The sequence below is a fragment of the Siniperca chuatsi genome, linkage group LG22, assembly GCF_020085105.1.
Source record: "Siniperca chuatsi isolate FFG_IHB_CAS linkage group LG22, ASM2008510v1, whole genome shotgun sequence".
Classification (NCBI taxonomy): Eukaryota; Metazoa; Chordata; class Actinopteri; order Centrarchiformes; family Sinipercidae; genus Siniperca; species Siniperca chuatsi.
Genome location: NC_058063.1, coordinates 19,054,121 through 19,115,068, shown reverse-complemented (window position 1 = coordinate 19,115,068; position 60,948 = coordinate 19,054,121). Strand labels below are relative to the sequence as shown.

At 40.5% G+C, this 60,948-nt stretch overlaps 2 protein-coding genes and 1 pseudogene across 6 annotated transcripts in view; all 3 read right to left on the bottom strand.

The window, feature by feature from the left end:
• Positions 1–1,303: 1,303 nt before the first annotated feature.
• On the bottom strand, positions 1,304–2,228 carry LOC122870696 (annotated as a pseudogene).
• A 12,336-nt stretch (positions 2,229–14,564) lies between these two features.
• Positions 14,565–37,712, bottom strand: LOC122869974 (insulin receptor substrate 2-B). 2 transcript variants are annotated; one of them, XM_044183468.1, is made up of 2 exons: positions 33,096–37,712; positions 14,565–19,958 (listed from the first exon to the last, which is right to left on the bottom strand). In XM_044183468.1, the coding sequence occupies exons 1-2, from the start codon at positions 37,315–37,317 to the stop codon at positions 19,954–19,956; spliced, it is 4,227 nt and encodes a 1,408-aa protein (XP_044039403.1). In that variant the 5' UTR covers positions 37,318–37,712; the 3' UTR covers positions 14,565–19,953. The 2 variants fall into 2 exon arrangements, with proteins under 2 accessions (XP_044039403.1, XP_044039402.1); XM_044183467.1 differs by lacking the exon at positions 14,565–19,958 and adding an exon at positions 24,913–25,295.
• Positions 37,713–45,158: 7,446 nt separating this feature from the next.
• Positions 45,159–60,948, bottom strand: part of gc2 (guanylyl cyclase 2) — an 18,798-nt gene continuing 3,008 nt past the window's right edge. For 3 of the 4 annotated variants that reach the window (XM_044183463.1, XM_044183464.1, XM_044183466.1), the window contains 20 exons: positions 60,712–60,829; positions 60,227–60,528; positions 60,000–60,131; positions 59,214–59,317; positions 58,990–59,108; positions 58,515–58,599; positions 58,204–58,300; positions 57,845–57,967; positions 56,631–56,711; positions 56,367–56,543; positions 56,131–56,287; positions 55,864–56,016; positions 54,837–54,985; positions 54,121–54,284; positions 52,696–52,888; positions 52,402–52,576; positions 51,622–51,720; positions 51,123–51,217; positions 50,932–51,017; positions 45,159–47,675 (listed from right to left, as the gene is read on the bottom strand). In XM_044183463.1, coding sequence (XP_044039398.1) covers positions 47,531–47,675; positions 50,932–51,017; positions 51,123–51,217; positions 51,622–51,720; positions 52,402–52,576; positions 52,696–52,888; positions 54,121–54,284; positions 54,837–54,985; positions 55,864–56,016; positions 56,131–56,287; positions 56,367–56,543; positions 56,631–56,711; positions 57,845–57,967; positions 58,204–58,300; positions 58,515–58,599; positions 58,990–59,108; positions 59,214–59,317; positions 60,000–60,131; positions 60,227–60,528; positions 60,712–60,829 — 2,754 coding nt within the window. In that variant the 3' untranslated portion in view covers positions 45,159–47,530. Of the gene's footprint in view, positions 47,676–49,747; positions 49,849–50,931; positions 51,018–51,122; positions 51,218–51,621; positions 51,721–52,401; positions 52,577–52,695; positions 52,889–54,120; positions 54,285–54,836; positions 54,986–55,863; positions 56,017–56,130; positions 56,288–56,366; positions 56,544–56,630; positions 56,712–57,844; positions 57,968–58,203; positions 58,301–58,514; positions 58,600–58,989; positions 59,109–59,213; positions 59,318–59,999; positions 60,132–60,226; positions 60,529–60,711; positions 60,830–60,948 lie in introns of all 4 variants that reach the window. The other variant, XM_044183465.1, reaches the window with a different exon arrangement.

Sequence of the window (60,948 nt, the reverse complement as noted above, 5' to 3'; positions counted from 1 at the left end):
CATTACAGAAATATCCTTCGTTGTCTGGCCACATAAAAACAACAAAACTACCGATGCTAGAGTCAAACCGCTGAATGCTACAACATGTCATTACATAGTCACTACTGATGCCTTTCAAAGTATGCCACGGAGACCTCGGGGAAAGAGGGGACACACAAGTCTCTGATCTTGTGATATTTGTAAATGCTTCACGATAAAACCTGAATTCAATTCAATTTTATTTATATAGCGCCAATTCATAACAGAAGTTATCTCATTGCACTTTTCCTATAGAGCAGGTCTAGACCCAACAAATCCCACCATGAGCAAGCATTTGGCGACAGAGGCAAGAAAAAAACTTCCTTTAAGAGGCAGAAACCTTGGACAGAACCAGACTCAATGGTGGGCGGCCATCCGCATGTTAGGAGAGGAGAGAGAGAGGTTTTTGGAAAGGGGTGGGTGGGGGTGGGAGAGAGGTTTTGGGAAAGGGGGGGGTGGGGGTGGGAGAGAGGGAGGCACAATGCAAATACCACCTAGAATTTTTAAAATAGTAGAAATGTAACTGTAGTGTTAATATTAATAAATTAATAATAATAATAATAATAATAATAGGAATGACAGCTATAGGAATAATAATGTCAGTATTAGTAACAGAGCCAATGACAACTGTAGTAGCAGTTGTCGAGCAGGAACACGGGGGCAGCAGGCGGCCCACAACCACAGATCCAGACTCTGCAGCTCCGGAGGCAGAAATACCTGCTGAAAGCGACAGAAGGAGAGAGGAGAGAAACGAGAAAGCACAGAACTACGGGAGAGAGAAGATGTCGAGTTAGTAACATGCAGTAATGGGATAAAAATGCGTACAGATGGAGAGGGAGAGAAGGAGAGGAAAGAGGTGCATCATGGGAAGTCTCCCAGCAGTCTAGGCCTATAGCAGCATAACTATGGGATGGTTCAGGGCTCACCCAAGCCAGCCCTAATTATAAGCTTTATCAAAGAGGAAAGTCTTAAGCCTAGTCTTAAATGTGGAGATGGTGTCTGCCTCCCGAACCCAAACTGGGACCTGATTCCACAGGAGAGGAGCTTGATAACTGAAGGCTCTGGCTCCCAGTCTACTTTTGGAGACTCTAGGAACCACAAGTAACCCTGCATCCTGGGAGCGCAGTGTTCTACTCGGGTAATAAGGTACTATGAGATCTTTAAGATACGATGGTGCCTGACCATTAAGAGCTTTGTAGGTGAGGAGAAGGATTTTAAATTCTTCTGGATTTTACAAGGAGCCAGTGCAGAGAAGCTAATATTGGAGAAATATGATCTATTTTCCTAGTTCTTGTCAGTATACGTGCCGCAGCATTCTGGATCAACTGGAGTGTCTTAAGGGACTTATTGGGGCAGCCTGATAATAAGGAATTGCAATAGTCCAACCTAGAAACCTTTGGATGCTGCTGCGAAGGAGAGGAGTGTGAGGCCCTGATGCTGTGAAGACCAGCCATTGCATAGTGGGAGAAGCACGGCGGAGGGAGTGGCTGAAACCAGGTACAACATATACGTGTATAGTATGTGGCAGAAAATTATTAGTGGTCCAATCTTCAGTGTGCTTGTTGGTGCTTGGTTTATTTTGGTTCCAGTGCACCCTCCAGCCATAAAATATTCTGGTGGTAAATTTTAAATCACAGGTAATTCTGCTGGGGGTGGAAAAAAAGGTTAATGGTCTGCCGGTTTGAACAAACTAAGAGCTGTGGTCTTACACAGGTAGTGCAGTTTACCGCCACAAACAATGTCATCCCAGGAGTTTAACCAATCCTCCTGTCCAATTGGTCTCAGCGGGACAATGGCAATACAGTCCTGTCTGGTCTTTGTCCCAGAAGGCCACAATGTTTGGCTCCAGATGCTTCCAGTAAATTACATCTGAATGGATTCTGTTGCCATTGACCCAGATGTGGGCGCCCTCCTTCACCCTGTCCTACACGTCCATGTCCTCCACGCTGAATGGACGTTTTCTTGCGGGTGCTGCTGTACAAACTAAAAAGTCATGTTGGTCAAGAATGCTTGGTCTTCGGGATTCAAAACAGCCAGGTGACCCGCCACAGACATCTTCTCACTTCTTTGTTTCTTTGGGAGAGGAAGAAGCAGCATGAGGCGTGCTCGACCCAGCCAGGCAGGCAGCATGAACACTGTAGTGTGCTGTTGTTGCAGAATCTCCAGAGGAAGGACAGTTTTGTGTAGGAGAACAGAATTGAACGCTGGTGTTAACTTTCTGCTTCCGGCTGCATGAAGGCACAACCGTTTGTTTTCTGCAGACGCCAGGGTGATGATGTGCACCGATTCGTTCCGAAGCAGGTTTAGTTATCTGTTCTCCTCTTCCACAAGTTTACAGTTTTCCAGGGTTGAATTTAGAAGCATGTTCTGCTCTTTGTTCTCCACTTGCAACTGTGCAACTTCAAGAGCAGGCTCAGCTGTGTTTTTTCAGCAGACAACAAGGTGAAGTTGTACAATATTGCATTTATGAATAGCTTCAGTTGTCCATACTCACTTCCCAGAAGAGTGAAGTTTTTGTTAAGTGGAGTTCAGAAGTTGCTTCAGCTGATTGTTTTCTATTTGCAACTGCTTGGTGTTACTGCACGCTGATAATATCTCCTCTGACATATGCTATAATAAATAATAAAAAGTACATCTGCATTTCCTGAAATGTTGGAATATTTCACTTGGATTGGGCTGCTTTTTATTGTCAGATGTATGTGAATTTTGTCGGAGCATTCTGCCACATACAAACAACTACATTTGTTACATAATTTTCATTACTCCACCTCCCTCTCAAATCTTCACTACATCACATAGTTGGTCACTATTATCACCCAATATCCCCACTCAGACTACCTTGTTCTATATATTATTAAATCCAAAAACAAATATTAATTGTTCAAAAACTTCCAACAGGCCGAAACAATTTAAATCCCATGGCTGTACTGTTGATTTCACGACCTCTCAGGGAGACTTGGATCTCCTCTGTGCCAGTCATGTCTTTCTCTATGTAAACAGTTTACTTTCCACAGGTCATCACTCTGATTAACTGTTAAGTCTTATAGTGTCAATAGCCCTGTAACACAAACATCCACTTACCTACAAATTATAAAATACAGTTTAACATGTACTTATCATCCAGTACTGTCATACATAAATCCTGTACACTGTATATATTGTATATAGACATGTACGTATGTATATACTGTACATAACCACCGACTTCATGTAGGCCTAATATCATTCAATATTTCTTTGTATTTGTTTACAATATACAGAAATACTGGATTTGTATATAGACCTTGTATGTCGTTGGTCACATACACCTGTATTTTCTCACCTACTTGTATGTACAGTATATTTTACCTCTTTGTTCAGCTTTGTTGTCATTGTTTTTAGCTGCATGTCTATTTCTATTGGAGTAAGTACACTGAGAGCAACTTAAAACCGTATTCAAATTCCATGTATGTGTACACACACTTGGCCAATAAAGCTGATTCTGATTAAGTGTTAAAGATTGATCGCAACTCCCAAATTTGAAAGGGCTCCAGATGTCTCCACATACAGTAGTTAGTGACCAGCAGATGGCAGCATTACAGCACAGAGTTGGAGGACATGCCCTTACCAGTAAAGAAAAAACATTTTGGAAAGGTATGATGGCGAGTTGATAAAAAGATACAAGGTCTGTCACAATTCCCAGAATACCCACACAACATGAAAGCTGAAATATCCAATTCATAATGATGGATTAAGCATGAATAGAACAAATAAAAAAGTGCATTAATATGTACCATATATTGGCTGGGCTATGAAAGAGCAACAACGAATAAGAAAACAAACAAACATGGTTAATTGTAATTATTCCAAATTAGAAAACTAGCAAGAAAACTTTTTACAGAAATGTTTTATTTTTAGGTTGACTAAAACTTGAAAACGTGGTTAACATACACACATTTTCTAGTGCCTCACTTCAAAGGGTTAATATATCTTTTAGCTTGTTATGAATAATATTACAAAAAGTCTGTAAATCTGATATTGTCAACAGTATACATACTGTACCCATACTGTTTCTTATATAGGCTTTCCTCTTGCATGTCTCAGTATATTGAAACATGTTCATAGTTGGATACAATGAATGATGAGTATCATGACAAGGTGTGCATGAAGCTGTGATAACTAATGTGATGCAGGCCTGCTATTGGCTGATTCAGTGCAGGAGGGAGGGCATTCTGGGTAGACATAATATTGACACGAGTCAAGTTTAGTACCATTCCTAAGATTACATGCAGGGATGTGAACACACTACTTCATTTCTACAATGGTGCAAATTCACAATGTGAAACAACACATCTTTATACTAAAGCCACAGGTTGTAACAACCAATTTAAAATAAAATAAAATAAAAAATGGAAGCAAAGCTCAAAGAATCTGAGCCACCAAACTAGGAATATCTTAATAACCTTGAAGAAAAACAACATATACATCTATTAATGAACAGGACAATAGAATCAGTTATTAAAGGGAAAATTAAGTAAATTGTCTAATATTACACAAAATATCAATATCAAATGTCAATATTTCAACTAAACATTATTATGTTGAACAATATATGGGCAATATTTCAATGCACTAATAATGAAGACAAATGTCAAAGTAATGGAAACAAATGTTTCAGGAAATATCAAGTAAACAGCTTAACACAACACAAATGATCCAAATACCAAACAAGATTTAAATTAAAATATCAAATAAGCAGGAATGATCAGAATATCAAACAAGCAAAACACTAAATTAAATTGTTCAATTAAGAGAAAAAAGAATCAAGAACCTTTTTAGAAAGAGGATAATCAACAAAAATGAAAATAGGGAAAATCCCAACAAGACATCATAGCATCACATTATGTCGCAGTTACTCATCTAGGCCTGACAAAGGTCCATAAGTACTTTCAGTCCATTTAGTACTTGCGTTTGACATTTGTTTCTTGTTTTGTCTTTGCATTATTCTTTGTACCGTGTGGTTCGTTCATGTACTGCTGTTGTCACATGTGAATTTAAAGTATCACATATTTTATTTTCCTATCTAATGCACACCTGGTGGATACTTAGTTTAATTTCTAAAACGGTCAAAAGGTAAACACATACTCATGCGTTCATATAAAATAATGCGCCAACAAAGGGAAAAACATAAAATTACTATAGAAATGAAATCCTTTTCTTTTCCTCTGTGTGGTAGCTGCAGCTATTGTTTTGGTTTCCTAAGCCATTTGAGGCTACAGGCTTTCTTGACTAATCTACTTCCTGATTCGTATTGGCTGAGCTGTAAAGACGAGGGGATCGGAGGTGAGGTGGTCTGTGTGTGTATCCAGGCCTGTTGTCTCCGCTCTCTAAGCTGTTTAGAGCTACTACTGCCTGCTGGTTCCTGGAAAGACATGCTGATCTTTTGTCTGAGCGTGTGTTTCCCCGGCTTCCATTCAAGGTAAGTTTGGGACGCACAACAAAACACAGCACAACATCACATGGCTGGTGGCGGCTGGGCAGTTCCCTGGTGTTAAGAGAGCCCATCCCATTGCCAAAAACAGATTACGTGTTCCCTGCCCTAAAAGGCTGAGGTGTCCTGCCAAAGTGTCCTTAAGAGACTGCTCAGTCAGAATAAGTCTCTCAGGATAAGAGCATCAGCTAAATGTGCATGCATTTTTACACTTTAATGTCAACGTAAGCTTACAAATAACATTTATTCTTCCTCTCCCAAATAACATAATATTTGAATCCACAAATTGAACAATATTCACCCAAGATTTAAATGTTGTTACAAAGTTCAGATAATAGGTTATATGGAAAAATCTTCAATAAATAGTCCCAGTGAAGTAGGCGAGATTTGTATGCAACGTATTAAGAAAAACCTCACATGCTTGATTTAGGATAAGAAAATTGATGGGAACTGAGTATTGCATAAGTATTGCATTGGCGGTTCAAAATTAAAAGGGATTGAACATATATTTTCTATTATCTCTGGGAATTTTTGCCAGGAAATGGCTGTGGAGGTTCAGAGGATGTCCCAGAACCCACAAAATCTCCTACCCACCTACAAATGAAAAAAAAAAAAGTCCTACATAGAAATTAGAGGTAGAGGACTGTTGGCCTCCAGCCACACAACAACAATGGTGCACTTTTGGAAATGTGCTGTAAACAAAACAAAGTTTTGCCAACTAATATCCAAACACATCCACTCCATGATATCACTCCACCAGCTCAGGAACCACGGGCCAAAGAGGTCATGCATGGTTTAATATGATGGGAGAGATTAACTGGAGGCCCCCAAAGCACATTTGATTGGATAAAATTAGGGGCAATGAATGTCAGTCTCCTACCTACAAATGAATCAAATTTCCTACTGAGAAATGAAAGATCTCCTGAACACCATATCAAACTTTGCAAATATATCAACATGCAATACTGTAATTAAAGAAGATTCAGAATAGATTCAGAAATATCCAAGAAATCCCCGCCCAAGATAACTAATACATTTAATTAGTAATAGAGAGCCAAAGTCTCAGCCAGGCTAGCTGCTAGCATAGCATTTGAAATATTCCCAATTCACTACACACTATATAGGGATAGTAGATACAGAAAACTCATTGAGTGCACTCAATGCCACTCCCATTGCACCCACTTGTGCTGTAAAAAGCAAGCATATCACGAGCCTAAATTGGCCTTTTACCCTTTCCGTACAATGCATGATGGTAGTACTATAGTCAATGATTTTGGACACAGCCTTTCTAAATTGCTGGGGTTGGGTTTTGTGTTCATACTATAAGTTACATGTATTAGCGTAAACTTTCAACATCTCATTCTTTAACCAAGATAAAACAATGATTATCTTGTTAGCATTCAACAAAAAGAGCTCTGATGTGATTTTGATAGCAAGCCTGTGGCTAATACTCACGCTGAGCTGTTAAATAAGCAAAGTAATAATGTTTTATTTTGGGTAAAATGACAAGTTGTGCTAATTGTACTGTCCAATACAGTAGTAAACACATACAGACAGAAAACACTGACAGCTCAATGTTAGTTGAACAGAATTTAACATGAAAGTGGGACAGGATTTCACCTCTCTACATGGCAAGTGTTAGTTTAATGTCAGCCATTATTTTGTAGGGGCAGGCACTTTTGCTTCCAATACATATCTGATAACACGTCTATAGCATCTGCTCTGGAAAATACCTGGAAAGCCCTCTCACTTGCTACCTAAATAGGAAACTAAGATGTGAGGAGAAAGCGTCACTCCTGTCGACGGAGTCTTTCTTGAAGACAGATGCTGTTATTGAGCGTCAGTGAGGTCAGGCCTCCCGCTGGGTGACACGGAAAACGAGATGTGGTCAGGTGAAACTCTTAGGCATCCTCTCATTAGGGAAAACCATCTGTGGGTGTGTTTGTGTGTGTGTGAGGAGTTGGAGGGGGGGATTCCAGGGATGACTGACGAAGATGCTAATAGTTGAAAAGCTGCGTAGATCAGATCCGCACAGTGGACTCCAAGCCTTGGCCCACATCATGCACATAAACACATATGCACTCAAACACACACCAACACATACTGGTTGTTGTTTTGAAACTCTAGCACCAGTCTACATCCCCAGTCGGCCCACTGGTCTGTCCATCAGTAATGAAACTCTAGCGGGTCACATGCTGGTGTTGAAATGCCCCCTGCTTGGTCCACTGGCCTGACCCTCATCATGCACACACACAAACACTTGTATACGTCATCATATCTCTCCATACCTCGCTGTGGGGGTCTGTCAGTCAGCGGGGAGGCGGTAGCCGCTCTCCCCCAGGTTGCAGAGGGGTTCACTGGGTAAAAACATCCAGGGCTTCATCTGTAGGATTAGAGGTGTCGCAGTTTCAGTCCCTGCAACAGCCAAACCTGCTCCATCAACTCCTGAACCTTTTCCTGTGCACTCACTGAATGTTATGAATGAGTATGTGTCAGCCTTGTATAATTAGGTGATGTAACTCACCCTCTAGTGGCCATACTGGGGGACCAAAGCTGTGTATGTGTGCAGAGCCATCACTACCAATGAAGACACTGAGGTCGTGTCTTCAGTAGGTTTTGTAGGAGTTTTTAGGAGGGGGTTTAGCTACCTTGGATGCAGTTAAAAGTTACGCAACAGTGGATTTTTTAAGGCCATATACACCTACACAGGTGTTTTTAGATATTAAGTAGAGTTGTGACATTCGCGAACGAACTGATTCTTTTGAACGGCTCATAAACATGAACGATGGGAGCCGAGTCGCGGCTGGAGGGGAGCCGTTCTTTCTGTCGTTCTTTTTTCCTATGCGTGTTTCAAACAGATGCACACAAATGAGCTCCTCAGCGAGACAGAACAGTTATAGGGGGAGGGGCGCACCCAGCGCAGGCCAACCCTTTATAGCGTGATGATATTAGTTATTAGTTATGCACGCATCCTTCACATGAGTACTCCAGTGGAAAAAAACCCTGCGTTCCTCTGTCATTGGGTAGGAGCGGAGCCATGACGTGTGCACGCTGCCGTCACATGCTTACTCCAGTTAAAAAAATAAATAAATAAATAAAAAACCACGTGCGATTGCCTCTCTGTCTCAGTGCCAACGTCAGTAATAGCGGGTCGTTCGGACTTCGAAAGGAAGAAGACACACACGTGACACATCTGAAAATGAGCCAGAGGAAAAGGAGCAGCATTTGGGTGCACTTTTCTCGCGAAGAAATTTGAGGATAATTCAAACTCAGATATTGGTGTGTGATATTCGTTCTTTTGAACGGCTCTTTGAAAGGAACGGATCGCGAAGATCCGGATCCCCTCAAAGAGCCATAAATCCCATCACTAATATTAAGCTGATTAGATCTCTGCTCAGGCAGAAGAAGAGCAGAGTTAAGCTGGGACTTATTGTACACAAAAAGTCACCAAATCAATATAAAACCACGCACTGTCTCACTGCTGGTTTATTTTATACTGATTTCATGCAACGTTTCGGCCAAAAGGAACTTCATCGCCCATATGTACCTGTCGCAAAGATATAGGTTCTCAGTATTTGGGGAGCAAAACTCAATATACAGCACTAGTAAAAACAAGTATTAAGGCCTGGTCACAGCAGGAAGTGAACGATATATGTTGTTCTAGATCTCAGGGCTAGTTAAACTACCGCAGCTGGTGAGCTAACTGCTAATACGTTAGCCAGCTTGGAACACTCTGAGCTTATTTTATTTTCACTGAACTGCGCTGTTTACTCCCCCTGGCATTTGTTCTCAGCATTGTACATTTTATAAAAAGTAATTCGGGGGGAATCTATTTCACTTATTATTTATATAAGTGAGCTTGCTGTCAGTGAACAAGCTAGTTAGCTTGGTTGCTAATGGGGCAATAAGTTCACACATTTTATTCTAAAGACATATTTGCACCATAGACTCCTGTCTCCATAACTTGTCTGCAAACTATTCCTCTGTTGTAGAGAAGTTTATACTTCAGCAAAGAAGGTTAAATAGAAGTGGACAGTGAAACACAGCTAATAAGCTAGCTTCCTCCATTTGTAGTCTTCAGCTCTACGTTCCATTAAAGATTAGCACTGTCGCGATGGCTTGCTATTGATCAACTGTGTCAAGAATGTCGGCACGCAGGAAACCAGGAAAGGACCCAAATGCAGACAGCACAGGCAGACAGGTGCAGTCAATGATTTAATAAGGCTTACTGGCAGGTACACTGGTTAGCAGGCAGGCCGGTAGGTAGACAGGCAGCAAGATAGTCACCGGTAACAGGCAGGCAGATAATAGTCCAAACAACAGGAAACAAAACGGCAGAACCCAACATAGCATTTGAGACGAACTGACAAAGAACAAAGGAATCACTGAGACTATATACTCAGGTGAGGGAAGGATAACAAGACACAGGTGAACTTCATTAGGGCGGAGCAAAAAATCCAAACTGTCGGGAAAAGCAAACAAAGACAGGAAGGAAAACTACCACACACGAGAGAAGGAGAATATTTCAAAATAAAATAGGAAACACTAACCCTCAAACCGTGACAAACTGATGAATGTAAGGCCAATGTTCACTCTCCTTTTAGCTCTGTTTTGGTCTCCACTTAGTGGTGGAAAGTAACTAAGTACATTTACTCAAGTACTGTACTTAAGTATGATTTTGAGGTACTTTTATTTTACTTGAGTATTTCAAGTCTATGCTACTTTATACTTCTACTTCACTACATTTCAGAGGGAAATTGTACTTTTTACCGCACTACATTTATCTGACAGCTGGAGTTACTACTTTACGGATTAAGAATTTGCAAACAAAACATGATAAATTTATAAAATATGATACTGTGCTACAGATTAAACTATCCAAAAGTATATAAAGTAGTTCAAATGTGCGCCACCTCCACCAGCTGTAACATTGAAATACTGCTTACGTGTTAAAGCATCAGTAATAATATACCAATAATATGATATATATAATAATATACTTTCACTTTAATACTTTAAGTACTTCCTGTTAATACTTTTGTACCTTTACTTAAGTGAAATCTTGAATGTAAGACTTTTACAGTAACAGAGTATTTTTTACAGAGTATTATTGTTACTTTTACTCAAGTAAAAGATATAAATACTTGTCCACCACTGTCTCAGCTAACGGCTGAGAAATTCATTTGACTCTTTAGCTGCTAAATGCTCCATTATATTCACCAGCTAGTTGGTAATTTTGTCATGCATGCAGTGGATTTTATATCCCAGACACATGACAAATAACTGCTGCGACCTGTCATTTTTCACAACACAAATATTTTAGGTTCACTGCAACATCTGTTGAATCTCTTATCTCAGTGCTGTGGCTTTTAGGTTTACTCTGCAGTTGAGTTACTGCCAGTTGTTCTGAAAAAGTGTGTCACCTAAAATGAAAATGTAAATTTATGAGAAAGAGTTGGTATCTTTCCAACACTCATGCTGATGTATTTAGAAGTCCAGATGTCGTCAAAGAAAGTTTCTGAATGGCTATCTCGGTGCAATCACAGGGCAAAGAGAGAAATATATCGAGGTTTGAGCAATATTGGTTAAAACAAAGAAATACCTTTTTTTTTACTAAAGTGACTGATGCATGATAAAATGTGCAGAGATGAGAAATCCTTGAGTTTGACCACTATTTGACCTTTCTGTCTGCCCAGAAATGAGGCCAAAAAGCCTGCAGATTTCCCCAAAGTTATGTTAATCAGAGATAATTATATCGGATGATGTGATTGCTGATAACGTTTGTGTTCAGTATTATGAACCCTGAAGCTGAACTCTCAGCCCTTTATCAGTTCACAGAAAGCTAGATGAAGGGGGAATTCCTAGCACAATTTGATATTTAAGTTGTTATTTTGCCAAAGTGTAATTCATTCTGGTTTGGCAGCATGTCCTTAAATAACAAAAACAGACCCAGAAGTTATCTGAAACTAGCTGAAACCTTTGAGAGGCAAGTGAGCGTCAGTAACAATCTTGAGGCCCTGGCTACTCTAATACATGCTTCATTTCAGCCAAGACGCTTTGGGAATCGCATCAAAGTTCCTAAAATGAAGAGCAACAAAAACATGGGCTTATTTATAACCACTGAATCTGACCTGCCTAATATGCTCATGAAATAACGTAGGAATGACTTCTGATTGAACCAGTATTGAACTACTGACTTCCTCTCTCTTCTTATCAGCGGATGGCAGTCTGTTGTAGTTTTATCGCTCTTAAAACTGTTTTACTGACTCTGGGAGTGTTTTTATGGTGTGATGTTAGCGTGAATCCTCACAAACCAAATTTCTTTTTTTTTTTCTTTTCCGGTTATTTTTTCCAAGACATTTGTCAGGAATAGATGCTCTCAAGATAAAGGAAAACATCAAATACGTTTTTCAGATGATTGATGGACTCCTTTATTTAATTTGCTACTGTAGAGGGAAAATCTGCAATGTGGCGGAACGTGCAAGTGGCTTGTGCGTTTCTTTTTGAGACTTTCTTGCAGCTACAGTGCTTAAATCTAATTGAACTGTGGTTTCTGCCTTCCAAAGACTCTCAACACTGTTAACCACTCCCTTCAAAATTTCATGTTTCAAGCCCAAACTGGCTCCTTATCAGGTAAAGAGGAATCAGAGATGTCTCCATTTCCTTGTCCGATTCCTCGGTAGCTGATGAAGAGCCAGAAATATTGTACTTTTCCTTATGCAATAAAGTAGTCATTTTTAAGGGAGTGGTTAACAGTGTTGCAAGGCAGAAATCACAATCAGTATCACTTTGCACACTGATTGTTTACAAATTTCAAAATATACTATACTTTGTAAGTTTGAAAAATATTAAATACTTTAAAATTATCGGAATGGTAGGGTAGGGATATTGATTATTTTTTTGAAGTATTGTTAAAAAAAAACAGTAGCTGTTTATTTATTGACAAGTAGAAACCAGAAAAACAAAGTTGGACACTTGCCTGCTGTCTGTGGTGGATCAAGACTCTCCTCTCAGCTGACCGCCTCTCATGACCAAAGTGAACTTTGAATTGTTTTGACAGTTGGACTTTGAGAAGCTGGCCCGGTCACCTGAACTGGATAAACACTGCATGTCATCGGCTGAAAACCACTAATCTACAGAAAGAGCTTCAGGAATGAGGAAATAAGTGCTTGTTTTCTCGTTGACACCCATTGTTTTAACAGGTTTCAAAGGCCCAAGGATCGCAACGACCCAATAAAACATAAATGATCATCAATTCAGTCATGTGGTTCCATGACAACACAAGTGTGTGTACTCCTTTAGTCATTCATAATGCAATCAGGATTTTATTTGAAGAGTAATTTTGTTTATATGACATGGTTTAATCTGTATCAATAAAAGTGAGAGACCAGAGTTTGTAACAGGGCACTAAAACAATCATTTCACAAAAGTATCCTCTCACATTCATTTGAGATAACATCAAGTCAGTTCATGAACACTGAATTAAATTAAACAAAGCTCAGACTGCACACAATATAGATAAGAATGATGTGATGTCTAAAATAGGCCATGGCTACCTCCGATAATTTGCTTATATAACCTAATGTGAATATTGACTCTTGGACTCTACAACTGTCACACTAGCCGGAAATTAAATTTGGTGAAATACACAGAATGCTAAGACGGTGTATTTGCCATATCAACTATTAGAGCACAGATAATGCAACCACAGAGCACATAAGGCTTTTGTTTTTGTTACACAAAGTGAGCGGGGTTTAGTTTCGCTTTTTAAAGGAATAGTTTGACATTTTGGGAAATATGGTTATTCGCTTTTTCTGAGATTTAAAAGTGGACTGATACCTCTCATGCACGTTAAGTATGAAGTTAGAGCCAGGAAGTTATTAGCCTAGCTTTCTCCTGGTTCTAGTCCTCATGCTAAGATAGACAGTAATAGACCTGGCGTAGCAATCAGCTTATGCAACAGGCTATACTGATAGAAAGTTGCTCATCAAGAAATAGTCACAGTGTGCATCTCCACGTAAAAAAAATACAAAAATGTGCGTTTTTACATTGTTTGTGTGCAGATTAAACAAGCAATATGTGTTAATAAGTCAGCTTTAGAGGTGCTGGCAGGAGTATTGTTTAACTTTGGAGACAACTGGGCTGGCTGTTTCCAGTCTTTGTGCAAAGCTAATCGCGTGCCAGCTCTAGCTGACTTTACTTAAAGCAAGACATAGATATCCATCTTAAGAAAGAAAGCAAATAGGGTATTTCCCAAAATGTTAAACTATTCCTTAAAAAGGTACTAACTGTGAGCATAACATGCTAAATGCTACATATTAGTCATCACCTGGCAGTGCCAGAGGAAAGACATCAGGGTTATACTTATTGCAATCTTCCAATTCTATATCTATATCTATATATATATACACACACTTTATGTGCAAAATTCACATTTTGGCCTCAAAGCAGCACAAGAGGAAAACTCTGAAATGCCTCATTGTGGTGCTGTGGAGGTCAGGTTATTAAAGACAATAAGATTTATCATTTGAGGACCACAGATATCCAAAGCAAATTTCATGGCAATTGACCAAAGTGTTGGACGGGACCCGCTTATAGACGTCACCATCCTGAGTGTACACTTTTGACATAGTCAGTGGGTTTTGAAAGGATTTTATCAGAGAGTTATCAGGGACATTTCTCAACCTGTAGAAGAATCATGTGGTTGTTTAGAATAAATGATAGAAGTGATTTTCTTCTTCTTAGCTCCTTCGGGTGCTGAGATAAACTGCTTTTGCTTCAATCAAAGCCTGACTTTGTGGAACATTTCAAACAGTCACTGTGTCAAAATACATTTGCCTGAGAGTTGGTCACAGGCATTAGTGTGTTAAGCAAACACCCACTCACACCACTCTCTCAGACACACACAAAGATTAACATTTCTGGTACATTTACACCAGATTTTTGGTTTTCAATGACGTCAAAACTCTCAGGCTTAGTTGATTGGAAGTCTAAAGAGTTGTGTGTATATGTGTATGAGAACCCCATGATGATACATCACACACACAAAACAAAAAGGCAGCTGAGACCACAGCGGTTACATGAACACATTTTTATTGCAATAGCTCTATCGAAAGCAAAAAAGTTTTGATAAATATAAACACTATGCCGATGCTCAAATCGCCTCTGAGTACCCCTCCTACCCCCCTTTCCCTCCACGAGGGAAAAAAGAGAGAAAGAAAGAGAGAAGGAAATAAAATAAAAACAAAAAAGGGGGGGGCACCTGCTGAGGCGCCGATCATAACATGAAAAAAGCGACAACTTGAGTTTTCCTTATTTACAGAAGGAGGATTTCCGTTTGCACCAGTTTTCTCTTTTTTTCTTCTTTTTCGTATATAGGACGTACGTCGCTGAAAAATAATGCACATACGAAGGATACACACCTCCACAGTATTTTTTTTAACTCTCTCTTTCCTGTAAAGCTAATAAACAACAGCATTCAACTCGGAAACTAAGAACACAGGTAGCAGGGTAGAGTGGGATTTGCTTTTTCTCCCCACCGCCGAAATCCTCCTAAGTTTCGGAAAGATTCAGGGGGAAAAAACGGACCTGCGCCTGATAGCAGGGCAATGAACATCATCTTCATCGTTATGGTTGCCATCGACAGCATTTCCAACTGTTAACTGTAGGCTACTACACAGCAGCAAATAAACTGTAATATAGTTACAAAAAATAAACATTAAGCAGAGGTTGTAACCCATTTCTTTATACAAATAACTGCAAAATGCCTATGTCCTCTTAAAAAAAAAAATATACTACCCTTGTATCGCTTTGTTTTCAGAGAAACAAGGTTGCCCCGATACAAAAAAAAACAACCAAAAATAAGATGATTATTTTCCCTCTGTAAACTAGAATACAATATAAACCAAAAGATGGAAGAGGAAAAAGGAAATAAAAGTTTGCATAATAATGCAGTACCCAAAGTCTTCTCTGCGAGGATTATATATATTTAGGGTATATATATATATTTAGGTGTATATATATATATATATATATATATATATATATATATATATATATATATATATATTACGTAGGTCTCATTTCTTTCTCATTTCTCCACCCCTAACAAGAAAAAAACAGCTGATTTTCAACAACAGAATTGGTAACATTAAGGACAGTTTTGAGGTTGAATTGTTGCCAAAATAAAACACAGATTCTGTGTAAATGAATTCAGTCATGACAAAGAATTAAACGGGGTAAAATTCAACATGAAGGCAATCAGACATAAACGACACATATCCATTTTTGAATAATGCTTCAAATAAATTAAGCGGAATTCTTCCAAAATCTAGCTCTACCATTTTTGCCATAGCGTTAAAAACTCAAAAGCAACACGTCACTGTAGCATAGTAAATACACAAAACATTTTCCAAACATAAGAAACAAAAATGTTCTTGTTTGACTCCTGCAGCCTATTAAATATTCTTATATTCAATTCTTTGTTCGTTCGAAGGGGACGAGGGGGCAAATGAAAATATCTCAAATTGTTCATAATGTATACAGTATATAAAGACACACAGGCTTAAAATCTTAACAGCATTTTGTGGATTTTCACTTTTAAATCAGACCATTTAAAACATGGATCTGCTGAGGGGGAAGGTTAGCTTAATTATCCCGACCCTCCTGAGGGCGATAAGGGGGCAAAAGGGGGGTTTCTCCTGTTCAAAAGCTCTTCTGTTTCTGTACTGACGCTGTTAGCATTAACCTCCAAGTTTTGTGCCACACAGACAGGAACAAATAGCTCTTTGTCTTTCTTCCTTTTTGGCTTTGTCATCACTGGTATTTGAAAAAAGGGTGATGAGATGGAGGGAAGGAGTGAGGAAATTTGCTTTATGCGGAGCACCTAATGGGTGCGATTTTGTCTTGGACTAGGATATGGAAAGTTTTGGTGATTACAAGAAAGTGTTATAACGTTGGTTAATAAGTGAGTCTCGATACTGATGAAGTACCTGACACTCTCTGAATTGCCTTGATGCGGTAAACTCCACATATCTGGTAATTCAAGCAAACATCGATTAATCATTTAAAAAGGTCCAGTGTGTAAGATTTAGGGGGATCTATTGGCTGAAATGGAATATAATATTCATAAGTATGTTTTCATTAGTGTATAATCACCTGAAAATAAGAATTGTTGTTTTTTCGTACCTCAGAATAAGTCGTTTTTATCTACAGAAGGAGAGGGTCCCCCTCTACGGAGTCCCCCATGTTCCACCGCCATGTTCCTACAGTAGCCCAGAACAGACAAACCAAACACTGGCTCTAGAGAGGACCTTTCGAGTTTTTCGTGTGTGACCCTAGCATGTGCACCACGCGCTTATTTAGTTGAGACATCTATGACTATTTTTTCAAATAAGTCAAACTTCCAAAAAAGTTTACACGGTCGGAAACAGTAGATGAAATTTGTTTCATTGAACACGGAGTACCAGATGTGCAGAGTGCACTGCATCTGTGCAGTTCAGAGAGCATCACGTAAGCTGTCAATCACAGCCAACTGACCTTCACTTTGAGATCATTCCCTGCAGTCACTCAAAAACCCGCCATTGCTGCTCTCTAAACCTGACATTAACAATTATTTAAAGATACCTCAGCTCAGTCCCTCCCTCCCAGTGTAGCATTCCTGCTGTGCGGGGGCCCTAAAAGGACGACAATGATGCGTCCCACACAAAAGCGCTGTGAGAGTGACAGGCCTTCATCCGTCCAAACAAATTAAAAACAACAAAGAAAGAGTGGGCTGATATAAAAAAAAAGCGAAAGGGAAAATCAGAAACAGGGCAAAGATAGCATTAGATGAGTGAATACTTAACAAAAAGAATGCAATTCTGTGGGCTACGTTAGCTGTCAGTCTTTGTGTTTAAGCACAATTCTTTCTATGAAAACAGTCGTGTGGGGAATAGTCATGGGAGAGCAGCGCAAGTAGAAATGCTAAATATGGGCGTATCAGTCTGTTAAAGTGTGAGAGAGAAGGGGCAGCAAGCTCCGGCTAAGACTGTGATTGATGTTGGTGTTCACTGCCCACCCAAACGTGTGTGTGCATATATGTGTCTGAGTGAGTGTGTGTGTGTGAGAGGTTGTAACAGGGCAAGTATGACCAGTGCGCTGCATCTGGGACTGGAGCTCAGGTTACTGGAAACCTCTTTATGTCACCCAATGACGAACACCCACAGCAACACAGCATGCATATGTGTGTGTGTGTGTGTGTGTGTGTGTGTGTGTGTGTGAAATATCCTGGACGTCATCAAAAGCTGCTGACAAAGCGCCGAAACGGGCACACAGGAGTTACCCTTGCCCAAATAGGGCTGCATGACTACTGTGTGTGTGCGTGTATGCGTTATGAGAGCAAGTATGGGAGACACCACATGACCGTGTTTTCATGACATACGTGTGTGTGTGTGTGTGTGTGTGTGTGTGTGTGTGTCTGCATACATGCCACAGCCTACAAAGTACAGTATATGGTTCACTTGCAGAGATTTCATGAGTGTGCATTAGTCTTGTGTTTGCATCCCAGTGTCAACGTCTGTACTTTGTGCTTTTACCTTTCACAGCGTTGTGTGTGTGTGTGTGTGTTTGTGTGTGTGTGTGTGTGTATACATATGTGTGTGTTTGTGTTGGCGCCAATCACCCTCATTAACCTGAACTGTGCTGTGGACCGTATGAGGTAAAACTGAAAATGCAATAATAAAAATAATAATAATAATAATACTAAGAACAACTAAAACACCTGCTTCGGTTTACCAAACAGTTCCTCACGCAGAAAACTGGATAACATAACCGAGCAGCAGAGCGGTAAAAAAACCTTTTTCCATCCACCGGCCATAGCAGCTGAGTTTTCAAAACCTCTACAGGCAACTCTCATTTATTCCTTGTGTCTTTTATTTTTAAAGAATAGTTTGACATTTTCCGTTCAATAAGTAGCTAGAGCCAGCAGCTGTGTTATCTTAGCTTAGCATAAAGACTTGAAACAGGGGCGAACAGCTAGCCTAGCCCTGTCTCTGACTCAACTCTGAAGCTCACTAATTAATTTGTTATGTCTCGTTTGTTAAACCTGTTCCAAAACCCAAGTGTAAAAGTGACAATTCTCCATTTTACAGAGGCAAGACATAACATGTTAATTAGCTTTAGAGGCGATGGTGGGTGTAATTTTGAACTTTGGACAGAGCCAAGCTAGCTGTTTCCCCCTGCTTCCAGTCTTTATGCTTATTTAACACAGACATGAGAGTAGTATCAATCTTCTCATCTAACTCTGCAAGAAAGCGAAATAGCGTATTTCCCAAAATGTTGAACTATTCCTTTAAACACCTCAGTTGGTTTCAGGTATCTGCAAAGTGGCTCGGAGAGGAGACAGTTTTAAGACAAATAAAACTTTCCAGCATTCGATTGGTGACCGGCGTTCTTTCCCCGCCCTGCTGAGTACCATCACTGTCATAAAAGCAAACAAAGAAATGGAATATTTGTACCTATCATAACAAATAAATAATATGTGCTACAGAATAAGAGGAGAGTAATGCTTTAATTAAGGTTAGTACACTGTGATAAACCCGTACTGGCGCAGTACTGTAGCTCTGGTTCCCAGTTGTATTAGGAACTGGCCCACTGAGGCAATGGGTGCTATTGTGTTACTGAGGTGCGAACGCCACGCAAAATGGTAATCCAAAGGGTGCTGGTACTGTGCCGTACCTCACACAAAAGTATGGGAACAAGCACGGTACTTGTGAAATGCCACTTGTCGACTCTGAGGCTAAAATGGATCCAGCCACAAGCTCGTACCATTAAGGGGTAATCCGTTCAAAAAAATATACATTTTCTACTACAACTTTGTCCACAATGTAATAACTGTACGGTACCGTATTGAGGATGGATTATGCATGGGGTAACAAAAATATAATTAAAATTAATATTTTAAGTTCAATGCAACATAAAAGTTTCCAAGTCTGTACCATAATGCCTTTGCTTAGTATTCCAGCCTCCCTTTTTTAATACCATATGGAGAAGCAGAACCATCTGATAATAAGACTATCTAAGGTTCTGTTGACGCCCCCCCTCAAAATTCACTGACCGCTGTCTGTTGAATAAGTCTGTTGAACGGGGGGGGGGGGCGCGCAGCACACCTGGCAGCATCGATTGTGAGAGGGGGAAATGCTTTTTTTTTTTTTTAAAACACAAAAGATATGCATATAAAACACAAAAAAATAAAATAAAAGATGAAATACACTTAAAAATAAAAAAAACTGCAAGCATTTTTGTCATCTGTTGTGATGTTGTTGTTGTTTTCTGCATCCAGAAGGGAGCGGCCTCTCGGTCTGGGTAAAGAGGTCAGAGGTCACTGGAGGGTGAGGCCAAAGGTCACAGGCAGAGTCAAGTGCTCCGAGCAGAGAGATGAGGAGGAGGAGGAGGAGGAGGGTGGGGAACCTCTACTGTCCCGTAGCTCAGTCTGAGAGAGAAAATTAGAGTGAAAGAGAAAACAGAGATCATAAGTAAGCAAACATGAACGCACAAACACACACAATAAACATCAGGTTGGGATGTTATTGAGCCCATACATGATTTTTGATGCAGATACTTGTATAATAACATATAATTAATTTTTTAATAATAATAATAATCATCTTATATATATATATATATATATATATATATATATATATATATATATATATATATATATATATATAAAAAATGACTGACATTCAATGTTTTATACAAAAACTCTCCAGTAGTGTAAGTAACCAGAATCCAGCGCTGTGTATTTACACTATACGCCAGCAGCGTGACGAGGCGCTGAGCATCTATTCTGCACTAAGCGCTGCCCATTTGGCGTTTTTTTTTTTCTGTTTGTCAAGAGTTGAAAAATATTCAACTTTGGGTAAAACGCTGCACTCGTCACTGTCATATTTTACCCAGCCATCCAATCACAGTGGATGAGGGGCGGGACAAATACCACAAAGACAAACTGTGATCCTACATGTACAAGTGTTGAACAACGACAACAATGGAGGGTAAATTAATACTGCTGATCTCGGAGTATCCCCGTCTTTACCGGATGACATCCCTGGACTACCACTATATCAATATGAAAAATAAGGCTTGAAGGAACATTTCGTTCGCGTTTATCAGGTAGGCAGCCGTCAGTTAGAGTCACTTCTGGGGATATTCCATATCATAGCAACCAATGCTGCACCTATAAGCTTGTTGTGATACATAAATGTACATGTACAGGATACAGTGAACAATAAAGTTTGCTATCAAAGATACAAGTAACATATCACAATAAGACAACAGTATTATTTTGACCATATTAGTTTCAATCATTAAAAGCAATAAATAAAACTAAGTAGTAATAAGTAGTAGAGTAAAGGGTGCCACTTTCTCCCCTCCTAAAAAAGATGATCGCTTTGTAACTGGAACCACAAACACATTATGCTATTATATTATACGAACTTCATATTGTCTTAACTCAGAGCTATTCAGCTGTAACATATAACATGTCTAAATGCTTTATTAGTTTTAATGTAGATCCTGGTGATGACATGACACAGAGCAGAACTTGAATGAAGTTCAATATCAATGTACAAAAAGTCGATAGATCTGGGTTAAGCCAATACCAGCTGATAATATTTGCCTGCTTATATATCCGCCTGGCTCTAGATGTTATCATCTGCTAAATATTTATATTTATATGTAAGTTTAAAAAGGTAAATTATTCAAAGTTCTCTGGTAATATAAGTAGAGCTCAAATGACAAAAATAATGAGCAATTATTTTGATAGATGAATTCATGTAATAGCAATTTTTCAAGCAAAAATGCTAAAACATTCAATAGTTTTAGCTTCTAAGCTGTGGTGATTTGCTGCTTCTCTATCTTATGTGGCAGTAAAGTAATAGATGGTACTCTTTAGGTTTGGGAATTTTGGTCTGACCAAAAAAAAAAAGGCGATTTTAAGACGTCACGTTGTCGGCCTTTGTGAATAATGGACAGATTCATCGGTAATGAAAATAATCATAAGTTGCAGCCTTAAAAATGAGAAGTATTCAGAAAAGAGACAGCTACTGTGGCCAATGGAAAAAAATGTTTTCTATTTCCCTGATATGACCCACACCCACCCACACACCCACACAAAGAAACTGGAATGTGGCTGGTTCACTGACAGTGGTTTTGGACTGACAATATTAGTTGTTTTTGGACATTTTGAAGCCAAGTGGTGCTGACTAATTTTAACTGGAATCTGTCTGGCTTTGGACTCGGCCTTCCAAACACCACTACAGAGGACCTTGCTTCTCCAAATTTGGGGGATTTTCTGAGGGGTTACATGGTCCTGCACAAGCTGAGGGAAATATATAACCCGAGGGTTTTATAAAAACTTTTCAAAGCCCAATGTTTAATTTACAAACTTACAAAAAAGGTCTCTAAAATCTGTACATGTTGACATTTTGGAGATGCAAGTTTTTCCCACCTGACAGTAGTGTCTGGGTCAGCTCAGGGCTGGAAATTGCCAACAACCAAGCAGGTAAATGAATTCATCTACACAAATTAACACAAACAACCCATTTCTTAGAGGTTATTTAACTCAGAAGTAATACTAAAGAGGGTGTAATTATGGAAACAAGCCACAGATTCCTCTGCAGCTTATAAACACAGTAAAATCTGTATTATTTTGGCTTTTGTACAACAGTTACCGAGGTGTGTTCACTGTCGGGAAGCTTTTCAAAGGAGCCGCACAGATGTGAGACATCTCTGACGAGTGGGCGGCTTGGCTCAAACTACTCGTATAAAAAAAAAAAAAAATCTGTTTGCCGGGTAAATAAGTGAGCGTGGCTAGTGAACTTTGGATTCAGCTTGCTGCCAGCAGACACAAACACACACAAAGTTTGTTTCCTGCCCTGCTATCATGGCCAGGCCCGGGCTGTCAGATCGGCTGTTTTGGTGCGCCCTGCGGCCCCGAATGACCCTGCCGATGGCCGCCGTCCAGCTGGGTTATTCCACTGAGAGCGAGGCTTTGTCTGACACAACAATGTGAGCAGCACGCCACAATACAGATGCTTTGACAGGGGGCACTGCTGGAATGCTGCTCCTCTGTTTGTTAGCCACGGGGATGGAGGGATGGATGAACGGACAGACTGATAGAAAGACAGGAGCACACAGTACACAAAGAAGAGGAGCAACGGTAACAGACTCAGCACAGCTTAAACACAATCTGGTCCAAACAAAATACAGCCAAAGAAAAAGAAAAAAGTGCATCAACCACTGGACATCTATTACAAAACACTGCACGCCACGTTACCAGAAACTGAGCGACATTAACTAGATGCAGACTGAGTGACCACAACTGGAGGACACAGACAAACAGGGCAACCCAAAGAAATTCTGCCAACAACAAGAGGTAGAGGAAGAGCAACACTGCAGCCTGCATAAAGAAGTTCTTCACCAAAATAAAACTCAAATACCACGAGTTCGACACCCTCTCAGTCATAGACAAAATTCAATATTTACTTGGGCTTTGACATGCTCTGAAATATTACATGGAGCCTTTTATTGTGGAGCAGCTACAGGAAATGCACTGTAACTTTGTGTACACAACGAGATATGTACCTTTTCAGCAATTTCATCAGCAAATCAGTTTTAATTATTGTTGGATACAAGACGAAAAAGATATAATGACCAGAAAGTTGCAGACGGCAGGCTCTTAACGCATTTTGTGCAAACACACTCACACTTGGACATGAGAAGTGATCCTGGCTTGTAGTACAGTGTTGTATAGTGTGCAGTGTATCATATACAAGGTGTATGTAGTGTATATAGTGTCGTAAAGTGTATGTTGTACAGTGTAGTAATGTGCAAACCAGTTGTCTATTTTTCTTACATTCTGAGTCATTATACTTAGATTGTAAACAACAAGCTTTGGCAATACTGTTCTTAAATTTTGGTCATGGCAATAAAGCAAAGTTGAATTTGTGTGTTCGTACGAGACGGACTGAGAGAGAGAGAGCAGTCTGAGGTCTCTGGGTTTCTCTGCAGTCCAGGACTTTGATCAAAACAACGCTTTGAGGACACGAGCCTGACTGACCTGATCTGACCTCAGTTAAACACACACACAGACAGACTCGCCACAAAATCGGTTTATAAAAACACTGTTCGGCAAACACCTGCATTAGCTAACAGCTTGCTGTGTCGTTACAACACAGGCAGGTGTTCAGAGCTGTGAACGTCTCTCTCTCTCTCTCTCTCTCTCTCTCTCGCCATTAAAAAACAGCATCTCTCTCTCGTTCCCTCTGTCCTCCCCGACCCGTCACCCATCCCTCTCTCCCTCTCCCTCTCTCTGTCCCTAAACCCCATTCACCCAGCTGGGACAACAGATGAAAGGCATCATGGGAGCGAACAGCGAGCGTAACATGTTGACCTGACACGAGGTTGGCGTGACAGCTGGGGCGACGGCCTTTTAAGTGCAGATCGAGGAACGAAAGTGTACAGGAATTTGATCGGGCACTCGAGGCTGATGGTTGTCCTCCTCCCAGATCTGGATCGCCATTGGTTAACAGTTTTTAGCTTAATAATAAATGCTATAATTTTGCAGATTCTGGGTTCAAGTTTCCTAGAGCAATAGATGAGTGGGGGACTTATTTTGATCTTTTACTTTTCCACCCTTTTCACCCCAAAGAATTGCAAACTATTTGTGTGAAAAGCTGAACCTTGATCAGGACTATTCCAGATAGGATTGGAGAAATATGACCTAAGAGCTACGCTGAGATAAATTATAATTTATTTATCATTTACCTCCATAACAAGAAATAGTTCAGACCTCTGAATCATGGCCCACATCAAATTTTTTGGTGGGATAAAGAACGGAGTCATCTTCCTGTGCCAGAGCCAGTAAAACAGCTACAAAAAAAATGCATGGATGAGACTGAAGCAGCTATACAGGCTGACTTACACAAATAACGTCGCTTAAATCGCCATATTTCTTTGATTGACATGTCAAACATTAAGTTAACAGCTCCTTGCAACCGCTTCCGCTTCGTGAAAGTGACAAAACAAAACAAAACAATTGCCCCCCCCTCAAAAAGAAAATGGCTCACATTAACATGATGTACGGCTGGATAATGAAGTGAACGCAGACCAATTATCTGGCTATTACAGTATGATTAGTTAAAAACACTGAGTTATTGGGGGAACTTCTGGTTAGATGTCACTGGCTGGTCAATGACAAATACAGATTTTCAAGATGATAAAAAAGTAAATAAATCTGTAAGAAACTGCTTTCAAATACATGTACAAGGTTCTCAGTAATGTCATATTTGTGTTCAAATATATTTCACATGTTTCTTAATAAGTTTTATAACATTTTCAACAAAAATGCAAAATAAATATTTATTTAATAGAGCAAAATTTTACTGTAGTCATCAAATAAAAAGGAATAATGCATATCATACACAAAAACAAAAATCACTTGAAACATTTTCTTAAATTTTCTACACATTTTTGGGCCATTTTGTAAATATTGGTGATCACTTTTCTGTTGCAGGGAGACATTTTGTTTGTGTAATAAGAAGTCTTTTAAACATACATTTTTCTTTAATCTGTGAAAGACAAACTAAAATGAAAACTCCTGCCAAAAATAAAAATTCTTTGATGAAATGTTCCAAGTATTCATATAATGTCTATGACTTTATCTGATGATCTTAAGGTCGCCAAACGTCTAGTTTCCTGCAGCATGCAAACGTTTCAGATTTATTCAAGTTTGTTCAAACTGTGCATCTCAAAAGGTCGCCAGACGCTGGAAAAGATGAACAAAGGTGTGTGTTAAAAATGTTGCTGTTAAATACACGCGTGCACACAAACATTCAGACTTTGTCTAAGTTATCTAACGTAACATTCCAGTAGGTCGAGGGGTACTCTAGTAAAATCCTGCTTTATCATTACCGTGTGTCTGAGAGAGGCAGCGAGACAGGAGGGAAAGAAAAGAGGGAGCGAAACACAAAGGAAGAAAAGACAAAGAAGAAATGGGAGCGCCTGCATGTTTGAGAGAAACAGTGACTGAGTAACGCTCAGGACCACCTATGAAATCTACACTTAAGAGCAACTAAAAACTCATTGAACAGTGTTTAGCTCCATTTATTACTGATGAGACACATTTCACTTTGAGTAAGCACTGCTGAATGTGAGACACACACGTCATTGTAGAGCTGCCTGTGGCTTTTTTAATTTGCCTGACTTGAGAAACTTCATCACTTCTCTACTTCAGTAATAGTTTTTAATGCTCAGAAAAGCTCACAAAGATGAAGCAGGTTTTCCAGCTCTGATGACCTTTCTTTAGAGGAGAATAACAGCTCATAACAACCATCTAAATGCATGTAAAATGTGAAATACATTACAATATGTTCCTGCAACGTGGGGCTGCAAATAACTTATTTGTATTTTCTTGATCGATTAATTGTTTCATCTAGAAAATGTCAGAAAATACTAAAAATCTCAAAATGTTTGCCGAAGTTGACACCTTCTAATGACTTATTTTGTCTGACGAACCGTCTCTAAACTGAAATTCGAACCTCTGGGAAACATCTCCTTATATTCTGTAATACTCAGGGAATTCATTGACCAATGGGAAAGCTGCTGGCGCCAACACGTCCAGGGTTAGGGGATCAATTCCCCATTCAGCTCAATGGACACCAACACTGCCTGATTTATAGATTCCCATGCTTCTCAGTGCAGGCCACCCATGCTTAAAGCACATCTAGCCTGTCAGTGCTTTGAATTAAAGTGCTCATCAAACAGTGCAAGTTATTTTTAAGATTATTTATTTGCTAAATGGACACTAAAATGGGCATCGCAGGCAAAACTTCGACCTCTGGGGGCTTTTAGAGAGCCGTAAACACATTTCCTGTGACAGTCAGAATGGCTGCTTAAAATCAAAACTGCTTTGTGTGCATGCATGATGGTTAATAATTCTAACATCTGTGGGCATATATATCTAGCTATTTAAGAGAGAGACCTCTGCATGCAACACACACATACACTGAGCAAAAAGGGGGGTCCTGTTACATGCCTCGGACCGGCCCATAAATTCAAGTCAGTCTGGAAATAGACCTGTAAATATAGAAGGGCCTGGCCGTGGAGGTGGGAACGATAGCGGAAAGGGCAGCCTCGTACCATCTTCTCTCACATTTTACTCCCACCCCCCTCGCTCTCTGCCTGATACCCCTGCCTCACACTCTGCCTAACCCTTTAGTCACGTGTAAAAAAAAAAAAAAACCCTCCTCTCTGAAGTGTTAAACTCCACTGCTTCCTCTCCTGAACCAACTTTAACCTTTTGCCATCTTATATCCACCTGACCAAATCAGACTGAGGGTGGACTCTCGCCACCTTCTTTCCCATCATCCTCCTGTCTTTACCCTTTAATCTATTAGGGCTGTACCACAATGACCAAAACATTAGAGGAGTATTTATTGTTTTCCATCTCATCAGGCAGCCTTAAAGAGACAACCTTGCATTTATACCCTTTAAAAAGTTTGAGTAGCGATGGGGGTATAACAGACAGAAGAGATATTCACCATGATATGGAGTTGGCTATACTCTTTGATCCACCATAGAAGGTTTGACATAAATGATTATTTTCATCGATTAATCTAGCGATTCCTTTCTTGATTAATCGTTTGGTCCATAAAATGTCAGAAGATAGTGAGCACAAAGGGACGTCTTTAAATTGCTTGTTTTGTCTGACCAAAAACTTAATAAAACCCCCAAATATTCAATTCATACTGATGTGAAGCAGAAAAAAACATCAAATCCTCACATTTGAGAAGCTGGAAACAGACTTTGGCATATTGGTGTAAAAAATGACAACAATTAATAAATTGGTGACGATTCATTTTCTGTCGATCAACTAATCCTTTTCATCTCTAACCAGCAGCATCAGTGCAACTCACTGCATGTTCAATTAGTTCAAAACTGTTTGAAAAAAAGCTGCTTTATCCATAGTTTGGACATGTATATGAAACTTGATCATTGACTCCACAGGGCAACAGTTTCTGCCAGAGGTGTTTATAATACAAGAAAGCTCAAAACAAAACATGTCTGTGAGTGTGAGGAAAGTTTGAGAAGGTGCTCTGGCACAGACACAAGTTGCTCAAGCGTTGAAGAGAAAAAAAGACTAAGCAGACATCAACCTCTGAGTCACTGACTAGTCACTGTCTATGATAAGAAGCCGGCAGCAGAGAGGCGTTACACACACCTTAAATGTGCATCTATGTAAAAACGTGGTGCCCATCCAAACTGCTTCACAGCCAGACTCTTTCCAAACAAGTGAAAACATAAAAATCCATTTAAAAAAAGCATTTTGTCCTCTATAATTTGCCTGGTCCAGAGGAACAACCACCTGTAGCTCACATTACAGCGACATCTCTTTATTGCAGCAAATATCTGCTTTCTTAAACTAAAAAAGTTGAATGATTATAGCAGGGCTGCAACTAATGATTATTTTCATTAATGATCAACCTGTCAATTACTCTTACACGACTACATTCCTAAAAACTATCAGTAAATAGTGAGAAATGCCCATCACAAGTTCCCAAAGCCTCCAAATAACTTGTTTTGTCTGACCAACAGTCCAAAACACAAAGATATTCAATTTACTATGTTATGAATCTTAGAAAATCAGCTAATCCGGACACTTTGAGAAGCAGGAAACGCAGCCTTTTCCTTGATAAATACCTTAAATGATTAATTGATTCAGTATAACATTCAGCAGCAAATAATGTTTGAAAAAATATTTGGGTGACTGAAATGTTAATGTTTATGTGCATGAAACATTATGACAACATAGACTAAACAGAAACTAAATCAGCAGAGGTCACAAGTTAAAACTAACCAACAGGGAAATGATGGAAATCTAGTATATGAAGCTGTCAATACTGCTAATTATCATTGCAAACCTTTAGAGCTGAAACAATAAGTCGATTAATCAATGGACAGAAAATTTATCTGCACCTATTTTGACAATTGATTAATTGTCTCAGTCATTTTTTTTAAGCAAAAATAAGAAACATTTCCTAGTTTTTGCTTCTTAAATTTGCTGCTTTTCTTTGTCATATGTGAAAATAAACTGAATATCTCTGGGTTTTGGACTGTTGGTTTGAAAAAGCAAGGAATTTGAAGACACCACGTTGGGCTCTATAAAACTGCAATGGGCATTTTTCAGTATTTGACACTTTATTAACAAAACAATGAATTGTTTCATCGAGAAACAATGAAAACAATCGTTAGTTGCAGCCTTACCCATCTTTATAACAACATAAAGGTGGTTGACAAAACTGCTGCTGTTTCTGAGGTCAAAAATGAACTGTCAAATTGAATGTAAAGGTGATTTTGTTTCTTCCAAGTTGAAGTCCATTATTGATTTATATGATTTTTTTTTTCTACCCGTGGTATTTCCAGTTTCAGAATGTCTGTTTATTCATTAACGCCAGCTTTTGTAAACACACCTAATTCACGTCTTATTTAATATTTATAGCAACGTTTCATAAGTTCACACACAAACTTTCTTCGACAGCTGGACAGAAAGCTGGTCTCTCCCTCCTTCTCCCCCGGGTCAAGGAACCAGGTGTGCCTGTATCAGTTCAACACCGCAGCTGAGAGGAAGTGCATTCCTGAGTGATGATGATGCGTTTCCTCTCAGCCCCGCTGTGTGCCTTGACATGCCGCCACCGCAATTACAGCGCCACATCAAAGGCTGCCTGCCATGACTCAGCGCGTACAAACACACACACACACACACCTACCTAGATGCAGAGCATGCACTGTAAACACACCAACACACACAGAACACGCACAGACTAAGCCTGATCATCCCATACACAGCGAGTGTGTGTGTTGGCATTAACATTTCTGAACGTTACCTTGAACTGCATGAACCAACACACACACACACACACACACTTAATAAACCTGCTGGCAGCGGATGAAAACAAAAGTACACACAGACAGATGGACAAACACACACAATAGGTTGTGCTTGAGCGCTTTGAGAGCCAGTTGATCTCCTGTGCTAGTGAGCACACATTCAGTGCTGTAGATTTACCACACACACACACACACACACACACACACACACAAGCTCTTTCATCTCAGCACCACGATAAACAAATGAGTCAGTCTGTGCTTGCAGAAAATCCTGACTCATGCTCATGCACACACACACAAAGCGAGAGAGAAAACGACGATTCAGGGAGGAAGCAAGGGGAAAAGCAGGGAGGAGAGACTATAAGAGAGGACGAGTGGGTGAAAGAGAAAAGGAGATGATCAAAGAGGATGTGAAAGACTGAAAACGGAGTCAAAACATCCTCTTTTCGGCGTGTACGCCGTCTGCGACACTGACTGTAGATCTAACCTCAGCACTCATACTCATCCATGTCTGGACTTTACATGAAGTAACTGAGCGCTTTGCTGTGACTGCGCATCTCCATGTAGCAACATCATAACTGCCTTCAAAGCAGCAGCAAACTCATGCCTCACTGCATGCTGCTGCCACCGAGCCACGCAGACATGTACACTTACTGTACAACTAGGTCCAATTTCAAGAAAATTTACTATTATTGGATATACTGTATATTATAATGGAAATTAAATTAAATAACCGTAACATTGAAAAAAACAAACAGAGGTAGTGCTTGGAATATGTCAAAGACTTTGTATACTGCAAACCATATTCCACCTGATGTGAAGTTTGCTTATTTAATGCAATTTTGCAAACATACATACCGTATCATGAGATATATATATCAGTAAATATCGGAAATATTCTAATTATTAACGTGATCATGATTTCAACCATATCCCCCTAACCTTACAGATACTACTGTGCATATAACATCGTGAATTGTGTGTCACAAAACTATATACTATGCAGACGTAACACATCTATTCAAAACGATTATTAATATTGAAAAAGCACACTTAACCACGCCCATTATACTTTTTGAAATTGTATAGCAGTTGTGATCTGTATGTTTTTATTCGGTGAAGTTCGATTGTGTATGCCTTATCACTTAATCCATATAATTACATACAGTGCACTGTGTTTCGCATGGATGATTATTACTGTTGCACAATGCACTTAGGCTGTGTGTGATCAGAGAAGGTTCAGAGCGTCTTTAGTGTGATTTGACAGCGCAGAAAAGGGAGGAAGACATCGATATACTATTGGATCACAAGCCTTGTTAGAAGCAGGAACCAAACGTCAGACATCTCACACAGAGATAAACAAAACATTCATTTTGGACCCAGCAAAATTTTTAACATGATTAATTCACAATCATGATATTTTTTTAGGAAAAGTGATACTTTTACTCTGCACCTTTCTAAAAGCTCTGTGGATGTATTATTTTTCTTTAATATTCGTCTACATAAAAATGTTATCAATATAACCAGTAATAATAATAATTACATTCATAGTTTACAGTGCAGTTCAGTCTGTCTACTTGAGAATATGCTGCATAAAAAAGGAGTAAGATGAACAGTATGCATAAATAACATGCATTCTCAGTCAGCTTTCTGTGAACAAATAAAAGCAGAAAAACTACAGAGGAGTTTTCAAAGTACTACAAACAAACTTTTTAGGTACCTGCTGCACTGCTGGCTGATGCAGAAAAAAAAATACACCAAAACCCCTAGAACACAGAGCACATCAAAGTAATATTACGTTAACATAACACACACTTAAACTCCTCATAACGATGCTGATACAACTCAATGAGAGTTCTTGAAATGTGTTTTAGTGTTGCAAGTATCCTCTGCAGTGTTTTTCAGTGAGTGTTATTGAGGGTCTACTTGTGACTGTTCCTCTTTGCTAATGCAGATTTCATTTGTTTGGCAGAGGTCTAAATGATTTTTGAAACTTTACACAAAGTAGATTGATGCACCACAAGTTCGGGCAGCGACTACCGAAAAGAGGGTAATTATGTTTGAAGGAGGTCTGACTGTTAACATTTTCAACAGTGTCTTTTCAAAGCAACATAAGACAACTTACAATGGTATAAAAAGGAGTCAGTTCCTAAATTTCTGGTACATCAGTCACAAACAGCGCAACATTTTAAAAAAAAAAAAAAAAAAAAAAAAAAGAAGCCCAAACTGAGAACAACTACATCAGCACAGAGGGACAGCAGTCACAAGTAGACCTAAACCAAAGACTGAAAGACATTTAACAGGTTTTACACTTAACAGCACTACATACAAATTATTAAGAGCTAAAACGGTTAGTCGATTCATCGATTAGTTATTAAAAACTAAATTTATCTGCAACTATTTTGATAATAAATTAATGGTTTCAGTAATTTTTCAAGCAAAAATTTCAAACAAATGCTGGTTACAGCTTATCAAATGTGAGGACTTTTCTTATATATATATATATATATATATATATATATATATATGACTGAAAATTAAATATTTCGGATTTTAGACTGTTTGAAAAAGTCACCTTGGGTTCTGGAGAAACTGTGATGGGCATTTGTCACAATTTCCTTTATACGTTATAGACTTAAAATTATTAAATGAGAAATTGATCTGGAGATTAATCAATGATGAAAATAATAGTTTCAGCCCTACAAACTATGGCCTCAAAATTTACTACCAAGTTTAATTAACACCTCTAAAAAAAGTGAACACCATGAGCTTCACTAAATTACTGCCAGGTTACTGTGCTGTAAGGCGTTTCATGTGTTTTGCCATTAACTGCTCCTGCTGGCACTGCAGTCATCCATGTTTTGTATAAATAAATATATTTTTTTCAAAGATGTAGAAGAGCGTCTCAAGTGACAGACTTACAGCAGACAAAAGGCTGTGAACACAAAAACATCCACACATTAGTATACTCCACACACATGCTGACACAAAGAAAACAGCGGCACGTGCACAGACAGGCACAGAGAGACACCAGCTACAGAGACAGGAAGTCGGGGCCTTTTTTGGGTGACTCAGTCCACACTTGACCTCAGTTCATTCAGAAAGCTAATTGTCTATCAGACTGCTTCCACACAACACACACACACACATAGACCTCAAGATGAATCACATATTGGTGCCACTTCATGTACCAACACTGTTATAGCCTAGACTTCAGTTCCCTGGACAGATGCCTTCAAAGACAACGTCTGGCCACTCAAAGCGCCTGAACGCAGCCTTGTCAAGATCACAGAGACTTGATCCAAAGCAGATTCACTAGAGGAGCTACAAATTGATGTAATGCAACTAATAATAGCATACAGCACTTAGGGTTATTTTGTATTTCAGTGAGGAAAAAATATCCCTAACACTTGTACTCTTTTACTCACACATGAAAGCTCATTCTCACACACACACACACACACACACAAAAGCAAGGAACTATGTTTTTCCATAGTCTGAGGCTGCTGTGGCTTTGTAAATTCCAGAAAAAGATTTTCATCCCAAATATTATACTGAAAGTAAAGCAGAGCCTTTAAACAATGGCTGTCAGAGGAGACAAACACATTTTAGCATCATTTGGCTGTGAGTGACAGTTTCCCAACTTGACAAATAAACACACACACTTGCATTTACTCACCCTTGGTTGTCGTGGTGACTCCATCAGATTTGGTGAAGTCTATACTGGCATAGGCTCCGTTCTCCGGCAGAGGCACCGTCCCCATCGCCGCCGTCGTCGAGCTCCCATTGCTGCTACCAGCTCCCGCCGTCATGGCTCCCGTATTACTCCCATCATCCCTCAGCTCCAAGGCAATGTAGTTCAGGCCGTTCTGGTAGCCGACAGACATGTTCCTGCACATTCTTCCGGCTACAGCCCCCGAGGAGGAGGAGGATGCTGAGGTCCCGGAGGCCGTGCCCATATCCGTGGCTCTTGTTGGAGCATGGTGAGCCGGTGAGTCCCCTAGACCATCCATGGACACCCACACACTGTCAAAAGATGCCGAGCTGGCCCATCTGGAAGCCTGACCCTCCGTTAGGTAAGATCCGTTGGGGGCCGTGGGGTTAACCAGTGTGGGGTGGGTGCCTGAGGATGAGGGGCCAAGTCCTCCTCCAGAGGGAGTTGAATTAGAGGAGGAAGTAGAGGAGAATGTCTCAGAGCTGTGTCTCCTCCTGCCTTGGGGGTCAGCCCGAACCACCTTGGGTTCCAGCTGGTGTGTCGGCCCCCTGCCTGGACTTGACGGAGGGAGAGGAGGAGAAATGGATGAGGAGGAGTTGGAGGGAGCGTGGCCGTAACGTCCCTCTATCACACAGAGATGTTGCAGCATGGCTGTGGGGCTTGTTTGCGTCCTCTCACCTCTGCTGAGGTTAAATGTCATGTCCGTGTAGTCTTCCCCTATCGACCTCCAGTGACCTCCGGCAGGGACTCCAGGGGAGGCCAGTGCTCCAGGATTGCTAGCCAGGGGTCGGATATAGCTGGGTGGGTTCCAGGGGGCCACAAGGCTGGGTCTGGGAGATTGGTTTTTACCTAGACATCCAGCACTGTCCTGCTGGTCAGGCCCTACCTCCACACTCATATAGTCCTGGTGAGTTTGGGGCTGGGGAGGGGAGTGACAGTGGTCACTGGATCCCAGGGAAGGCGCTTCGTCTTGGGCAGAGAGAGGATAGGCGGGGGGCTGTTGTTGGTGGGGGTAGTGATCCCCAAACTCAATGTTAATATACTCTCCGGGGCTGGAAGGCCCTTCAGATGAGCTGACAGTGGCAGGGACTGAGGTGGAGGTGCCTGCGGACGCTGTGGAGGGCTCACTAACCCGAAGCGGACCATGGAAACTTCTTCTGCCTAAAGGGAGGCGGTTGGGCCTCACAACACGTCGGTCGGAAACTGCTGCGGTCGTATGGTGAGCTCCATAAGGTGGGGGTGGGTGAGAGGGAGTGGAGGTGCTACTACCGGCCCCGCCCCTCTTCTCTGGTGTTGACATGGAAGCTGTGGCAACTGATGAATAAACTGGCTTGGCAGGAGAACTCATAGGAACATACTCCCCATATTCTTTCTCATCCCTTTCTCTGGTGGGGGCCTTGTAGGAGCGAGGGAGGGAGAAATAAGGGCTGTAAGACTTGGGGGTGCCCTCAGGTGTGCCAGGTGTGTAATACCCACTGCTCCCTTCATTTGAGAGCTTGTGCCCCCCACTGCTGCTGTACGACATGTCCATATATTCCCCATTCTCAGGTCTCTCAGCTATGCTGTCACTCCCACTGGTACCTGCCATGCTGGAGCTACTGTGAGGGCTGGGGGAGGCCTGCCCAGGAGAAGGAGAGCTGCCGCTGGCCCCTGGGAGCATCATCATGTAGCCGTGGGAGTCGGTGGAGGATTGCGACTGGAGCGGGGGGTGATGGTGGGCTGAACGGGGACCTAAAGCTGGACTGTGAAACTGAGGGGAATTGGAGATGGGATGGGAGTAAGAGCTGGGTTGCATAGGCATGTAGTCGGGAGGAGTGTCCCGCGGCGACGCAGCCACGCCACACATCATGGGCATGTAGCCGCTGTCTTCCTTGGCAGAGGAGGAGGAGGAAAGGGGCGGGCGCTCACCACCGGCCTCCGTCCGGGAGAGCGTGGAGGGACGGCTCTGCTGGCTGTGCTCGGAGCAGGAGCTGTAGTCAGAGCGGAGCGAGGAAGAAGAGGAGGACGGCCCGCCACGGAGCAGCCCACTGCCAAATGGCAACACAACATCTGACCCCTCGTCCAATGAGAAGTTAGTCTGGGTCATTTTCTGGTAAACTGCCACGCCAGAACCGCCAGTTGCACCACCAGCTGGTCTGGAGAAAGAGTGAGTCCTCCTCCTCAGGGATGATGAAGACAAGCGTTCATCCTCTGTTGTTGACGTGCTCTCGTCCCGTGGCGTGTCACCTCCGCTGTTGTTTCCAGAGCCCCCACTGGTGCCGAAGACCTCCCGGTTCCAGCCCATGGCCATGTAATCATTTAGACAGTTCTCTTCCCTGATTGGTGGAGTGTTGCCCAGGGAGTCTGGTGTGTTACTCCGCACCCGGAAGTACCGGAAGTCACCAGGACTGGAGCCATACTCATCTGAAGAGTTGAATCCACCATCAGATGGGGAGCCACATATTGAGGCGCTTGATGGGCGGGTGAGCGTGTCGGAGACGGAGCCATGGCCGCTGCTGGAGGAGACACTCACTGGACTGGTGGTGGAGGGGAAGTGGGACACTGGCAACGAGGCGGAGCGGGCGTGGTAGGTGGATGACGACCCTGGGATGGCTCTGACATAGCGTCCGCTGCCGGTGCTCGTGCCAGCATTTCCTGTGGCACCACTTCCGCTGCCGCTGCCACCCCCTTCCTGACGACCATGATGGGCACGTGCTGAGTTAAGGTAAACCAGACTTCCTGTGGCAGAGCGGAACGGCCGGTTCATTGTCCCCTCACCCTCGCTGGATGTTCGGAAGCGATAACCACTAGCCCCGGAGCTCTTACTTGAAGGCGGTGTGCCGACAACTGACTCCGTCCTCGACCGTCGCTGCAGCCCCGTCTGGCTCGGTGGCAGGTTGCCCAGGTGGCGCCGTGTTGTGATAAATGGCATGGGGTTGGAGCCCGATGACTGGCTCTTACTCCTGGGCCGAAACTCTGCAAAAGCTTTCAGGGCTTTCATTGTCTCCAAGATGGTCTCGTGCATGTTTTGGGCCACAACAGAATCATCCACCTGCATCCATATCTCCCCGGGCCCAATAGAGGAGGAGCGACCCACCTCAATGAAAAAGAAGCTTTCTGAATGTCCACAACGTCTGATATTCATCAACTGAAGGTTAACACAGGGGGTTTCAGAGTTCAACTTAACGAGGTGAATGGTTTTAGTTGAGAGGCATAGCCGGTAAACACCTGTGAGGTTTTTTGTTTGACCCAGTCCTTTAGGTTTCACATTCACCTGCCACACCTCTTTAAACACAGTACCAGGGGTGACTGTACCATATCCATCATCTAAATCATCACTATCCACGTGCCCTTTTTTGCCCTCGCTCATCAACTCACTGACAGCTACGTACCAGTCCTCTTGCTCCTGCTCGTTTTCAGCCACAATGGCAAAGTACTCGTCCTTAGTATAAAGGGCAATGAGGTGTTTGTTTTTGGAATCCGCCCTTTTGTTTACCGTGAAGCACTGGTAGAGGTAAATAACCCTTTTCGGGGGCGAACTGGCGACCGCTCCACCGCTGGCGGCGGCCGCGGCAGCAGAGCGCAGGCTGTTCCTGAATTTCTTCTCGCTGTCGTAGTACTCCAGGCGGCTCGGCCCGAGTTGGCTTGCAGCCCGGAGCACGAAAAACCTCTTGTGTCCGTGTTTTTGCTTTCTTAAATAGCCACATTTTCGAATATCATCCACAACGTCCGAAGTATTAGCGACGTTCGCAGCCGCGTATACATGGCTGCTGCTGCTGCCGCTGCTAGCGGCGGAGGAGGAGGAAGCGGCGGGGTCCTCGGCGGCGTGTACCTGGCTGAGAGACGAGGAGGAGGCTTTCCTGCCCGGGGACTCTGCGATGTTTTCTCCGGAAAGATGCTGCTGCTGTTGCGGAGCCAGCTGGTAGTTATGGTGCTGCTGTTGATCCTTTGGCGGGTGGCTGAGGTGTTGGTGGTGGAGGTGGTTGGAGGTCGGTAAATGTTGATGGAAACGAGAGCCGCCGCCGCCGCCGCCGCCGCCTCCTCCTCCTCCTCCTCCGCCGATATTAATTAACAGGGAAGGGGGTTCCCCTACCGAGCCGTCTCCGTTTGTGGTGGCGGTCGCAGATTTTGTCCCAACGTCCCTCTGCTGCGTCTCCACCATCAACATCGCTGCCTTACCTTCCTGGTAATTCGTGAAATTTGCCATCAGAGAAAACAATCAAAGGTCACTTTACTAACGTTAGCAAGCTAATCCGAGTGGACCTAGACCCCATTCTTGTTTTGGGAGACGAGCTCCCGAGTCCGGCTAGGCCAGCTAACGTTGACTCGCACGACTCAGATTTACAATCCTCGCGGACCGGCTTTGTTATTCCGTCAAAAAACAAGTCCCTTTGCCCTTTAAGCAGCGAGGCAGGTAGTCCAACGCGGGCGTTTTTCACGAAATGAAGCCTACTGTGTGCAACATGACCACGTTCCGCCGTGCTTCTATAATCGGGAGGATCCGGCTAGCTCGGTTAGCAATCCGTTCCCTTCTCCTCCTGTACACATCTCTACGGGCCAGAGCACAAACAACACATGACCCTCTGCGTCACCGACCAAACGGGAGGAACAAAGAGTCGGAGTCGGGCTCCGATTGGCCCATCATTTTGACTGACATTCTTTGACAGGAATCCGGACCAATCGCACTCTATTGGTGCTTTGCGTCAATAGCTCTGACCAATCGCGTCGCACAGCCTTTTATTGATGTTTAAAATAGGCGGTGACTTTGTAGGGCTTATCTGCAGTCAGTTGTTAGGTTTTCCAACAACTGTTTAGACGTTGAAAACTGATCCCAGACCTGCAGACAAGCCAAACAGCCACCCACAGTCTTCCCCTGTCGCTGGGAGCAGACACTGGTCTTGGGTCAAGTTTTAGATTTTGGTTATTTATTCTACACCTTATTTTTTAACCCAAAAGTTTTATATGATCCATTACCCTGGTTTCAAATCTTAGGTAATTTCTACTCTCAAAATGCAAAATATAGCCTATTCCAAAATATGTGACCAACTTCAGACCCTGACCTACAATTTAGAAACATTTTTAGGTCTTTATCTGTGGTGGAAAACAACAAGTAAGTACAATTTTAAAGTACTCGACATGAGTATTTTCATTACATGCTGCTTTATACTTGTATTCCAATACATTTCAGTGAGAAATATTTTACTTTAAATGCCACTATATTTATCTGAAAGCTGCAAATACAAGCTACTCTGCTGATTAATATTTTAGATACAAAACATACAGTATGGGTAGCTAATAAAATATGAGGCATTATTGATTAAACTATTGTATATAAATTGTTCAGATTCAGAATCAGAATCAGAAATACTTTATTAGCTGCAACACATGAAATTCTGCTTACACATTTATGCATCAGTAATAATACTATAGTAATATATTTAAAAAAAAAGAGAGATGACAAAGATGGGATTAAAAACAAAACAGATTGAGAGACAACAAATAAAAGAGATATTTAAAAATAACAGAATCAATAACAAATGCAAATATAGGCGAGGTAAAATGTAGTAAAAGTTTCTAGGTAAAAGCAAGTTTGAGTTTTCTTTTAAAAGTTATACGCTTACTGTACTTCACTTAGTAAGTAATTATTTAAAAAGTAAGTATTTTGAATGCAAGAGTTTTGTTTGTAATGTAGTATTTCTAGACTATTAAGATCTGAAAAGTTCTTCCACCGCTGATAAAAATGTGTGTTAACCAGCAGGAAGCATTTCGATGTAATGTACTCCACATAGGCCACATCTAGCCAATCGTGGCTTGATTCATCTCTGACAATGCATCACTTTGTATTATCTTATCAATGTTGTGCATATAAAACCTTATTCTGCAAAGTAACAAGTAACCACAGTTTTCATAAATAAATAGATGCAGAGAAAACAAAACAGTGTTTCTCTTTAAATTGTAGGTTCAAAATAAAAATACAAAAGTACCTCATAATTGTAGATTGATTAGTATGTGAGCTTTGTTGCTTTTCGGCTCTTCATCAGACACTATATCCTGTGTACTGCTCTGCTATTTGACACATGTTCATCATCCCCTTTTCTCTCTTTCCCACCTGTAGATAACAGCTTCTTTAGTGTGCTTAGATCTTTTACCCATATAATGAGGACACTAACAGCTCCCCAAACGTATGTTGGACCTCCTGCCTGCAGGGCCTGAGGTTTACTAAAACACATTGCTGCTCCAGTCATGTGAGAACCCACTGGTGAGTTTGGGTACTGGCCAACCACAGTGTCAGCAAGGGTCAAGCCAGCTGGGGTGAACTCACACAGCCTGCATCCTCTATGCCTAAAGCTAAAAACCAAACACTTTGGCGCTTTGGCACAGGTGATGAATTCAGATCAAATCCAGGTTTGTTTACACCACGCCATCTACGGAATCTGCCATCCACCACACTTGGACTCCTTCAAATCTCAGAGAGTGATATTAAGTTTTTTTTTCAGGGCAGCTACATGTGGCACTAAACGCTTATTAAGAAAGCATGCATGTGCGGCAACCGAGATTCAAGCCCCAGCTGTGTTTTCCATGGGAACCTAGTTAGCGTAATCAAGGAGGACTCCCCCCTCTGCCCAGGGGAGGTATCTGTGTTCTTCCACGCCTCAGAGAATGCCACGCTCGGCTTTCCGAGCCTCTACTACACTTTGCATGCAACAATTTGCTGGACCCTTTTACCCAAACACCTTTCAGTATCATGAGTGGGATCATGTGTCGTGCTGCTGGCCCCAGTGGGAATCATACCCTTTACCCTGCCATGCTTTACCAATGGAGCTATGCAGGACCACCTGTCTATGTCTGCCTCTTAATCTGTCACTGTAAAGGTGAAAAAGCAGTCATTTTCAGTTATTACAAATTTATCTCTGTTCTAATCCATTATACTGTATTTTCTATCCAATTCATTTTGTAATACATGCTGTATATAATTGAAACTTTTTTCAACATTAAAGGAATACTTAGCTGACAAAACAATTTCACCACAAAGTCCATTTAGTAGCTGTTCTGGAGCTTTCAATCGTATACGACCTTACTCATCAGCTCCTCGGGAGCTTTGTGGTGCATGAGATTGTTTTGTCAGCTACTATTTCCAAGGTCATTGTTAGTCTTAATATCAATTTAATCTTTGGACGTTCACTACAGAGATTGTCCAAGACATGTTTAGCCTAGCTTAGCAGTTAGCCAGTGCTCTGCCAGTGGTGCCTTCCAACAACTCGAAAGCTGTCATATTTAGTTGTATGTTGTATTTACATATCACACAGAGAGAAACAGAAAACAAACAGTATGGTTTAACAAGCTAGTTTAGCTTTAGCCTAAGTCCAGACCTCTCTCTCACATCTCCAAATTGGTCAACTATTCAAATAAGTCTGGTGTTGCCGACTGGATGGGGATGGCATCTTCCTACATAGCTATCTAGCTATACCCATGAAAAATAGTGACTAAAAAATGGGCAGAAAAATGTCGACAAGCGTGGACGACATCTTCACAGCTGTATCGGTCACTGTAAGTCGTCTTACAGAAATAACAACTCTTAAATTTGTTTAGTTCTTCTATCATGATCAGAAATACTGAGATATCTGCTCAGTAGCTGTCTTCCGTTGCTACCAGCCTTTGTGCTAAGCTAGGCTAAATATGACCAAAATGTTGGAGTATTTTATAAATCTGCCAAACCTAGCTTGAAATTAGCCTGACTGAAGGAACACTGGATATTTGAGGGGCAATTTAGGTGAATTTAGCAAAGAATCATAATTTAATGAGCTTTATTGAGACAAAAGGTGTTATCAAAGCATTGTCTCATAACCCTCTTGCATTAGACCGTGTCTCTCTCTCTCACTCTTTCACCTCTTTAACCTCTTGTTACGGAAAAACTGAACAGCATTGTGACAGCCGGAATACCAGCCTCCAATCTCTCTCACAATGACGGCTAGCTACCATTCGAGCCGACAGGCAACCCAACTCTTCCCCGGGGAAATATCAGCTGCTTTTCAAAGGAAGTCTGGTTCTGCTAACCGCCGTCTGGCATGAGACCAGTCAAACCCACGAAAGCCCCTCAACCTTTCATCCTTTCATCTGCTAACTCTGCTGCTGTGAGAACAGCTGAACTTATGTAGACTTCAACCTTTTACCCTGTTTCTGTCTCACTTCTGCTTGTACCTCTGAAATTCTTCAGAATCCCAAATTCTGTTGATGTTTCTCAACCCTTAGACAAAGATATGACACTCCCTTGCTTAAGGTTAAAATCTGACATTTACAGTGATATCATCACATATTACTGCTGAGTAATTTTCTAAATAATAGGTGTGGTCAAGTCAAGCACTAGACTTTTGAGTAAAACAAGCTGCCTTGTGATGATTTCATGAGAATTAAGACACTAGTTGCAGAGAAGTGTTGTTTGACTGTGAGGGCTAGACAAGAGACAACAAAGAGATTGTGCGTGTATAAGTGTGTATTTAAGTGTGTGTGTGTGTGTGTGTGTGTGTGTGTGTGTGTGTATGTGTGTGTGTGTGTCAGTCAAACTAGTTGCCAGCTTGTGCGCTTAATGATGCAAATGGTGTGCTTTGGACAGCGATTGACGTCAGTTGTCTGGGTCTAAAGACAGACATAGGGAGTTTAGGTACTGCAATATGGATTCATTCATGCACAAACAGCCTGTATGTAAACTTCAGCTGAATTGTAGTTTAATATAATAAGATTGGAGGAAGAATGTGTCAGCAACAGTTTTTTTAATAGAAAAACGGAAATGGAGTGAATTAATATTTTGTAGTTTGTGTAGGAATATTCACCATTAAAGCACAATATCAACTGATATGATCATAAAGCTGATCAGCTTTAATACCTGACCCTGAGGTCCTGTCCTTGCAGAGGGTCCCTGTTTCAAAACCAAGTTTCAAAACCTTTGTTATATCACTTTTGTGCTGAAATGATGCAAATTCCTACATTCACACAATGAATCTGGGGCCAGGTAGTATTCCAGCACAGAAAAACTATACACATGCACAGAGTGTGAGGAATGGGGTGTTAGGAGCTCATGTGGCCATGTTTGCTCCTCTGTAAAATAGTAAACAGTAATAAAATTTTCAGCATAACAAAAAAAGTGTTGAAATTGTCATTCATTTACATAAACCCATATTTGTTAGCTTCTATTTTGCTGAATGTATTGTTTATATAGTTAATTCTTCCTGTTTCTACCATCTTTAAGGCCAATGCTTGTCTCCTCTCCTCTCTTCTCCTGACAGTTACCATGTCACAGCGCCCTCTGCTGGTCGGGACTGTTCCCTACAGTAAATCCTCTGCTGCTATTGTACTTGCAACAAAGGAGCAGAGCCAACAAAGCTGAAACACACACACAGGAAACACAAAGGAAAGCATGCTTCCCTTTGTTACAGACTCAGTCTGTTATTTCAGAACAAGCACAGTTGCGACACTGCTGCTGCTGCTGTTGACAGTGCAATTTAAACAGACACAGACAGTTTATTTATTTAACAGAGAACAAATTGTTAAAATGTTCAAAAACATTAAATCCTGCACAGCTTTTATCATCAGTAACATTCAAACAAGAATACTTACCAATCTAACCAATTTAACCTCTATACTGTATATGATACAGTGAGTGCACACTCTTAATATATTTTTCTTAAAGTATAACAAGTACTTACTATGTGTAATTTGAACTTTCTATCTATTTTTGGGGTTCTTTTGGTGACCAAAAAAGCTCTCTAGTGCATTAAAAAATGGGTTTAGCTTAAGAGTTTTAATGTTTTTTACCCATGTTGGTTGCTCTGATCAGTTATTGTCTCCATGAAATCACATTTTTTAATGTTTTTTTTTATTTTTTACTTTATAGTGTATTTCTTTTATATTCCCTTTGTCCCACATTCCCCTGTTTGTGCTCAGTGTTCTGCAGACTCCCCTCTAAACTAGGGGGGCAGTTGTGATCTAAAGGTTAGTGAAGCGAGCTTGGAGGTCACGGGTTTGATCCCTGTACTGGCAGGTTAAATCTGGGTGTGAAAAGTAGAAGGCAGGCATGAATGCATGTAAGTAGAAGATAAATCAGATCAGCCCGAAAAAAGGAATCTGTAGAAAATTCACCCACATGAATCTGCAGAGAGAAAAACTATGAAAAGGTCCAACTGTAAACTATAGACAAAGTCTTACTTGAGTTTTGAGTCTGAAATACATTCACACTGTGAAAAATGACAAAAAGATGCTAACTATAAAATGGCAGCATGCAAACTTAGATTGCCAAATACAGTTTTACACAATGGTACAAAACCAGGCAACCTAACAGTGACAACAAGAAGCAGGAAGTCACTGCACCCGGCTGTAGTTTACTATTTACTATTCCTTTAAATATAGCAAGTTGCTTAATAACCTTTGATGAAATACCTCTTACTATAAAGTATACCATAAACTATTTCCCTCATATTTAGAGTTCATGCAGAGGAAAAACTGCAACATGTATTTAATTTTAATGTGACATTATGTTTCTACGTTTTCAAACTAACTGCCATTAACGCATTGATAACAGTATAAATCCTCTGATAATCTCAGCTCTGTAGCTTTGACGCACAACAGTTTGTTGGGAGATGACAGAAAGAGGAAGTTGCATTTCACAGTTACACACACAAATTTTTGGTTTCTAAGGCTGATTCTATGATTTTTTAGACTAAATATCTTAAGAATTTTACTTTAGACAACAAACTAAATAGATGACAAAAATAAAAAATAAAATAAAAGAGATTTAACATAGAATTACATGCCTGGCAGTGTGGAGAAAGCTTTAAAAACTCTTCTTAAAACTTACAGAAAATATAATGAAACAGTTAAATGAATAAACGAAACAAATAAAAATACACTCAATACACACGCACAACACAATATTCTTTTAATTTTATTGTGGCTAGTAAAGTATTTCCTTAATTCACAAAAAGTTTTCAAATGACTATTTTAAACACTTGTCACACTATGTCTGGTAAGCCTCCTTGGGAGGAGAACACAAAAAGTGTTGTGTTTTATCTGCTTGGTTTGGTTGGAAATAAACTGAGAAGGAAGAACTGTTGAGTAGTAAAAGCCATTAAGGCAGAGCAGACAACAAAACAGCGCCACCTGCAGGTTCTCAAACTGCATCAAGAGAAAACAAAGGAAGAAGATCCTCACAGCCCCACCTACATTGCTTGATTGCCAGGGGATTTTCTGGGAAGTGCGGTGCAGAAAACATCAAAGAAACAAGCGCTTAGCATGAAGAATTCTCAAAAAACAAGACTTTTGCAGTTCATACTCTATCACTACGCATTTTAATTAAAACTCATTAACGCTTAAATTATTTTAAAGGGCTTAAAAAACATCAAAATGTAGAGAGCATTGTAGCTTTCTCCTGTGTGTGTATGTGTGTCTGTGTAAAGGTGTATAGCCTGTAATGCCACCTGGGGGTCAGGGTTCCCAAAAGGGGTCTCAAAGATAAATCTGAGGTGTCGTGAGATGATAAATGGGATAAGAGACAATTCTGTTTATTTTTTCCCCATTTTCTTGTGAAATTTTAAATAGTTTCAGCCTTTCAACACTAATAAATTCTTAAAACGAAACAATATGAAAAGGGAAAATCACTTTGGTTGAACTGCTCACAATTTATAGACATATTAAACCGGGTCACATGTAGACATTGATTTTATTAACAGGACACAAGCCAAAAAGGTTTGGAACACCTGCTACAATGCACTCATACCTGTGTGTGTGTGAGTTGGAGTCAGTTTGAACATATATATATATTTAGTAATAAGAGCATGGTAAGCTGCCTTCCAGTTTATGGATTTTAAACAGACCACACACACACACACACTGAGGATCAGCAGGGATAATCCTCCAGAGCTTCCAGGATGCCATCTGTAGCTTGAACAAACTTTAGTTTATTTCCTGTTGCACCACCAGGGGGCGCCGTGGGTTTGTTTAAATATTAGTGTCTCAATTACACTGAAAAACAGTGGGGTCAGTGATTCACAGGGCAACTTTTTTTGAGCACCAAAAGATTTATTGTAATGTTTGTCAGGCAGGTTTGGTTCCAAAAATAAAGTAGACTCAATACTGCTGTTGATAGGAAAATCTAAAATACAGTCTGATCATCTCTTACCTACATTCATCATTTCCAACTATAAGCACAACATTAATCTCTGGAGATGAAATAACCGCTTGATTCTGAAGTTTAATAAACAGATATAAAGTCATATTTACATCAACTCAGGTCCCGTAAACAAAATAAAACATTAAAACAGAGCTACAAGATGGAAAACAGTTACATTGCATATCAAGATGATGAGCCATCCTGCATAGATTCAAATGTCATACACTATGTAAAGATGACACAAGATTTTAATGTGGAAACAACACAAACAAGATGCTTTTGTTCTATTTGCCTATATACAATTCTGGTGTGAGGTTTGTTCAAATCTCTGCCCAAGTGAAAAAATTAAAAATTTCCAAGTACAAAAATCTGTCTCCTAAACAGCAGTGAGTATGCAGTCAGTGAGGAGAAAACTGGACTCCCCGACATAAGATCTCGGTACTCCCTCCTCCCTTAAACAGACAGTTATTTGAGGAGTTACTGAAGGAATTATTACAGCATGTACAAACACAAAAACCTACAGTTTCAGACAATAAACCTTACGTTTTAAATTGTTCTAGCCTGGCTATGATATGAACTACAACAGGTGGTCTAAACATAACTAGATTTACCCAATAAAATATCAGTGTACATCAAGTGTTTATGATGAAAAAAAAGGATGAAAAAAAAAATCCCCAAATCCAGTTGGGATGTAGCTGAGATTTGGTTTTGAGAACAGGAGGAGGAAACCCTGTTCAAATTGCCCGCTATCTGAACTATTTTTAGTCCTTAATTATCCAGGAAAGGGAAGGTTTGCTGCGTGATTTTTTATTTATTTTTTTTTTAGCAGTATCTCACTACACATTTATTCAGTTACACACTTTCACATCTGAGAGCTTGTTAGTCCAAAGTGAGGAGCTGTGCTGCAGCTGAGGAGAAACTTTGCCAGAAACTGTGAACTGAGATTTTAATTTTGGTGTAGGGAAATCTTAATGGTTTGCAAACCAGAGTCACTGGTTTACCTTTGATTTATTACAGAAAAAAATCTCCATAAAACAACCCGTGATTATGGAGTGTCACGGCTGCCTAGATGCTGACAGTAGAGATATGACAGGAAATTATGACACTGCGGTCTATGGTCGGCACATTAAACCCCCAGACCCCCAATTTGCAATAATTTTGATTAAAAAAAACAACAAAAATATATGAATTAAGTAAAAAATTCCTCTTAAATCTCAGACTTTTTGTTGGGTGTCTTAATGTGTGAGGCGTCGCGATTGCATACAAAGTCAATGGAAAGATGTTCTAATCAACTTGAGCAAAAACTTGAATCTTCTTCATAAATCGAGACGAGAGTAAAAAGAAGAAAACTGGAGTTTCTGGTGAATTCAGCCAGAGGCTGTGCTGAACACAAACACACAAAGAAACTCCCACACACACGGTCAGTGCGTCCACTGCTGGCTAGCTTACAGCTACGTCTGTACAGGTGGTACACTGGCTGTTTGGGGCGGTCTAGAGGTCAAATTTCCGTGAATGATGCAAGGTTAAGATTTGCTTCCCTTTCTGTTTGAACACACCTTTAGTCTTCTATGATAGTAAATTCAATATCTTTGGGTTTTGGACTGTTGGTCAGGCAAAACAAGCAATTTTAAGATGCCACCTTGGACTCTGGGAAATAGTTTTGGGCCTTTTCCTGACATTTTATAGACCAAATGATCAAGAAAATAACAGACAGATAATTAAAATAATCATTATTTGCAGCTCAAATGTAATTACAATATCCAACAGAAACAGGGAAGCGAACAAGGAGGAAATGAACGAGAGATATTAGCTGCGTTCCTCTGCTGCTGACAGGCAGTGTCTGTAGATCCCTGCTTTGCTGAGTCACCACTTCTCAGCCTCTATACATAATTCCACACAGGGCTTCATCTCGTCAACTCAAGCCGTTAATACACAGACACACACACACACACACACACACACACACACACACACACACACACAGCGATAATCTGAACACTTTCACTAGCCCCTTTCTCCTCCTGGAAACTTTAGTCAGTGGATGATCGCTAGCAGGGAATTTCATAAAGAAATATCAGGATGATTTCCCATGAACAAAGGAATATACTGGCGTAACACTCTTACACTCTTTGATCACTTCTGCTAGAGTTTAAAGGTCATAGTTTTCTGTGATGTGATAGGTCAGTCTTAGCACTGACAGCCAGGCCTTGCATTTAAAATCCAACTGGAGGTCCAGGCAAAGTTGTAAATTGCAGGTCAGTCAGTGGTGTGACATCATGACGTTGTCGTCTTCATCGGGAGCGTAGAGCTGAGTCACGACGCGGACATGAGAGATCATCTTCACCGCTTTGTGAAACACCTGCTTCAGGTCCTTTGATTCATTTGTTGCGATGCTGATGCAGGTGCTGAGAGGAGGAGAGAGGATGGGGGGAATGACAGAGTCAGGAGGAAGAAGGATGGAGGAGGGAAGAAGGGAAAAAAATAAACGCAAGATGGGAAAGGAAAAATGCTCCCCTAAAACATTAAAAGAAAGGAATCGTTAAAGGAGTAGTTCAACGTTTTGGGGAAAAAGCTTTGTCGCTTTCTTGCAGAGAGTCAGATGAGAAAATCGATACCACTCTTAGATCTGGGAGTTCAGTACAGTGCTAGAGCCATGAGGTGATTAGCTTAGCTTAGCATTAAACCTGGAAGCAAGGGGAAACAGCTAGCCTGGCTCTGTCTAAAGTTTAAAAATACACCTACCAACACGCCGAACTCAATAAAAAGTTGTTTGTCAAGAAATATTTACAGCAAGTAACTCCTCATAAAACCACAAACTGTCATATTTTACATTTTTGTTTGCGTACAGATTAAACAAACAAGATAATGTGTTAATCAGTGAGCTTTAGAGGTGCTTATTTTTTAATTATTTTTTAAATTTTTTACTTTGGACAGAGCCAGGCTAGCTGTTTCCCTCAAGCTTCCAGCATTTATGCTAAGCTAAGCGAATCACCTCCTGGCTCTAGCTAAGCAGAATGCAAGAACGAAAGAAAGCAAATGTGTGTGTTTCCCAAAATGTCAAACTATTCCTTCAAATAGAATATGACAATATGACTTGGACGTAAATACAGGAATTCAACATCCTGACTACTAACTTCTATAGAGACAACATCTGAGACCTCAAAAACAGAAAGAAAGTGTTGCGCCAGTACACAGTCAATTTAGCAATAGTGGGCCAAGTGCCATTACTAATAAAAAACCCTGTATATTTAAAGTATTGTAATTCAGTACATGGTCTCCAAGTATAGTAGTTGTCCAATATTGTGCCATTGTTTGAATTAACTACTCTAAATATATTCAAAGTCAAACCAGGTACCAAAACTAACATTATACTTGACCATCATTAGAATGAAAATAAAAGGGGAAACACTGGAAAGCAGGTCTGGATACGTAACCATAAGGAAACATGAAAATGAACTAGCTAGCTACCTGACGAGAAAAAAAGTTGACGTAAAGTCTTGTTCACATTTAAGTCTAACTAACTAACTAACTAACTAACTGTACAACTGATAACAGATGATCTGTTATTAATCATCCAAATTGACTTTTTACAGATTTAAAGAAGCACCATGAGATTTAAGATTTCATTTCAGCCCAGGTCAGTCAGTGTCGGCACATTGCTGCCATCGAACGAAAAGCTCATTTTGAAGGCGTGTCTGTAGTCAACCCTGACCTTCGACTGCAAACAGAACATTTCCAATGAGGATAAATCAAGGGTACGCATTTCGTAAATAGATATTTAAGGTTGACAGTTGACATGGAACATATATTTTTTTTCAAAACTTATAAAGTAGAAGAACTGAGTTTTGTAAGTGACCAGCTAATCAAAATGGTAATTCTCCCCCCTCTGACGAAAAGAGAAGTTTTGTATTTAAAAAAAACTTCCCCACATCCCTCTCCTGAACTGCATGTAGATGTTACTGTTTTTTATTTGCATTCACTTGTATCTTGACTAGAAACATGACACACTCAAAATCTCATAAGATATCTTAAATGCATAACCTGCAGCAAGAAACTTCTGGTCAGAAACAAGTTCTAGTAAAACAGCAAAAATGTGAACATGTGAAAAATTACCACTATCATGTTAGATTTTGCTAAAATTCAAAGATTTTTTTTTTAAAATTTGATCTACAGTTTCCAGAATAAAATAGAGAACTTCTGGGTGTCTATTTCTCTAATAATAATAAAAGCTAATTTTAAAAATAAAAGCTAATGTACAAAGAGGAAGCCATTGCACCAGAACTCCATGTTTGACCAGCTGCTTCTTATTGTGGCCAAGATTTATCCTTAAACAGGTCATGTTCAAGATGTAAGTAAATGCAAACAAACTGCAGTGGCACCTTGAGACAGTTCATGCTAACTATGTTTGCCAAAGGACGAGTCACGTTGCCAACCAAGCCAGTAATGTTATACATTTTTTTATAATGCATAACATTACCTCAGTTTTTCTTCTTTGCAAGTTGTTCCTGTTGTTGTTTCTCAGCTTTCCGTTTCTTGTACTGGGCTATCTCGGCCATCTGCAGCCCGTGGGCCATTTGCCTGTTGGGACGAAGCGAACAGGGTGAACACAGCACACACACACACACACAAACGCTGGAGTCCTCAATCAGCTCAGCTACTTGTTCACTACTTGGTGTTGTAACCACTGTAGAGGTCCACAGTTATGCATCTATCCAGAAGACGGCCTTAAGGTTAGGCTGTCAACACATGATCACTGGCAGGGAGTCAGATGAATGAGAAGATCAATACCAATCTCATGTCTGTGTTTAGTACGGAGCTAGAGCCGGGAGGCGATTAGCCTAGCTTAGCATAAAGACTGGAAGCTAGCCTTGCTCTGTCCAAAGTTCAACAATACACCGTACAGTTTATTCACCCACCCAGCATGTCTTTTGCAGCGTCTCCGGCATTAGCACCAGTTGCCTGGCAACCTCATTGTGACGACAAGACTCCAGGAAGTCACTACACCCAGCTGTTGTTTGCCAAGAAATAGTTCCAAAACTTAACTCCCTGTAAAACCTCAAATAGTAATTTTTACATTTCTGTTTGTGTACGGATTTAACAAATAAGATAAAACATTTTTGCACAGACTCTGCACCCGAACCAGCAGCAGGTCCAGCTTAGACTGCTTGATATGTGTAGACAGCCGTAATCAAAATCACATTCTGGTCTATTTTCTTCTACTTTAAGTGTAAAAATTTTGTCTCTGCCATTTTTCACTTTGTATCTCTCAGTACTATTTTTGAGAGGCTTTGCAAATGACAACTCAAGAAAGAACTCGCTCTTTGATTTTGTTTCTGGCACCAAAACCTGATTTTACATGCTCCAGTCTGGTCAGCTTTTTACAAGAATAAGAAAAATACACCATCAGACCCCCCAAAAAGCACTGTTCCCTACCAATTTTGAATGCAGTAAATACTGGGACGTCTACAATGGCTGCATGTGAGGACCAGTGTGGCTCATTTTCCAATTTGAACAAGCAGATTTGATTGTTATCAAAACAAGTCTGGGAATTATTTTGGTGGGATGATGGGCAGACAAAGGGGACCAGTGCAGGACAGGAAGTATTGGGTGGAAAAAAAACAGAAAGAACGAAAGAGGAGGAGAAAGGACAGTTAATCCTACCCGGACTTGACCTCTGGAGGAACAGGCAGAGGTTTGGTAAATCCATCCCTCCCTACAAGCCAGAAGGTCTCCTCTACTCCTTTCCCCTGATAAAGAGACAGAGAAAATGGCAGAAACATATAGACAGAGGCAGTGACAGACTGTACTTCGTCCACATGCAGAAATCTGGATTGTCTGATAAAGGGTTGTACCTTGACTTCTGTCTTGCCTCTCAACTCGAGCTTGTAGCCGAGATTTAGGTCCCGCAGGACCTTCACTGTACTCTGGTGGACGTGGATCCTGTAGGCTGCAGCAAACCAAACAAATGGATATTATAATTTCCTAGTGGTTGGGAATAAACAAAATTAGAGCAAGAAAGAATGACAAGTACAGTAGTGGAGAAACCAAGGAAAAGAAAACATGGTCTATCTATGGTTTCAGAGTAGAGTTGTGTGATATGACAATATAAAATGAATTAACAATAGGACTGACTGACACAATTAATCAATTATCAGAATAATTTCCAATAGATTTTCTGTTGATCTAATTGTTTCAGCTCGAGAATCTTTATGTGATTTTTGCATCGATTCTTTGTCAAGTACTTAATTCACTGGATCAGCCAAAAACAAACATTCCTGTCTGGTTATTTTATCCATAAACAGTTTCTCAATAGATCCTTCAGTCCTATGTATTTATAGGTGTGTAACTTACGCAGCCCGCTGGACTCCATACGAGAGGCTGTGTTCACTGTGTCTCCAAACAGACAGTAGCGAGGCATGGTGAGACCTACCACACCTGCTACACATGGACCTACAACAGTCAAACACATACACACACACACACACACACACACACACACACACACACACAGTGTTATTACTTCTTGGTGGCTAAGTTATAGCTAGCGTCTGGGTTTTAGGTTAGTTGTAGGAAAGGATTAGGACTAATGAATATGTCTTTGGGGGGCCTTAGAGAGGTGACAGGAAACGAGGGAAAAGAGAGATTGGGAACTAACATGCAAGAGACCCATGTAATTCATTTTATAACATGGCCATGCAGTGACATTCTTCATCTCTGTGACGCCCATTATTTTTGTGTTTTATTGCTTACATACAACACTACTGAAACCAACAATACAATGCTAAATTATACTACTAGTACTCTTCACTGACACCAACCAAAAATGTTTATGTTAGTGGATTTTTAAACTGGATGTTATTTAACACTATTGGTTATGTAAAAGTGGTTTTATACAGACATTATTTTTAATTGTCAATGTTCAGGCTTGGTCAGGTTTGCATTCATGTCAACACTTGAGTGTCAGAAGCTGGACGTTCAAACCATTTATCCGTTACTTTTAGTTTACTATCGATTTCGACTTTTCTACTTGCTCGCCAGATAGTTTTCACACAGCTCGTTGTGTTCAGGTGTTACAACTGACCAATTTGTAATCCTATTTGTGTCTTATTTTTGCGTCCCTTCCTCCCTCACCTGTGTGTAGTCCTATACGTATCCTGACAGGAACGTCTGGCATGTGTCTCATTTTGAAGGTTCCCACAGCACTCAGGATGTCAAGCGCCATGTTAGCTATCTCTGCAGCGTGGCGGTTGTCGTTAGGGACAGGAACACCTGACGCCACCATGTAAGCATCACCGATAGTCTCCACCTAGAGTAGAACATAACAGAACGAGCAACAATGGGATCTAATGAGATTTAATGCCTGATGCCACAATATTTGTATCAGCAGAACTGAATAAAAGATATTAAGAGATTAAAACACAGCACCTTGTAGACATCATGGTTTCCTATGATAGCGTCAAAGACTGTGTAGAGGTCGTTGAGCAGGTCGACCACCTCGATGGGTTCGCTGTGGGCTGAGATGGTGGTGAAGCCGACGATGTCGCTGAAATAAAGCGACACGTTGTCAAAATGCTCTGGTTCGACTGTCCCGCCCACCTTCAAAGCCTCGGCCACGGACCTGAGGAAAGAAAAAAACACAAGTTCGAGACGTGTAAAGTCTGCAGGTGATGGTAGCGATAGATGGAAATGACTCACAATTTTATGTATCTTTGGTCAAAAAAGGTGAAGCAGCGTTAGTGTCTATGTAGAACATATCTGGGACAAACTCCCAGAAAACTTCAGGTCTGCCACTCATTTTATTAAATTTGGAGCTATTTATTTATATCCACTGTAACAACAGTGTAATTCTTGTTTCTTTTGTTTATTCATTTTCCCCCCATTTTAGTGTCTTTAATCTTTTATTTTATTTCTAAGCCTTTTTATGTCTTACTGTACGTAAAGCATGCATACAAATAAAACTTTAGACATAAAAACACACATGCATATAAACTGCAAAAATGAAACCTAACTCAACAGCTCATTTGAGTTATTTTGACTTAACAGGAAAGGTCGGTACAGGTCATACATACCTTGAGTCCCCTTTAAAATTATGAAATTCTTTTGTGTGAAAACAAATAATTTACAATAGAAAAAAAATATAAATTGCAATTTATTTTGAGAACATATAGATATATAGATATTCTTATTGCACTAGCATAAAAAATATTCTATGAATAAATTGTGTAATATATATATATAAAAAAAATGTGACATTATGAAATAAATGTTATTGAAATAAAAACAGAATTTTTAAAAAGGGCAAATATTTCTATTATGAAATAAAGTTCTACAAAACTACTATTACGATTATTATGAAAATAAGAATGTTGAAATAACATTTCATAATAATGAGATGAGTTTTAATAATTTCTTAAACTATTTCACAAATTATTATTTCATTTATATAAATACATGTTTCATTCATGTGAATATTTCCTATTTATTTATTTATTAATCTAATATTGAATACGTTGGGGCTCCATAGACACTCCCATTTTCTGCAGTGTATGAGTGTATTTTTTATTTATGTTCAGTGTTTGTATATATATACACACAAAAAAAAAATCTGCAGTGAAAACAGTGAAAAGTATACTTTTCTTCTTTGATACAGAGGCATTAACATGCACATTTCCTGCAATGTACAAGTGTGTTTATGGTTGAACCTGCAATGCACAAACCAATATCATAATTTGGCACCCACATGTGTCTGTGTCTGCATGGAGTTAATTTTTGTGTATATACAACCATCTTAGCATGTTTTAATCTGCGCGTGTAGATGTGTTTTGTACGAGTGTGTCTACGTTCACTCACGGAGGCAACATCTGTGTCAGCAGCTTCTCCGTCTTCTGTTTCTCGATCTCCAGCTCCTCCGTTCGCTCTCGGATCAGCTCCTCCAGGTTAGACGAGTACTGCTCCAGCATCCTCAGCATGGAGTCTATGATGTTGGTCTTCTTCCCCTTGTTGATGTTCTTAAACTAAGAGGAGAGGAAGTGCAGGAATAAAATACAGCGGACAAGACAAAACAAGAAGTTTAACAGATTAAGAACAGTATAAGAAACAGAGCAGTATCTCCTCACCCTAAACACATCAGAATGAATTAATTCTCAAACAATATTGACTCCCAAATTGATTTTACCAAAGCAAAATATACCATTTTCAATCCATTAAGCTACAACCATCCTGTTTTTTTGCTCAGAATTGTAAAATCATGTAAAAACAATATTTACACCTCCAAGGATGCAAAAACTCTCCATTTTTTTTTATGTGAGCAGTTTATTAAAGGAAAGTGACACACCTCACTCCCACTCAACAGAAGGTCATCTGTGAAGTAGGGCTTTAAATGAAGAATTCCCTAATTAATTAAAGTAACCAAAACTTCAAAACTGGTTGTTTAAAAAAAATGGCCACTTATATATCCAATATATCAGTTTAACACCAGCTAATAAGACATTGTGCAGCATTTAAAGGTAGATATTTTGTTCAAATAAAGGCAAAATGTAGTTATGACCTAAAAACTTTATATCCACCTGGTCGAAGATCTCGTCAAAGCATGGTCTCTTGTCTGGTTGTTCGTTCCAGCACTGTTTCATCAGCTGGATGCACTCTAACGGAGCGTAGTCTGGATTGACCACCGGGCGACACAGAGGAGGAGGCTTACGGAGCTTCTCGATTATGTCTGAAACACAGAGCAACATCGGCTGTTGTGTGTGTGGTCATTGTTTTTTAGCCATGCTAGCAGTGTGGCATAGTGACGACAATGTTGGTCAGTCAGTGAAACACTCCAGATCTCGACAGCTATTAGATACAGTGAAAGGCCTATTTGATGCAGACATGCATGGTGCCCAGAGAAGTCCTAATGACTTTGGCGATCCCCTAACCTTTCTTCTATCGCTACAAAAGGTTAAAAAGGTCTTAATTTTAAGTTAGTTTTAAAGTTTAGTGCAACATAATTTAAAGTTAGACAATGATTTAATTGGGTTTAAAAATCTTTTTTGGTGCAACCCAGACTAAGAGTCTACAGCCATGCTAGCGGCTCTGTCAGACTTCATGATGGCGCTCGATGAAAAGTCGGGGTGAGCATCAAAGTTGTTACAAATCACCCTGAGGGGGACATGAATGTGTGTAGTGAATTTCATGGCAATCCATCCAAGAGTTGGGAAACATCAGGGGATCACCAAAGTCAGTAAGAGTCATCCTCTGGGGACTGCAAATATCACTACAACATTTCATAACAATCCATCCAATATTTGCTGAAATATTTCTGTCTAGACTATAGTAGTGGAGCAACTTAACATGCTAATGCTACCCTTAGCATGACATCTAATAGCTCAGTTTGTTCTGATTTATACCAAAGGACTTAATTCAAGCAAACAAATTGGATTTATGTTGTCTGAAATTGGAAGGATGAGACAATTTTCTGCTTGTCTATATGTGTATGAAAATCAGCTTTGATTTGCTTGCAGCAATTGTAAACTTCTGTACTGATCAGAAAAATAGAGTACATGTCATTCTGCATTTTCAGGTTTGTGGGAGTTTGTGAAGTAGCTGTCTTGCCTGTGGCGGACAGGTCCAGCATACAGAACGGAGGCCCTCTGATCACCACCTCCTGCATGACGATGGCAAAGCTGTACACGTCACCAGGTAGTGTCCCGTGAAGCCCCGGCTGCCCAGAGATCCTCAGGATCTCCGGAGCCGTCCACAGCAACTCTGGCACACAGAGAACCACATTAGTTTGCTACTGTAGCGGCAACTCATACAAATGGTCTGCACCAGGACAAACAGAAATGTGACCCCAGTTCATAATCTGATCTGTTCTCCCACCATCTGCAGGTGGTTCAATGTAGGGGAACCTCTGGGCCTCCAGAACCTCGTTGTAGCCGTAGTCTGTGACCTTCAGGACAAAACGCCCGTCCACCACACAGTTACGGGACTTCAGACGACTGTGGGACACTCCGTGGTGGTGAAGGTACTTCATACCCTGAGACAGAAAACAAACAAGTCAGATTTCAGTTTTCAATCTCTTATCTGCTCCTGTCCTGCCTTCCCTCCATGTTGACCTTAATCAAATCAAGTAGCAGAGACGACTTGAACATCCAGTCCAGTTTGACGTCGTCGTTTAGCACCAGGTCCTCCAAACTTCCTCTAGAGCAGAACTCGGTCACGATGGCGAACACGCCACAGTCATGAAAGAAGCCCAGGAAAGGGTTGACATTCTCATGACGCATGTCCTTCATCTGTAGCCAAAAAAAAAAAAAAAAAGTTTTATTTTCTAACAGTACTTTATGATGCTGGTTTCTTTGTCTCACAACAATGTCACGTACCAGTTCAAACACATGGCTGGTTTTGGGGTTGATGCTGCTAAACATCCCATCAGGAAGTCTCTTCAGCCATGCCCAGTCACCCTGGAGGAGAGAGATGCCGTTTGTTAAGGACAGCTGCTTTCCTACATTTTCAAGCTACTAAACTGATCTAATAGGTTTATCCTTTTAATTTTAGTGGTTTTCATTTCTGCTCTTAAACTGAAGGATTAAGGTTGACAAAATATCCCCAAACCGTCAAAGGTTTATGGTGGTGAAACTGTTTTTCTTACAGTAGTTACTAATTTTATGAGATTTATGAGAGGCAGGCTAAAATGTAAAACCAACCAAGTGACACATTTTGCACCGAGCACCTGCACGAAGCCTCAGTGAAGCTCAAACACATCTGCCAAGTTTGTTCCTGACCCTGTCAGTCCCAGCAGACCGCTGGCGTTCCGCCCACTGTTTAAGTGAGACTTACAAACGCACCGATTGGTCTGCCTCACTGTCAATCAACATATCAATAGCTCTGGAGACAAAATCATGCTTGTTTGTAACCCTTCCTTGTGTATTATTATGGCAATCCAAACAACATGTGAGCATCACATGATTGTGTCCCATTCTAGTTAATGGTGTCAGAGGCTGTAAAGAGTTCACTGAAGTGATTTGAGTTAAAACCTGAGTAAAAGTTACTAAACTGAACTACTACTTCGACTAAATCTTTGTCGTTTTACTTGATCAGTTCTCGCCTGTGGTGTTTATTAGTTATGAGGCTGTTGTGAGCTCATAGTTGCTGTCAGTTTCACCATAAAACTCACAAACTACACTCGTTAGTTGTGTTACTGTTCTGTAATGAGCTCTCATATCTGACAACTTCATAATTCTGATAAAATGCAATTTGTAATGTTTTTGTTCTAGGCGAACTTAAATTCTACATGTGTATATAATCCATACATATAAATATTGACTGCAACTATTCATATCAGATAAATCTTCATTTTCAAATAGTCCTGGTTATTCTGAAAAAGGAAATGTCCAAAGCATCCATATTTGAACCTAATGAGAGACTTTTAGAGGCTGATAAATGGAACTAGTGGGATGGAAGGGTTAAGGCAGCCAGAATGGCATAAAGACATTTCATTTTGGCTACTGAACCTTTTTTCTTTAATCTTTACAATGTAGAAAGGACTGAGAAGAGTGTTGTCATTGTACTGTACATATTAAACTCACTGTCTCACCTCGTAAATGACGACATTGGAGTTCTCGTAGGTGGCCGGGGACTGGGTGGAGACTGGCGATGTGATGCTGAGGTCTGACATGCTCCTCATGCCACTGGTCCTGCTGTCACTGTGACTCAGCTTCTACACAGAGTCGAGTTCAGGATGTGGCACAAAGGTTTAGTTTGAACTAGTTTTAAGGGCGACCTCAGTAACACAAAAACTACCTATAATTTTGATGTTCAAGACTTAACCCACTAAGGAATATGGATTTATTTAATTGAAATAAATACAACAACTTCCTCTTGCATAGTTTTACTTCTATATTGAATACGAGTAAGCTCCAACAAGATGTCAGAGTCAATCGGACGCAGGCTGACCTTGTTGCTAAGTGACGGGTTTATGAATGTGACGTCAGCCAGAGTCAGCAAGATCCTGTTTGGACCCTTAACCAGTCGAAACTGATTGATGCGTCGCCTAGGCAACAAGAGACAAGAGGGAGACAGCAGGAGTGAGTAACTAACTAACTGTACGTCAAAAACAGCTTTATTTGTGACTAAACTACAAACAATTACGTGTTCTTAATAACTTTTTCTACCTCGAAATAATTAATTTTAATTTCAATTATAATGGTATTCTAGACCTTCCAGACCAGACCAACATGAATTAAGACTTCCTGCTGACTTTGTACCTGATGCAGTAAATCAGTGGGACTGCAAAAACAGAGGCGCCGATCGCTCCGAGGAACATGCTGATGGTCGAGAACAGATCCACGCCTGCAACAGAAAAAGAAGAGTTTTGATGGAAATCATTAAAAAGGTAGTTTTTTTAAGAATCAAAGAAAAACAAATTAAAAGGACAAAAAATCTTAAATTAATTAATCAGGAGGAGTTTGAATTTCTGACCCTATTTTAGAGTAAAAAGAAAGTTTTGAAAGTTTGTGGAAGCATGTTGGCATGGAACTGTGCACTGTACAGTTAGAGAACATATTTGGACAAAATGCATTAACTTAGCACTGATATAAACAATCCAAGCTAAACAGTTTTTTCGGAGTGCACATGCAGGAATATGCTTGTGGGTCCTTGATTGCTGTTAAAAGTGTCAACAGTAAACCAAAACATCCAGCACGCAAGGAGGTACAGTATATATCTTTGTGTGTTTCTAACCCCCTGAGCAGATGACTCCAGGAGTAAACCAGCAGGAGGAGTCCTTCCTGGGTCCGTAGCCGCGAGGGAAGTGGATGTCTCGACCCAGGAAACGCACCATACCGGCCTCCATGTCGATCCTGTCATTGATCAAGTTAGATTGAGTTATTAATGCAACAACAACACCTGAGATGGTATTCCATTCTGGCACACCCTTAGAATACAATGCAACAGTCCTCATATACCTGTATGTTGGCTTCAGCTCCCAGGAGAGTCCGTCTGTGTCCAGAATGAGGTAGTCCAGCAGAGCTGCTCCAGAGCCGTTGGTTTTTATGGGGTGGCTGAAGCCCTGCAACGTAAATAAGATGAACTTGGGAACCAGGGAACTTGAAGTGTGGGGTTCTGATACTAAAAATGTGAGTACAATCATATGGTAATGGAAATTCTTCAACTTTAAAGTCTATTTTGGTCTAGAAAGTTTTAGGAAATCAAACAAATATGAGTTTAGAAACAGTTCTATATCAATGCTGCACTGAAAGGCTTAAATTTTTTTTGATTTTTTTGTAATTTAATGGAAATATGAACTGTTTATAAATGGTTTCTGTACTCCTGACTGAGAGCACCTTTACCTTGATTTATTTTTTTGGGTCCAGTGGCAAAATTGTATGGAAATAAATTAGTATGACTCATTTCTGCACTTTTATGGACAATTCACTTATTTTAATATTCTCAAATCTTATACTAAATATACACACCTACAGTAAAATATTTGTGTAAGGCTGCCACCTGTGTTAAGCAGCATGTAGGCTATTTTATATTTCTTGTATTACCGGTATATTTTTAAGAAACGTTCTTCTGTGCCACTTTAATTTTGGAGCCCAACCCATGCAGTAATTCATATGTTTTTGTCATAAATTGTATTATATATATATTGGTATTAATATTTACCAAGCTTATAGGTACATTTACTGTATGTTCTAGTCTCCCTGACTCTTTTAAATACTATGTCTTATTTACGATCATCTTAGTACCTGAAAGGCCAGGTTACGGGTGTGTCTTGCCAGGTTTCCCCCAGACATCCACTCTCCAGATTGCCTAACACGATGCACTGCATGAGCCATGAAGAGGACGGAGCTGTAGATGGTGCCGAAGAGAGGAGACACCTGCAGGACACACAGACAGATTTCAGCTTGAACTGCCTTCCTCAAGGGCATCTCAACTGCGCACAAGCCCTCCTCTCCAAACTTCCATGCATCACCTGCTGTGGCGTCAGGGTCCTCGCCACCTCTCCGCTCTCCATAGCCTCTCTGTAGGCCTCATAGAACGACACCTGGGGTGAGTCGATGGTGACGGTCAGCACGGCGTCGTAGGCCCGCAGCAGTTTGCTGTTGCTCTTCAGAGCCGGGTAGGTCACGTTGCGGTAGGGCAGGCTGTAGAGCAGGGTGTCGTAGGGCACAAAGACCAGGGAGCCATCGATCATCTGCATGTCATAGGCCGTCTCCAAGAGCAGCTTCTGGGCTCCGCCGCCGATCAGCGCCGAGTGCATGCAGAGGATCACAACTAGGACAAGACATGATACTGAGCTGCAGGATCCAAGTGTCTAACACTGAAGAACTGACATGACTATGTAGTTTTTTTTTTTAAACAATAAGAAAGTTAAATAAGCATTAAAGAAGGAAAAATAGGGTCTGTAGCAAGGTACTTTTTGAGGTTCTGAACACCAAGAATAAACTCGTATTTCACCTCGTATTTCTCTCATCTTGCGGAACTTTGACAGAGTTCGCCTTATGTTGTGAGGTGTGTTCTCCATAAAACTGACCAGTCTGACCGGCAAACCATGGCTCCTCAAGGAATCAGCTACCTGGACAGGACAGAGACAACACACACACCCACACACACACAGAGTTGATGACAACCATTAACTCAAACAAGGAAATCAGGGAGCAAATGTAAAATAATAGTTACATTTAGAGCACTTTT

What these genes read in the sequence shown, in the direction of transcription:
- LOC122869974 (XM_044183467.1), bottom strand. Translation starts at nt 37,317, where the DNA reads ATGGCAAATTTCACGAATTACCAGGAAGGTAAGGCAGCGATGTTGATG. An exon ending in AGTCACCACGACAACCAAGG is followed by an intron (nt 25,296 to 33,095) that starts GTGAGTAAATGC and finishes CATCTTTTCCAG; the next exon opens with CGTCTGGCGACCTTTTGAGA.